Raw genomic sequence first — 59840 nt, 5'->3', positions numbered from 1 at the left:
GATTTTGTCTTTAATATTGGTGATGGTGGCGTCATATGGCACTTATTTTTGCAAATTAAAAAAAAAAATAGCAGTTTCATGTTTTGCAGTTTTATTATTTTTTTACTGTTTTTAAAAAATGTTTTTTTTTTGGGGGGGGGGGCCCTAAGTACCTGGTCTTGCCTAGGGCGCAAAATAGTCTAGCACTGGCCCTGCATACCTCTATAGTCCCAGTCTGTCCAAAATACCCTCCCAGCAACAATAGGTGCCCCAGCAGCCAGCATTAACAGACCTTCCAGTAGTTAGCAACAATAGATTCCTCCCTCAATAGTAAATCTCTCCCAGGAACAACTGACCCCAAACCAGAAACACTAGACCCACCTGCAACAATAGATTCCCCCAGCAGCCAGCATTAGTAGGCCTAACAAGCACACCCCAGTATCCCTAGGTATTATATACAGTACATTCAGTGCAGAAGATGCCAAAACTGCATTCCCCCTTGTACCCGATGGAAAAAGCCCTGCAAAGAGGTATATATTTCCTATGCTGCTCAGCTTCATCTAGCGGCCATATTGCTACATGTTACTACTGCCCATTTGCACAGAATGAATATACATGCATATTTGCTGGATGACTGGCTAGGCAAATGTGTTATACAAGACCCCTTTGTGCATGAAGATAAATGTACCATTTTAGGTTTTTCACTTTTCTGCAAAGTCTTTTCTTAAAGAAAAGTTTTCAGAAGCTCTGTTTACTACTTCAGAGTCTCAGATCCATCACTGTAGGTCACAGTGTGTTTATGGAATAGGGTTCCTGGAAATCAGAATATTTTTTCTCTGTAAAGATGCTTTCAGTTTCACTTTCCGATAATATAAAGGAAGGAAATGCTGCAGATTCACACATTCACAATTTTCTGCCTACAGGAACAGAAAGGATATCTGACAGTGGAACTCTGAAATGGTAAGACTGCTTTACCATGCCACAGAGCACAGAGGTGGATTACCTTCAGTCCATCATATGTCAATCTATACATGACATTCTAACTTCACCTTTCCTTTATTTATCTGATTAAACTTGAAAATCTTTTTTTTTCTTTGCTTTCTTAACAGGGAAGAAGAATATCAATGTGTCAGAAGAGCTTCTAAAAGGTAATGCCTCTTCATCCTGCTGCTATGTAGTTGTATGGATTACAAGAGGTTGTGGGTTTATTACAATATGAGACAATCTGCATGTTGTATATTACAGCAAATCATTCTATATCGAAGAATTCTTAATTTACTTATGAAAAGACATATAAATGCCTCTTTCCTTTCCTTTCCTCTCCTTTCCTTCTCTTTCCCCCTCTTTTCTTTCCCTCTCTCTCCCTCTTTTCTTTCCCTCTTTTCTTCCTCTCTTTCTTTCACTCTCTCTCCCTCCTTTCTTTCTCTCTTTTCTTTCCCTCTCTCTCCATCTTTTCTTTCTCTTTTTTCTTTCTCTCTCTCCATCTTTTCTTTCTCTTTTTTCTTTGCCTCTCTCCCTTATCTTTCTCACTTTTCTTTCTATCTCTTTCCTTTCTCTCTTTCTTTCCCTCTTTTCTTTCCTTCTCTTTCCCTCTCTCTCCCTCTTTTCTTTCTCTTTCTTTCCCTCTCTCTCCTTCTTTTCTTTCCCTCTCTCTCCCTCTTTTCTTTCCCTCCCTCTCCCTCTTTTCTTTCACTCTCCCTCCCTCTTTTCTTTCTCTCTTTCTTTGCCTCTTTCTCCCTCTTTTCTTTCTCTCTCTCTCTCTCTTTCCCTCTCCCTCTTTTCCTTCTCTCTTTTCTTTCCCTCTCCCTCTTTTCTTTCTCTCTTTTCCTCTCTCTTTTCTTTCCCTCTCACTCCCTCTTTTCTTTCTTTCTTTCTTTCTTTCTTTCTCCCTCTTTTCTTTCTCTCTTTCTTTCCCTCTCACTCCCTCTTTTCTTTCCCTCTCTCCCCCTCTTTTCTTTCTCTCTGTATTTCCCTCTCTCTTTCCCTCTCACTCACTCTTTTCTTTCTCTCTATTTTTTCCCCCTGTATTCCTCTTTTCATTCTCTCTTTTCTTTCCCTCTCTCCCCCTCTTTTCTTTCTCTCTGTTTTTCCCTCTCTCTCCCTCTTTTCTTTCTCTCTTTCTTCCCCTTTCTCTCCCTCTTTTCTTTCCCTCGTTCCCTCTCTCTCCCTCTATTCTTATTCTATTTCTTTCCCTCTCTCTCCCTCTTTTCTTTCTCTCTCTCTTTCCTTCTCACTCCCTCTTTTCTTTCTCTCTATTCTTTCCCTCTCTCTCCCTCTTTTCTTTCTCTCTTTATTTCCCTCTCTCTGTCCCTCTCACTCCCTCTTTTCTTTCTCTCTATACTTTCCCTCTCTATCCCTCTTTTCTTTCTCTCTTTTCTTTCCCTCTCTCTCCCTCTTTTCTTTCCCTCGTTCCCTCTCTCTCCCTCTATTCTTATTCTATTTCTTTCCCTCTCTCTCCCTCTTTTATTTCTCTCTTTCTTTCTCTGTTCCTCTTTCTTCTTCATGGTGTACAGTATTTGTCCATGAAGAATAATCAATCTTCAATGCAATGTATGGAAAAAACTGATTCAACACTGATCACCTCTACATCCGATACTCACCTCTTCCTCCTCTGCCTGAATGGAACTACATATTCCCTAGGTTCCCAGTAGTGATGCAGCTGTTTACAGGCAGAAAAATCATCCTCCATACATAAACAAGATCAAATTGGTTTCCAAGTCCACCCTGTGGAGTGATTTGTTCTTCTTCTAGTAACCTCATTGTTCTGTTCTTTTTCCAGCTGGATGTTGGGTGTATATTCAGGCAGCTCAGGCCACAAGCATTCCAAGCAAGCTTAATCACAGCAGAGCCGTTCCTTGCTACTACTGCACATGATCAGCGTTTTGTTGATTGCACTCATCCCCCATCAGAGGGCATGTGCAGTGGCAGCATAGACAGCGACAGACAGAATGATTGTCCTTTGAGCTGCAGAAGTAAATGACAGGCATGGCAAAAGAACAGGCAGGATGGTGTTATTGGATTGATGGAGCGTAAAAAGCAATGTGGGCTCCATCCCCCTCCCAGATTGCACACATGGAGGATACGTCACTGCCTATAAGAATCTGCCTGGATTCACAGTTAAAAAGTCAAGGCAGTAGAATAATGAGAGAACCAGGGCACCCTGGGATAGAATAGAGAAATAGGTTCCGAGGTGTGCATAGCATTCCACAGGGAATGTTGGGTATGTTATAATTGCATGTAGAAATTGGAGTGGCTTAAAAGAAGATGATGAAACAAAACCTGTGTCTATTTCCAGTATACACTGCACACATATGCCACAGTCCTGGTACCCACAAAATACTGCTAATAGTGGAGAAGAAATGCCCTGTCAACAGTGTGCAGGGTAAATGTCCCTGTGTCAGTGGGAGGTAAAAAGAGGTAGGGGAATGCTGATGGTGGAGAAAAACAGTACTGGGAAGGGGGGGTTTGGGTAGTTGATGGTGGGGATTGGCAATACAGAAAGGGCAGTTGATGGTTGGAGGAACCAGTATAGTTGGGAGAGCAGTTGATGGTGGGGAAAGGTAGCACAGAGGGGGGGAAGTTGATGGTGGGGACCAGACAACACAGAGGGGCAGTTGATGGTGGGGACAAAGGGGGCAGTTGATGGTGGGGACAGACAGTACAAAGGGGGGGGGGGCAGGTGATAGTAGGAACATTGAGTACAAGGGGAAGGGCAGTTCATGGTAGGGACAGAATGGATGCTTGATGGTAGGAACATGCAGCACAGAGGAGGGTATTTGATAGTGGGGACAGGCAGCACAGAGAGGGAAAGTTGATGGTGGGGACCAAACAGCAAAGAGCGGGCAGTTAATGATGGAGACAGGCAGTACAAATCAGGGGGCAGCTGATGATGGTGGGAACAGGCAGTAAAAACCACAGGGGGGGCAAGTGATGGTGGAAACAGGAGTAAAATTGAGAGGGGCAGTTGGGTAAGAAGAGAGGGGCTGCTTGATGATGAGTGTAGCTGGCCAGCTAAGACCGGTCCTAGGTTGCTAATATGGTTCACATATATGTGTATACGAAACCTGCCAATAACCTCAGTACAGTGTATATGTGCACATGTTAAGGCCAAAAGCAAAATCATTGCTGTAATTTATGTCTTTGAATGTTATATGACATTTATATATTCATTGTGTTAGCAGAAGCAGAAAAGGAAAATATGCCTTTAAGAGTTAGCATATAGGTGAGCCAATCATATCCAGCCTCACACTGTACAGATCCTTAACCAATCCCAGCCAGTTTCACATTTCTGCCTGTGTAAAACTCCCTGCTAGGATTTTCTAGGTTCACTTGCTCACCAGACAGAAGAGGAAACTGACAAGTTCCAGTCAGAGAAGCTCTATGGAGGCAGAGAAGGCCAAATAGTTCCACCGAAATAATCTAACGACATAAGCCAACGAAATAATCTATCGAGATAAGCTATCGAATCAACCCAGTGTAAAGTAAATACGAATCAAGTCACTGTAGAGTAATCAAAATATACAGAACAAAATAAGTTAATATAATCCACTGAATTAAACTACTGTAAGATAAATGAAACAAGCCATTGTAAGCAGTGTTATATGAAGAAGATTGAAGTTATTAAAGAAGTTAACTAAAGTATTTGGTGTGCTCTTTAAACCTACTGCATCCATAGAGCGGCATTGGAGGAATTACAGAGTAAAGTCAATCCAATCAAACAAAAGAAACAGCAATTGCATAATTTTTCTAATGCCACAGCGCACAAGGCACTACAAGTGCTGCGCCTGCCACAATGAGGACTTGCAGCACAGAAGGGGGACATTGATGATGAGGTCAGACATCACAGAGGGAGGCAGTTTATGGTGGGGACAGACAGTACAAAGGGGTGGGGGGGGTTCAACTGATGTTGTGGACTGGGAGTACAAGAGGGGCAGTTAATGGTGAGGACAGGCACTACAGAGATGGTTGTAGATGATGGAGAACAGGCAGCACAGAAGAGGAAGCAGTACACACAGGTTCTAGGCTCTATGATTATTTTGCCTACCCCTGCTGTGCCCCTGCACTGACTATGTGCTTGAGCTGTACTTTCAGGATTGGGATGCTGCTCTTTCTTCTGCCTTGGTTCAGGTGGGTCCAGGGTGACACTAGGGTCTCAACATCCACATTCAACATTTCAGCTTTTTCCCCTCTCTCCTCTCCCAGCTACTGTATGTTGTCCAATCAAGCATCAGTGAAGGACAAAGTGAGGGGAATATAGCATCTTAAATGCTTTGCTGAGACTGAGCAGATACTGAACCTTAATGGTGCCGCCATGCAGGGCTACATTTGGGGACATGGGCTACAACTGGGGACCCATCTAGGCACACTTTCTATCTGGATCTGAAAACTGAAGCACCAAACCAAGGTGCTAGAGCCCAAATTAGATTTTATTTCAAAAGTTTAGAAAGATGTTACAACCAACGCATCTTGTCTCTTTCCTTGACAATGTGTGGCACTTGAAAAACATTGACTGAAGCGTACATTTTAAAAAAAATATTTTTATACAGATTAGTTGCTTGTATAAATTAATGTAGGTTATATGTGGTTACTTGAATCTCTGACCCAATAATGTCTATTCACAGGGCTTCTTTTCCAGAATCGGTGCAGGAACTCCCCCTCTCCGAGTCACCGCTTGTCTCCATTCCCTACCTACCTTCGAGCATCATCCTTTGGTTCCACTGCCTACCCACCTACCAGTACCACCCCTTTTAGTGAATACAGAACCAAGTATCATTTTGTGGTGTTAAGCAATTTGTATGGAATTTACTAAAGAAAACGTAAAGCAGTAAGATACCCTGCTGCCAGCAACAAAAGAATCCCCAGCAACAATAGACCCACTCCAACAACAACAACATACCCCCATAAGCAACAACAGATCTCCCAGCAGCTAGCAAAAACAAACCCCTCCCAGCAACAATTCACCCTTCAGCAATAATAGACTCTTCCCTCATCAAGAGATCCAACCAGAAACAATAGATCCCCCAGCAGCCAGCATCAATAGACTTTCCAGCACTCCTTGCCATTACATACATTCAGTGCTGGAGGTGCCATAACTGCATTCCCCCACGTTCCCACTGAAAAAAAGCCCTAACTTGGTGAGTATGCTGTTCTCTTGTGACAGACCATAATACAAGACAATTTTCAAAAGATGCCTGATTGCAAACAAGATCTGCAAACTGTTAAACTAAATTTATAAAGCATGATAAGAATTGGCTTCAGCTCAGTTTTCCACCCGTAGAACTCCCAGTGCATTTCGCCCATGTGAGGGTCCCCCCTCTCAAAAATTAAAACTCAGCAGGTACAAATATTGTAGCTGCTGACTTTGAATATTAGAGCACTGTCCAGGGATCCAGCGGTGTCCTCACCCAAAGCCGATTCTTCAGGCGGCTGTCGGGTGCTAGTGTCTCCATCTTGACTAAGGGAAACCATCAGTGAAGCCTTGAGATTTCACAGCTGGTTTCCCACTGTGCATGCACCAATCTCGCTGCGCTTTGTAAATGAGCCGCAGTCTTATGAGAACTGTGAAATGTAAATCCAGAGGGCTGAGGGGGGAAGGAGGGGGGGGGGCAAAAACTAGGTACCTGCTCCCCCCCCAAAAGGTACCAAATGTGGTCCAATTTTGGGTGGGACTCCACTTAAATCATAGAGGCCTCTATAATTAATCCCTACATGGGCAAAATGCATTGGGTGGGGTTCCTCTATGGGTGGAGAACTGAGCTGAAGCCAATCCAGTGCACTATGTTCAGGTTATCATTCCATGTATATTCGGTCCTTGGAGATATATACAGATCTAGCAAGGTTGTACAGCACCTGCTTGGAACCATTGTATTTCAACACATTTGAAGATTTTAAAATGACAAATGAACCCACCCTAAACCAGGGAATACCCTGAATATTGTTGAATATTGTGCAAAGAGTAAAATGAGCAATTTTTGGGTATATGTCAGATCAGACCTACATTTACTAAATGATAAATAGTATATTAACACTGAGTAATACATAGAATAAAAAGTACAGTAAAACTCTTCTCCCAAGAAATGTTGTCGACAAACACAGGTAACGCAATTTTTTAAGCATCAAATGTTGGAAGAAAATAGTGTGAAATTCAATCTTGGCCCAAAACTGGGCAACTGTTTGTTGAATCATGTCATTGAATTGAATGATGTCAATAATGTCATCATGTCATTGATAAATAGTAGACATGTGCGTTTTGTTTTGTTTTCGAATGTATACAAATCTCTGAATGTGTATAGTAACGAATGTCAAGGAATCCAAAACAAAAATATAATGAAATTAATGAATGCATTCGTTCCATTAAAGTATTGTCACATGATGTAATAGTACTGTAGTTCAGGCCCATGGGGAAATTAATTCAATTTTTCGAACTTGTTGCATAATTTGGATTTGAATAATGAATGGATCTGAATTTCATTCCAATCATTAACTACTTGCCACCCTGCCACTGTATATATACGTGTGCAGGGCGGCACTGGGGCGCAAAAGCACGTTTTAAAACGTACTCCGCGCTCCCAACGTTTTCGCGGGCAGGGAGCGCGCGCACTCCCGCCAACCCGCGGGTGACACCATTCGATCCCGGAGGGATCAATCATTAGATTTCAGCCAGTAATGTCTGGCTGAAATCAGATGATCGGTCCCTGTCCTATCCTGTCCTGTGTTGACATTTACACAGGACAGGATATGATGTCATTCTTCTCTGCCTGGACACATTCCGTTCCAGACAGAGAAGAAGACACAGTAAACGTGAGTAAAACACTACACATTTACAGTTAGAACACACCTAGGTCACATTTAACCCCCTGATGCCCCCCCCCCAGTTAACCCCTTCACTGCCCTGTCACCAGTGTCACTGATCAGTGAAGCGATTTTTACTGATCACTGTATCAGTGTCGCTGGCGACTTCCGATAGTGTTAGTGCCCCTCCCAGATAGTGCCAGTTTGCTCGCCAGTACACCAATAATCCCGTTTAACCCCTTAATCTCTCCCCCCCCCCAGTTAACCCCTTCACTGCCCTGTCACCAGTGTCACATATCAGTGAAGCGATTTTTACTGATCACTGTATCAGTGTCGCTGGTGACTTCCGATAGTGTTTGCGCCCCTCCCAGATAGCGCCAGATTGCCCGATAATACACCAGTAATCCCGTCTAATCCCTTGATCCCCCCCCCCCGAGTTGACCCCATTACTGCCCTGTCACCAGTGTCATTGATCAGTGAACAGATTTTTACTGATCACTGTATCAGTGTTGCTGGTGACTTCCATTAGTGTTAGCGCACCTCTCAGATAGCGCCAGTTTGCCCGCCAGTACACCAGTAATCCCATTTAACCCCTTGATTGCCCCCCCCCAGTTAACCCCTTCACTGCCCTGTCACCAGTGTCATTGATTACAGTGAACAGATTTTTACTGATCACTGTATTAGTGTCACTGGTGACTTCCGATAGTGTTAGCGCCCCTCCCAGATAGCGCCAGTTTGCCGCTAGTACACAAGTAATCACATTTGACCCCTTGATTGCCAGGAACACGCTTACTTGCATGCTAAACCTCCATTGCTAGTATAGTGTCTGATTGGATCAATGTCTTTGATCAGATCAGCGCTATACCAGCGTTCATATTACTATAGTATCCCCAAAAACGCAGCGTTAGCGGGATCAGCCCAGACACCTGCCAGCACCTGCGTTTAGCCCCTATGCCCCCCCCCCCCTTCTCCCCCAGCAAGTGCAGTGTCAGTAGATAACTGTCACTTGATACATCTTACACACAAAACCGCAGTGTTCACAGAATCAGGCCTGATCTCTGTTAGCACTTGTCGGTAATTTTTTTGTAGCGGTTCAAGCAGTCCCTGACAGCCTAGCGCTCTTTTTCCCGTGAGTCGCACTAGGCACCTGTAAATTTAGTGGCCAAAATGTCCAAGCAAAGGTACTCTAGTGAAGAGGCCTATAGGATTCTGAGCATGTCAAGTGAGAGCGAAGGGGAAGACTCACTGGCAGAATCAGGCTCAGAATACGAACCTATAGACAGCAGCGGCACTCTGACAGATAGCTCAGATGACGAGGAAGAGGTCCCTGCTAAGATCAGGTGCACCCAATACCATTCCCAGGTTGAGGAGGTGGTACAAATGCATGATGACTCTCCTATGCAGCAGAGTGCCAGTACTAGTGCCGCACTACCTTTTGGTGAACTGGCGAGCACCAGCGGCCTAGTACATCCTGGTCGTATACATACCAGCACTGCAGTATCACTTGGTGACGTGGCGAGTCCCATAAGTGCAGTACAAGCTGGTGCGGTGGCGAGCAAGTAGTGTTCCGCGGCCACCAAGAATTCGCAGACAGGCCCGTAGAGCTCCTAGTATCCTTCCAGATGTGCTTGCAAATCCTGATTGGCAGCCCACAAATTCTGAAGCAGACTTACTCCCCCCATTCACTGCCCAACCCGGAATTCAGGTGGAAACAGCAAATTTAAATACTCCCCTTGATTTTTTTGAGCTGTTTTTCACAGATCTTTATGCATTGATTGTGGATCAAAGCAATTTATATGCACGACAATATATCGCCGCCAACCCAAATTCATACCTTGCCAGACCATTCGCATGGAAACCCATTACAGTTTCCGAATTTAAAGTTTTTTTGGGCCTAACCCTCAACATGGGCATTAATAATAAAAATCAGTTGCGGTTGTATTGGTCCACAGACCCGCTTGTTCACATGTTCGTGTTCTCTGCTGCCATGGCCAGGCATAGATATGAGACGATAATGCGTTTTATGCACTTCTATGACAACACACTCAGTCGTCCTCGGGGTGACCCTGAATTTGACCGGCTCCAAAAAATTCGGCTGCTCGTAAATCACAACCAAAAATTTGCAGATGTGTATACTCCCCATAAAAACATCTGCATCGATGTGTCCCTCATTCAATATTCTGGCCGCCTTCTAATCAAACAATATCTCCCCAGCAAGCGTGCCAGATATGGGATCAAGATGTATAAGACCTGTGAGAGGGCAACAGGCTATACATGTAAGTTTCGGATTTACGAGGGAAAAGATAGTCATTTGGAGCCCCCCGGATGCCCAGACTACATGGGGAGCAGTGGCAAGATAGTTTGGGACTTGGCGTCATCCTTTTTCCATATGGGGTACCACTTATACGTGGACAATTTTTATTCAAGCGTGCCACTATTTAGACATTTGTTCAATCTGGGAATTTGCGCATGTGGCACTGTGCGATCTAATCGCCGGGGCTTCCTCCAACGGCTTGTAAATACCCGTCTTAAAAAGGGGGAAAAAGCCTGCTTGAGAAATGAAGAATTGCTCGCAGTGAAGTGGAAGGACAAACGGGATGTTTACCTCCTGTCTTCCATTCACGCAGATACAACCGTCCAAATTACCACGGCAGGTGGTGTTGTTGAGAAGCCCCTCTGTGTCCACGATTATAACCTTAACATGGGAGGGGTGGACTTCAACGACCAGATGATGAAGCCGTACTTAGTTTCCCGAAAAGCCAGACGCTGGTACATAAAAGTGTCTGTTTATTTATTTCAATTGGCTGTATATAACGCTTTTGTTCTCTATAAAGCAACTGGACATAGTGGATCATACCTAAATTTCCAGTTAGAGATCAACAGGGCCCTTTTGTATCCAGAAGGTGCTGTGCCCCAAACCCCTATCCCAGATGCAGTTAGCCGTCTGCATGAGAGACATTTTCCCGATACCATTCCTGGTACCCCAACCCAAAGAAGACCCCAAAAAAGATGTTGTGTCTGCAGCAAACGTTGAATTAGGCGTGACAGCCGCTATTGTTGTCCCTCCTGTCCTGGCCAACCTGGCCTCTGCGTCAAGCCCTGCTTCCGCCTCTACCATACACTAGTTGACTATTAGTATAGGGTACAGCACGGCACAGATCAGGGCACATTTACACAGGGTCTCGAAAGATGTTAGGTAGTCAGGAAACTGGCTATCGCATTTGGAGAGACCCTACCAGCTGTTTTAAAAATGTTTAAAGTTTGAAAAAAAAAGTAAAAGAAAAAAAAAATTTAAAAATACAAATCCCCCCCAAAAAATAAAAAAATGTAAAAACCAAAAATAGCTATAGTTTTTTTTGTTGTTGTCATTTTTGTGATTTTTCTACTTTTATTGTTTTATTGTTACTGTTTTATTGTTAACCATTTCTGTTTGCAGGAATGCTTTCAGCTGCAGCACTGATCTGTTTATTCTGACAGCAACAGGAACTTGTTCTCAGAAAAGACATAAGTCAGCGTGGGCAGCACTGTTGGATGAGATTTTTCATCCGCAGTTAGAAAAAAGAGAATATATGGCAAAGCATGGGGGCCTGGGGTGGCCAGTGGGTGGATGGCCCCTATGCTTCAGCATATATATTTTATATTTGTTTTCACATTTCATGTGTGCCCACCATTAGAAGTGGGTTGATGCAGGGAGGTTTCTAATGGTGGGCATACCACCACACACTTTTCCTTGCAGAGATATTTCAATTATAAAGTTTTTCTATTGAGTTTATGTTTTATTGTTAACCATTGTTGATTTCTTTGCAGGAATGTCAAACTTCAGCACTGACCTGTCTATTCTGACAGCAACAGAGTCTTGCTTTCAGAATAGACATACGTAGGTGTGTGCAGTGCTGACGGATGAGAATTTTTCATCCGCAGTTAAAAAAAGAGAATATATGCCAAAGCATGGGGGCCTGAGGTGGCCAGTGGGTGGATAACCCATATGCTTCGGCATATATATTTTATATTTGTTGGCACATTTCATGTGTGCCCACCATTAGAAGTGGGTGGATGCAGGGAGGTTTCTAATGGTGGGCATACCACCACACACTTTTCCTTGCAGAGATATTTCAATTATAAAGTTGTTTTATTGAGTTTATGTTTTATTGTTAACCATTGTTGATTTCTTTGCAGGAATGTCAAACTGCAGCACTGACATGTTTATTCTGACAGCAACAGGGTCTTGCTTTCAGAATAGACATAAGTAGGTGTGTGCAGTGCTGACGGATGAGATTTTTCATCCGCAGTTAAAAAAAGAGAATATATGCCAAAGCATGGGGGCCTGAGGTGGCCAGTGGGTGGATAACCCCTATGCTTCGGCATATATATTTTATATTTGTTGGCACATTTCATGTGTGCCCACCATTAGAAGTGGGTGGATGCAGGGAGGTTTCTAATGGTGGGTATACCACCACACACTTTTCCTTGCAGAGATATTTCAGTTATAAAGTTGTTTTATTGAGTTTATGTTTTATTGTTAACCATTGTTGATTTCTTTGCAGGAATGTCAAACTGCAGCACTGACATGTTTATTCTGACAGCAACAGGGTCTTGCTTTCAGAATAGACATAAGTAGGTGTGTGCAGTGCTGACGGATGAGATTTTTCATCCGCAGTTAAAAAAAGAGAATATATGCCAAAGCATGGGGGCCTGAGGTGGCCAGTGGGTGGATAACCCCTATGCTTCGGCATGTATATTTTATATTTGTTGGCACATTTCATGTGTGCCCACCATTAGAAGTGGGTGGATGCAGGGAGGTTTCTAATGGTGGGCATACCACCACACACTTTTCCTTGCAGAGATATTTCAATTATAAAGTTTTTTTATTGAGTTTATGTTTTATTGTTAACCATTGTTGATTTCTTTGCAGGAATGTCAAACTGCAGCACTGACATGTTTATTCTGACAGCAACAGGGTCTTGTTTTCAAAATAGACATAAGGAGGTGTGTGCAGTGCTGACGGATGAAACTTTTCAGCCGCAGTTAAAAAAAAGAGAATATATGCCAAAGCATGGGGGCCTGGGGTGGCCAGTGGGTGGATGGCCCCTATGCTTTGGCATATATATTTTATATTTGTTGTCACATTTCATGTGTGCCCACCATTAAAAGTGGGTGGATGCAGGGAGGTTTCTAATGGTGGGCATACCACACACTTTTTCTGGCAGAGATTTCTTCTCTTTTTTTTTATTCAGCCCACAGGCTGCATAAAGAAAAAAAGAACATAGCATATACACCCAACAAGGACCAGCGACGTACTGGTACATCACTGGACTTTGAATGGTTATACCAGGGTGATGCCTGCAGCTGCAGGCATCATCCTGGTATCATTTTTTTTCAGCCGGCAATGGGCTTTCATGTAAAAGCATTCCTAGTGGTTAATTAGCTGCAGAATTGCCTTTACAAGCAGCTGGAGAAAATGCCCCCCCCCCCTCCCTGAGATAGCATTAAAAATGATTAAAAAAAAAAGGGACAGTGTAAAAATAATTAAATAAATCAGAAAAAAAAAAAAAGAAAAAAAAAAAAAAAAAAGGACCCTCGCCCATCTGCGCACACCTGCGGTCATGAGCGTTGACCCTGTGCCAGTATGGAAACAGCGATTGCACCATGCATGTGAGGTATCGCCATGAATGTCAGATCAAGGGCAGTAATTATAGCTCTAGACCTCCTCTGTAAATCTAAAATGGTAGCTTGTAAAGGCTTTTAAAGCATTGCCTATAGATAAAACTTATGCAGTTTGTCGCCATTGCACGGGGCATGCGTAATTTTAAAACATGTCATGTTTGGTATCTATTTACTCAGCATAGCGTCATCTTTTATATCATAATAAATAATTGGCCAATATATTGTGTTTTTGTGCATTAAAAAAAAAATTGCGTTTGAAAAATCGCTGTGTAAGTAATATGTGAGATAAAAAATTGCACCACCCACCATTTTATTTACTAGGGTGTCTGCTCTAAGAAAATATATAATTAGAGATGAGCGAATCGAACCAGGCGAAGTGGAATTCGTTTCGAATTTCAGGAAAAATTCGATTCGCGTCGAATCCGAATATTTGCATAATTCGGGTGCGCGAATCGGATTTTTCCCGATCAGCCGGCAAAAGTGTCCCTGCAGAGAGCTCCGCTATTTCTGACAGTTCTCTGACAATTCCTTCACATGTACAGCGGTTGAAACATTGTATCTATTTGTTTCCATTTACGATACAGATGTTTTTATTCAGAAATAAATAGATACAATGTTTCAACCGCTGTCAACCGCTGGAACTGTCAGAGAACTGTCAGAAATAGCGGAGCTCTCTGCAGATACTCTGCTGTACTGGAATACTTCTTCTTTTCATTCTTCTTTTCATTCTTCTCATTCTTCTTTTCATTCTTCTTTTCATTCTTCTTCTCATTCTTCTTTTCATTCTTCTTCTTCTTTTCATTCTTCTTTTCATTCTTCTCATTCTTCTTTTCTTCTTCATGAAAAGAAGAACGAGAAGAAGAATGAAAAGAAGAATGAGAAGAATGAAAAGAAGAATGAAAAGAAGAAGAAGAATGAAAAGAAGAATGAGAAGAAGAATGAAAAGAAGAATGAGAAGAAGAATGAGAAGAATGAAAAGAAGAAGAAGAATGAAAAGAAGAAGAAGAAGAATGAAAAGAAGAATGAGAAGAATGAAAAGATTCTTCTTCTTCTTCTTTTCATTCTTCTTTTCATTCTTCTTCTTCTTTTCATTCTTCTTTTCATTCTTCTCATTCTTCTTTTCATTCTTCTCATTCTTCTTCTCATTCTTCTTTTCATTCTTCTTCTCATTCTTCTTTTCATTCTTCTTCTTCTTTTCATTCTTCTTTTCATTCTTCTCATTCTTCTTTTCATTCTTCTTCTTCTTCTTTTCATTCTTCTTCTTCTTCTTTTCATTCTTCTCATTCTTCTTTTCATTCTTCTCATTCTTCTTTTCATTCTTCTTCTCATTCTTCTTTTCATTATTCTTCTTCTTCTTTTCATTCTTCTTTTCATTCTTCTCATTCTTCTTCATGAAAAGAAGAATGAGAAGAAGAATGAAAAGAAGAATGAAAAGAAGAAGAAGAATGAGAAGAAGAATGAAAAGAAGAATGAAAAGAAGAATGAGAAGAATGAAAAGAAGAAGAAGAATGAGAAGAATGAGAAGAAGAATGAGAAGAATGAAAAGAAGAATGAGAAGAATGAAAAGAAGAATGAAAAGAAGAAGAATGAATGAAAAGAAGAATGAGAAGAAGAATGAAAAGAAGAATGAAAAGAAGAATGAGAAGAATGAAAAGAAGAATGAAAAGAAGAAGAAGAATGAAAAGAAGAATGAGAAGAATGAAAAGAAGAATGAAAAGAAGAAGAAGAAGAATGAAAAGAAGAAGAAGAATGAAAAGAAGAATGAAAAGAAGAAGAAGAAGAATCTTTTCATTCTTCTCATTCTTCTTTTCATTCTTCTTCTTCTTCTTTTCATTCTTCTTTTCATCCTACTTCTTCTTCTTCTTCTTCATCCTCATCCTCATCCTCTTCTTCTTCTTCTGAGGATGAGGATGAAGAAAAAGAAGAAGAAGAAGTAGGATGAAAATAAGAAGAATTCCAAGCCGGCAAAAAGTGTATCTGCAGAGCTCCTCTATTCTGCAGATACACTTAGAGGAGCTCTGCAGATACACTTTTTGCCGGTTTGGAATTCTTCTTATTTTCATCCTACTTCTTCTTCTTCTTCATCCTCATCCTCGGAAGTAGAAGAAGAGGATGAGGATGAGGATGAAGAAGAAGAAGAAGTAGGATGAAAATAAGAAGAATTCCAAGCCGGCAAAAAGTGTATCTGCAGAGCTCCTCTATTTCTGACAGTTCTCTGAATGTCAGTGAATGTCAGAGAACTGTCAGAAATAGCAGAGCTCTGCAGATACACTTAGCGGAGCTCTGCAGATACACTTTTTGCCGGCTTGGAATTCTTCTTATTTTCATCCTACTTCTTCTTCTTCTTCTTCATCCTCATCCTCTTCTTCTTCTTCTGAGGATGAGGATGAAGAAGAAGAAGAAGAAGAAGTAGGATGAAAATAAGAAGAATTCCAAGCCGGCAAAAAGTGTATCTGCAGAGCTCCTCAAAGTGTATCTGCAGAATAGAGGAGCTCTGCAGATACACTTTTTGCCGGCTTGGAATTCTTCTTATTTTCATCCTACTTCTTCTTCTTCCTCTTCATCCTCATCCTCTTCTTCTTCTTCTGAGGATGAGGATGAAGAAGAAGAAGAAGAAGTAGGATGAAAATAAGAAGAATTCCAAGCCGGCAAAAAGTGTATCTGCAGAGCTCCGCTAAGTGTATCTGCAGAGCTCCGCTAAGTGTATCTGCAGAGCTCCGCTAAGAAATAGCGGAGCTCTGCAGATACACTTTTTGCCGGCTTGGAATTCTCCTTCTTCTCATCCTTCTTCTTCTTCTCATCCTTCTTCTTCTTCTCATCCTTCTCCTTCTCATCCTTCTTCTTCTTCTTCTCATCCTTCTTCTTCTTCTCATCCTTCTCCTTCTTCTCATCCTTCTCCTTCTTCTCATCCTTCTTCTTCTTCTCATCCTTCTCCTTCTTCTCATCCTTCTTCTTCTTCTCATCCTTCTTCTTCTTCTCATCCTTCTCCTTCTTCTCATCCTTCTTCTTCTTCTCATCCTTCTTCTTCTTCTCATCCTTCTTCTTCTTCTCATCCTTCTCCTTCTTCTCATCCTTCTTCTTCTTCTCATCCTTCTTCTTCTCATCCTTCTCCTTCTTCTCATCCTTCTTCTCATCCTTCTCCTTCTTCTCATCCTTCTTCTCATCCTTCTCCTTCTTCTCATCCTTCTCCTTCTTCTCATCCTTCTCCTTCTTCTCATCCTTCTCCTTCTCCTTCTTCTCATCCTTCTCCTTCTTCTCATCCTTCTCCTTCTTCTCATCCTTCTCCTTCTTCTCATCCTTCTCCTTCTCCTTCTTCTCATCCTTCTCCTTCTTCTCATCCTTCTCCTTCTCCTTCTTCTCATCCTTCTCCTTCTTCTCATCCTTCTCCTTCTCCTTCTTCTCATCCTTCTCCTTCTCCTTCCTCATCTCCAAGGGCATTTAAATTAAAGGTACAGTGTTCTGCACTAATTTAAAGGCTCTCTGAAGCCTAGAAAGCCTTTTTATAAGTTGAATTCGTAGCGAATAAATTCGCATCGAATCAAATTTCTTCCTCAAATTCGGCGAATCAGCCGAATCGAATTTTTGAATAATTCGCTCATCTCTATATATAATGTTTGGGGGCTCACTTTAATTTCCTAGCAAAAATACAGATTTTTTTAATGTGAACAAAAAGTGTCAGAAAAGGCTTGGTCTTCAGGTGGTTAGAAGAGTGAGTGATGTGTGGCATAAACTTCTAATGCTGGGCATAAAATGCCCCCACCCCTCAAAATGACCCCTTTTTGGAAAGTAGACACCCCAAACTATTTGCTGAGAGGCATGTTGAATCAATAGAAGAATTTATTTTTTTACCACAAGTTTTTGGAAAATGACAAAACAAAAACAACATTACACAAAATTGTCGTTGAAATAATTTATTGCTCACACAAACCATATGTATATGTGGAATTACTCCCGAAAATACATTCTGCTACTTCTCCCGAGTATGGGGGTACCACATATGAGACACTTTTTGGCAGTCTAGCTAAGTACAGGACCCCAAAATCCAATAAGCACCTTCAGGCTTTTAAAGGGCTTTATTTCCTCATTACACTTCCTGACTACCTATCACAGTTTCGGAGGCCCTGGAATGCCAGAATAGCACCTAACCCCCCAAATTATCCCTTTTTGGAAAGTAGACACCCAAAGGAATTTGATAAGAAGCATGGTAAGTATTTTGAAGATCTCATTTGTTGCCACAAGTTTATGGAAAATGAAAAAAGAAAATAAAAACATATTTTTTCTTTTCTTTTTCATATTTCAAAACCTTGTGAGAAAAAATGAGATCTGTAAAATACTTACCATGCTTCTTATCAAATTCCTTGGGCTGTCTACTTTCCAAAAAGGGGTCATTTGGGGGGGGTTTGGTGCTTTCCTGGCATTTCAGGGTCTCCAAAACTGTGTTAGGTAGTGGGGAAGTGAAATGAAGAAGTTACGCACCTTCAGGCTTTCAAAGTGGTCACTGGATTTCAGGCTCCTGTATGTGGCTAGGCTCCCAAAAAGTGTCACACATGTGGTATCCTCATACTCGGTAGAAGGAGCAGAATGTATTTTGGGGTGTAATTCCACATATACCCATGGCTTGTGCAAGAAATAAATCATTTAAATGACAATTTTGTGTAAAAAAAAACAAAAAAAAAAGTTTTTGTCATTTTCCCGAAAAAAAATAAATCTTCCATGGACACAATGGGGTTTATTTACTAAAGCTGGAGAGTCCAAAATCAGACTCCCTTCTGCATAGGAACCAATCAGCTTCTAACCTCAGCTTGTTCAATGAAGCTTTGGCAATGAAACCTGGAGGCTGATTGGTTTCTATGCAGAAGTGAGTCTGATTTTGCACTCTCCAGCTTTAGTAAATAAACCCCAATATGTCTCTCAGCAGATAGCTTAGGGTGTCTGCTTTTTCGAAAAGGGGTCATTTGGGGGTGTTTGTTCTATCCTGGTATTTTAGCACCTCAAGAGATGTGATGGGCGGTCAGAAAGTAAAAGCTGTGTAAATTTCAAATTATCTATACCATAGTTTGTAGACGCTATAACTTTCACACGAAGCAATCAATATACACTTATTGGGATTTTTTTACCAAAAACATGTAGCAGAATACATTTTGGCTTAAATTTATGACTAACTTTGAGTTTACGATATATTTTTTATAGCTGAAAGTAGAAAATATTGTTTTTTTTCAAAATTTTCATGTTTTTTTGCTTATAGCGCAAAAAATAAAAAGCGCACAGGTGATCAAATACTACCAAAAGAAAGCTCTATTTGTGTGAAAAAAAGACGTAAATTGTGTTTGGGTACAGCATTGCATGACTGCGCAATTATCATTTGAATTAGTGCAGCAACAAACAGCAAAAAAAGGCCTGGTCAGGAAGGGGGGTAAATTCTCAGGAGCTCAAGTGGTTAATTCAGATCCACATGTTGCCAGTTAATATTGTCCAAACAGCTCATGTCTGTTCTTGGTGGGATGGACTAGTGCCCAAAAATATTGAATCCGTCCAAATCAAATCCCTCTGATTCGATAATATAGTGAAAATATATCAATCTTCTGTAAAAACTGCTATTTTTTTTCAAATACACAAATATAAGAATCGAATGCTGAAGATACCAAAAGCATTCTGAAGCAACTTGGTTCAACAAAACGAATATGACAAAACTAAACTGTTCAATGAATGAATGTATCCAAAACAAAATGAAAAATGTACCTCTTTCCCTTTATTTTACTAGATTGTACAGACTAAATAAAAATATGGATTCTTCTGCCACTGAACAACTGAGAGAGGAGGTAATGGATGCTTTACGTAGAGGAAATCCAGCCGAAGCCTTTGATAAAGTCAAGAAATGTTTGGATGACTTGGATAACATCCCCCTAAACATAGCAATTACTGGAGAATCAGGGTCAGGAAAATCCACTTTCATCAATGCCATCCATGGTATAGGTGATGAAGAACTGGTATCTGCTAAAACTGGTGTGGTGGAGACTACTATGGTGGCAAATTCTTACTGCCATCCTAAGTATAAGAGTGTAACCTTTTGGGATCTTCCTGGAATTGGAAGCCCTAATTTTAAAGCCAGTGATTATTTAAATAAATTCAATTTCCAGCATTATGACTTTTTCGTTATAATGGCATCTGAAAGATTCAAAGAGAATCACATTATGCTGGCTGAGAGTATCCACAGCTTGAATAAAAAATTCTACTTTGTGAGATCAAAAGTTGACAGGGACGTACATGAGAGCCGAATTCGTAGACCTAAACATTTCAATGAAAAAAACATGTTGCTTTCCATCAGGGAGGATTGTGGTAATTCTCTCAAGAGAGCAGTAAGTCTAGACCCTTATGTCTTTCTTGTATCGTCTTTCAAACCACAAGACTTTGATTTCTCTCTTTTGCTGAAAACGTTTGAGGAGCAGCTTCCAAGTCACAAGCGTTACGTTTATCTACGTGCCTTGCCTAACATTTCCTCTGAGGCAATTTGCATGAAAGTGCAAGCTCTAACAACTGCAGTCCCTTTGATCGCATTGGGAGCCATTATAGGTTCCATTATCCCTGGGATTGGGCAATACTATGAGCGTTTAACCTTAAAGAGCCGTATTAGAGAATACGTAGAAAGTTTTGGTCTTGATGATAAATCTTTAGATGATTTGGCACAAAGGTCTGGTAAAACTGCTGATGATTTGAAAAGTTTAATGAAGTCCCCATTTGTCAAACATGAGATCACTGATGATCTTGTGTGGAATGAGGTGAGGAGAAGGAATAGCACTGCATTTATGACCAGTAAAGCTATTATCAGTTGGGTTCCAGTGCTAAGTCTTGTTGCTGGTAGCATGTCTGCTGCGACATGTTCTGAATTTCTGTATTCTGCAATGAGTGAGCTTGCAGAAGATGCTAAAACCATTCTTGAAGTGGCTTTTGGCTGTTCAGAAGATTGATATACATTGCTTAGTTAAGATGAACTCCAGGTATGGTTTGTATATTTAGCTTTGAACAATGTATATTATTATTATTCAGTATTTATAAAGCGCCAATAGTTTGCTCAGCGCTGTACATTACAATGGGAGACAATACATGACACAGTACAATAACAATACAGTGCGATACACAAGGGGTTCAAGGGCCCTGCTCCTTGGAGCTTACAATCTAGGAGGGAGGGGATAGTGGTACAAGAGGAAAAGCTGTGGGGGATGGAGTGGTAGGAAGAGTGGAGGAGATCGACAATTAGCAGGGGGCGGGGTAGGCTTCCCTGAAGAGGTGGGTTTTTAGTGTGCTCCTAAAGGAGAGGAGAGTAGGTGATAGTCTGATGGATGGGGTAGGGAGTTCCAGAGGATGGGCGATGCCCTGGAGAAGTCCTGGAGGCGAGCATGGGAGGAGGAGACCAGAGAACTGGAGAGTAGGAGGTCTTGTCCATACCTATGTGTGTTTAATTCCAATTAGTTTTCTGGAAGAAAATTTCCTTTTCAGACAATTGGATGTATACGAATCTCCGAATGAACACAGCAACGAATGTCAATGAATCAAAAAAAAAAAGTTATATCTAAATTGGCAAATGCATTTGTTTATTCAGATGACGTCGCATGATGCGACAGTAGTTGGCACCCATGGGGAAATAAATTAAATTTTCAAAATAGTTTGATAATTCAGATTCAGATAATGAATGGATCCGAATTTCGTTCCATTTGTTAATTCGGATGCACATTATGCTAGTTGATATTCTCCAATCAGTTCGTGCCATTCTCTTGGTGGGTTCGACTAGTGTCCGAAAAAATACATCTGATTTGATAATATATAGCAATCTTCCAGAAAAATGGCAATATTTTTCAAATCCACCCTGGCCAACAAATATATGAAATGAATGCTGAAGATAAAAAATAAATTCCGGAAAAAAAAATTGGGCCAACATAACAAATATGATGACAATAAATTTGAAATGAAATTAAAATGATCTGCATGCTCATGTTTAATATTTAGTCCTAATTTAGTCTCTATTTCTTCAGTTATGAAGAATTGTTTAAATTAATGAATTGTGAATATAACAAATTAAAATAATTGACCATTGCAGTGAAAGGGGTGGGCGGTGCCCTATGCAATGGTCATATATTTATTTGTTTGTTTGTTTATTTATTGTGCACAGAGTTGAGCTATGTAGACCCTATTCCTATAACTTGTTACTGGAATTTAAAACATTATTTTTTATATGTTTAAATCTGAAGCTTTCATTAATATAATATCTGGTGACCCTGCCATGAAGGTGCTTGTTCAGGAGCTTCCTGTTATAGGCCGAAACGCTGTCCTTGTCTCCCAATCATATTTTTGCATTGAATAAAAGCATCTGTACAGAGGCTGCAGGAGATTAATTAAAAATTATTACCAAAAAAAGGTGAAAATAACTTTGCTTAAAAAAACCCTAAAAAGATAACAATTGTTTATAATACACAAGGCGGTAGCAAACCAAATGTCATTAATTTTGAGTTTATCCGAACTTTAACTTTCTGTCTTCTGCCCAATCCCTGTGGATGGATATGTACCATGTTATCGGATATGTAGTATGTTATCATAGCTGGGGTGGACAGCGATATTACTCTGTGTGACATGTATTGTATATATTTGCTTGCTCATATTGGTGAAATACATTATACATTACACAAGTGCATGAAGAATGTTTATAAGCTTGAGAACTGAGCATATAACTAAAAATAAAATGGTGCTTTTGTGATGTGTTTATTTTATAAATATGCCCATGAATAAATAAAGATTAAACATTGATAAAGGATGGTTGTTTTATTTTTTTATAAACCCCCCTCCCCCCCCGTTTTACAAAGCGTAAAAAGTGATTGGACAATTGACTGACATTCTGTTCCATGATCAGGTGTGGGCAGTATTCCTCATTACTTCTATAGCAATTAAAAGCCAAGTCCATCTTTTGCACTGCAGCACATATCACTCACATATTCTCCAACCGCCACTGGATCAACCTGAGATGCAACTTTTTACCAACATCAGTGGTGAGACACTGGAACTCAGTGTCAGCCTATTTAATCTGCTTCTACTCCTTAATCATTTCTAATCTGCCATGCAAATGTGCCTCTAGCTACCTATAGGCCTTCAGATGCCTGGCATAGCTCTATACCATACTGTTTACTGAACTCTGAACTAAGCTCAGTGGGTTGCTTTAAAAAAGGCCTGGATTCTTTCTTAGATACACAGAATATAACTGGATACTAACATTTATAGGTAAAGTTGATCCAGGGAATATCTAATTGCCTCTCGGGGGATCAGGAAGGAATTTTTTTCCCTGCAGGAGAAAATTGGATCATGCTTTGCTGGGTTTTTTTTGCCTTCCTCTGGATCAACTGTGGGTATAGGATTATAACTTTTTTTTTTAATGGTTGGACTGGATTAACTTTTGTCTTTTTTCAACCAGACTAAATATGTAAAACTAGCTAGAAAATCCCAGACCAGAAGTTAAATAATGTAAAAGGAGCTGAATATACAGTAAACTCTATTTTAATAAAGGGTTTAACCTAATTATGTACTGCAAAGTTACCACTGCACACATACAGTTGCGCAGACCGAGTTATCTGGCACTGTGCATGTGAGATGAGGACAGAGATAATTCCATCACCAAAATTCAGATATATACACAAAAAGCTATCGACAGCTACAGTTAAATTACTAGAGCACAGGGACACTTACTCAATAGTCTCTGCTTCTGGTCTGGATGAAATACAGTAACAGCAGCTCTTGCATGGAAGGTCATGTGGTCCAATTCTTTCTTTACTTACTGGAAACACCTCTTTAAAGTATCACAGGTTTCCAATTGGGGTTTCTAACTGTGGCAGGCGCAGCACCCTTTGGTGCCTAGTGCGCTGTGGCATTAGAAAAATTATGCAATTGCTGTTTCTTTGTTTGATTAGACTGACTTTACTCTGTAATTCCTCCAATGCCGCTCTATGGATGCAGTAGGTTTAAAGAGCACACCGAATACTTTAGTTAACTTCTTTAAAACTTCAATCTTCTTCATATAACACTGCTTACAATGGCTTGTTTCATTTATCATACAGTAGCTTATTTCTTTCATATTACAATGGTTTAATTCGTATTACATTGGGTTGATTCGATAGATTGATAAATTCACTTGGATTTATAAATTCGATATATTCGATAAGTTCGTTCGGTGGAACTACAAGTAAAACAAACACAACAGTTTCAACACACAGATCCACCTGCACTGCCAAACAATAGAGGAACACACAAGTGCATTAAATACCTATTTGGCCTTCTCTGCCTCCATAAAGCTCTTCTGATTAAAACTGTCTGTTTCCTCTTCTGTCTGGTGAGCATGTGTCTCTAGAAAATCCTAGCAGGGAGTTTTACACAGGCATAAATGTGAAACTGGCTGGGTTTGGTTAAGGCTCTGTACAGTGTGAGGCTGTCTGTGATTGGCTCATCTTTAACTAACTCTTAAAGGCATATTTTCCTTTTCTGCTTCTGCTAACACAATGAATATACAAATGTCATATAACAATCAAAGACATAAATTACAGCAATGATTTTGCTTTTGGCTTTAACATATGCACATATACACTGTACTGAGGTTATTGGCAGGTTTGGTATACAGATATATGTGAACCATATTAACAACCTAGGACTGGTCTTTGCTGGCCAGCTACACTCCCACCAAAATTACCTATAATTCTGTGTTCTCAGTAATAGAAATCGAACATGAATTTGAGGAATTTTCCATCAGTTTCTCAACTCTCAAGCAAGTGTCTTTGTTACTCTCAAGCAGAACAACTAACTTTTGTATTGGACATTCCAACTTGAGTGGAGTTGTAAGACGTTTTCCCTTTTTGTCCAGTTTTGAGTCTCCCATTTGTAACAAAACTCTTCTTACTAGTCCTTCTTCGTCCTTTCGAGCTTCTAGGACTTTGGCCAATTTCCATTGACTTCTAGGTAAATCGTCTTCCTTTACTAACACTATGTCATCAACATGAACATTTCTTCTAGGCGTTTGCCATTTACTTCTTAGTATGAGATGAGTTAAGTACTCCTTGCTCCATCTATTCCAAAACTGCTCTGATAGATATTGAACTCTTCGCCATCTTTTCCTTGCGTATAAATCCTCTTTTGTGAAGTTGCCAGGTGGTGGCTGTATGTAATCAGACTTAAGGTGAAGTAGATGGTTGGGAGTTAGAGGTTCCAAACTTGTTGGGTCGTTGATGTTGTTGGCTGTAAGTGGACGACTGTTAACAATAGACATTACTTCATAGAATAGTGTCCTAAGTGAAGCATCATCTAATCTTCCGGCGTTCTTTTTCAAAACAGAACTTAGTACGTTTCTTACAGTTCTGATTTGCCTCTCCCAGACTCCGCCTGTATGGCTTGCATGTGGAGCATTCATGTGAAAATCACACTGTTTCTCTAACAAGTACTCAGTTACTTTTTCTTTATCAATCTCTTTTACATCCTTGTTCAATTCGTTCTTTTCTCCAACAAAATTAGATCCTTGGTCAGATCTAAGTTCTCTGACAGTACCTCTAATGGCTATGAAACATCTTAAGGCGTTGATAAAGGCGCCGGTTGACATATCTTCCAACATTTCCAGGTGAATTGCTCTGGAGCTTAGACACGTAAATATCAGTCCGTATCTCTTGTACTCCTTGCGGTTTTGTTTGGTGATAAATGGGCCGAAGCAATCCATTCCGCTATAAAGAAATGGTGGTGATGGGTTTACACGATCAGCTGGTAGATCAGCCATTCTTTGTTCTTCTGTAGGTCTATGTGTCTTTCTAAAGATTACACATTTGCTTATGTACTTTGCTATAACTTTGCTTCCTTTCACTATCCAGTAACCACCTTCTCTCAAACAGCTTTGAGTAAAGCTTCTTCCTTGATGCAAGGATTTGTTGTGGTAGTGATTGATAATCAATCTTGTGAAGGTAGAATTTTTGGGTAGAATTGCTGGATGCTTAACTCTGTTAGGTAGCGACGCATTTTCCAGCCTCCCTCCCACCTTCAGTATACCATCCTGCAGAATAAGATTAAGCTTGTACAATGGGTGGTTGTTTGGAAGTCTCTTAGGTTCTTGACTAAGTCTCTTCAATTCTTCACTGTAGAATCTTTGATGAATGAGTCTTATAACCGTTTCTTCAGCTTTCACTCTTTCCTCTACATTCAACGATTCTTTCTTTCTGATTCCTTTTGCTAAGCGTTGAATTCGAGTTACTATGTTTATGACTGTATTCCACTTTGAACATCTGGCTAGTCGTTCAAGTATGTCATCTTGACACTTGGCCGCAATGCTCAATGTTTGAACTACCTTTACTTCTGGATCACCCATAGACAGTTCTGTATAACCTTCACTGGGTATGATTTCCCTTTCCCAAAGGAACTCTGGACCGGTGAACCAGTTTGAATTCTTCAATTCTGTTACATTTAGGCCTCTTGAAGCATGATCTGCCGGGTTTTGCTTTGTGTCAACATAGTGCCAATGTTCTGGATTCGTTGCTTTTCGAATTTTTTGAACTCTGTTAGCGACAAAGGTGTGGAATCTTCGAGCTTCATTGTTTATGTAACCTAGGACAACTTGTGAGTCTGTCCAAAAATGCTCTTCATCTATTTTCAATTCCAATTCTTCTCTCAGAAACTGACTTACTGAGGCTGAAACGATGGCTGCCGTTAGTTCGAGTCTTGGTATTGTCTGAATATTGTTGGGTGCTACTCTGGCCTTTCCCATAACTAGGGCACAGTGTATCTTTTCTTCTCCTATTACTCTGATGTAGGAGCACTGACCATAACCATGACTACTGGCATCTGAAAAGTGATGAAGTTCTATTTTCTTGTACTTTCCGAAATCATGAGGTACAAAACATCTGGGTATCCAAATTTCTTTAAAATTTTGCAAGTCTCTTATCCAACTCTCCCACCTTGGCCTCAAGCCTGCAGGTATGGGTTCGTCCTCTCTCTCACCAACTGAATTGCCGATTTTGAGGATTCTAGGCTTATAAGACCATCATCTACATAAAAGTTTTTCTTCAAAAAATTTGCTGCTGATGGACAATCCTTTTCATTCTGATTGGCCAGATACTTCATACCATAATTAGCACAACCTGGGGATGATGCTGCTCCAAACAAGTTTACTTTCATTCTGTATTCTGCTGGCTCTGTATCTGTATCTCCGTCTTCCCACCATAGGAACCTCAGGAAGTCTCTATCTTCTTCCTTCACATGAAATTGGTGGAACATCTTTTCAATGTTGCACATGACTGCTATGGGATACTTTCTGAATCTACAGAGTACTCCAGGTACAGTGTTTGTAAGATCTGGTCCCTTTAGTAGATGATCGTTCAATGCAACATCATTGTACCTTGCTGAGCAGTCAAAAACTACTCTGATCTTATCTGGTTTCTTTGGGTGATAGACACCTTGATGTGGGATGTACCACACTTCTCCATTTTTAGGCTGACCATCAACTTTCTCTGCGTGCCCTTCTTTGAGGATTTCTTTCATGAATTTCAAATAATCGTCTTTGAGTTTGGGATCTCTTCCCATCCTTTTCTTTAAGCTTTTCAATCTTGCCAGGTCAAGATCTCTGTTATTTGGCAGATGAGGTCGTTCTCTAAAAGGTTGGGGCATTTCAAGATAACCGTGTTGATTTTGCTGAATATTATCTTCTAGAACTTGTACAAACTTTATGTCCTCTTGGGATACGCTCTTTTCATTAGAACTTACGTCTGCAAAGTCGGATTCTAGGATTTTGAGTACTTTCGCTGGACTTACAGTTGGTAACTCTTGGAAAGATATTCTATGACACAATCCTGTCACCTGTCCTGAATCTACAATCTGTCGTTTTCCTCCAACAACACCCCTGCCTAGATCAGTCTGGACTGCGTAGGGTTCACCCTTTCCTCCTGCGATTATCTTTCGTGGCACCAACGCCTCGGGACAGTCGTAGCCTATCAACAGTCCAACACCAAAATCCTTCAGCGGGGACATTTCATGAGATATGACAGATAGGTGTTCCCATTTGTTGGCTGTTTCACAGGTAGGTATGCGATCTCAATCCAGAGGTATGTCGTCTTTTGTATAAGCTGGAGGTAGATCTAATATGCAGTTTGAGTGGAGTCCTCTAACTCTCAGTCCTTTGACTCTTTGACTGTTCACCAATGTGTCTCTTCCTGTCATTGTGGTGAGTTTGAGTTTCACTGGTTCTGTGGACACTTGTAATTTCTTGCAGATTTCTTGATCAATGAAGGTGACGTCACTCTGGGCATCCAGTAGCGCATAGGCGTATACCTTCTTGTTCTTCCTTTTAGGATTTGAAATACACACTGGTACAACCATTGATTTCTCTTTCTCTCACTCTGCAAGAGAATACTGTTGCTTTATTTTCTTCCTCAGTGTCCTTAGGCATTAAGGATTTCTCTTTCTTTGGACGTTCTTCATGTAGTGGTGTAGGATGACGTCCTTTACAAATGCTGCAAGTGGCCTTTTTCTTGCATTCTTTAGTAATATGGCCTTTTCTTAAACATCCAAAACACAGCTGATTATCAAACACAAACTTCTTTTCGTCTGGAGACCTTTCCTTCAATCGTTGGCACTTATGTATGGAGTGATTCTCTTCACAGAACATACACTAGAAGGTAGTCTGAAGACTTGTCGGTACAAACTCTTTACTGATCCCAGTAATGATGTTGAACTTGCTCTCATGGGCATCTGGACCTTTATTAGCTGTGTTGGTTGCAAAGCTAGTTGCTCTTGCGCGTCTTGTCTCTCTTATAGGCCTTTCTTCTAAGGGTTTTAAGACGTAAGATGCTGTTATTGGATTACACGCTATTCGTGCTTCCTCATTGACAAATTCAGAGAACTCTTTGAAACTTGGGAAGTTTTTGCCTTGATCTAACTGTTTAGTCACATAGCGATTCCATCCAGAAGCCACTTGTTCTGGTAGCTTGGCTAGCATCCTGTGGTTTTCTAGATAGTCGTTCAATACTTCTAGTCCTTGAACATGTGGGATAGCATTGCTGCATGCTTGCAGGAAGTCGCCATACTCTTGGAGCTTGAAGTGTTCTTTAGGACCTATTTTAGGCCAGTTTATCAACTTCTCTCTGAAAGCTCTTTGTACTAAGAAGGGATGACCATATCTTGCATTTAATTTTTCCCAAGCTTGCTTGTAGGCTTCTTCATCTTTTCTATAGAAGTTACCTTCAAGAACCTTTTTTGCTTCTCCGCCAGTATACCGCTGGAGGTAGAATAACTTGTCCACTGGATGGGAGCAATTATGTTCAATGATCATTTCAAAACTTGCCTTCCATTCTATAAACTTCAGTACGTCTCCGGAGAATATAGTAGGTTCCGGAACAGGAAGTCTAGTGAGAAATATTCTCTGAGGTTTCGCCGGGTCAACAGTTGTAACATCCTCGTGACCACTGCCATGACATAAGGGAGTTGAATTATCTGGTTCTCTTTTTCCACTTTGTTCTGAATCAGGTGAGTCTCTCTTCATTTCTCTCTGAGCAGGGATGGAAGGACTATGACTTATTTCTTTACTACATGCTGGAGATTTCCTTCCATTTTCCTGGGCGTAAGGAAGAACGTAGGAGTCAGCTTCTCCACTTAGTACTGATTTGGATCTATGACTACCCTGATTCGTATCCTCTTCGTGCACTCTGAGTCTGGCTTCTATAATCTTAATTTCCTTCTGCCATTCCAGACTTTTCATTTCAGCTTCCATTTTATGGCGCTGAGCCTCCATTTCGGCTTCCATTTTATAGCACTGAGCATCCATTTTATGGTGCTGAGCTTCCATTCCCTGGCGTTGAGCCTCCATTTCGGCTTCCATTTTATGCTGCTGAGCTTCCATTTCCTGGCGCTGAGCCTTAATGGCAGATTCCATCTCTACTTCTGCTCTTTTGGCAGCGAGTTGTTCAGCTAATTCCTTTCTTTTGGCTGACGTACTTGAGAACTCTGTTATGTGGCTGGCGCTTCTGCTAGTGATGGAAGTCACACTTGAGATTGTGGTTCCTCCTAAGGACCTAGCATAGTCTTTCATGAAGAGCTCATTCATTCCCTTTTGTGCCTTGACTTCATCATAATTTTCTGCAGATGATAGTTCTCTCATAAGCTTCACTAAATCCCTAGTGACTGCGGTACATGTATCCATGTTTCTTACAATATCCTGGGAGGGTGTCAAGAACAACCGCAAGTTGACATATGCTGTCATAAGCTCTGACTCAGAATCTTCTACTGTCTCTATTATTTCACTCAAATTCTCCTTTCTGGTGTCTTGTTTTAGCTTTCTGCGAATGTCTTTGATGTATGCTTTCCACCTCTCATATATTCAGGCAAACTTTTTTCCTTTCAGTGCTGCCTCTTGCTCCAAATTTTCTAGCACCTTTTGGGTCGGTTTTCTGTCCCGTGATGAACGTCTTAGTTCACCTGTTTCAGCTATATTTGTTTGGGGCGAGACTACCGTTACATTGCACCTTTCAGATTCAGACAGGTTCTCTTGCTCTTCACCTTCTACCATATCTGTCATTGCATCCGCTAACAGTGGGGTGGCAATGCTAGGCTCAGCCATTTCTGAATGCTATAACAATTAATATGAATAATAAGGACCTGTCACTTTAAATGCAATACTAACAAATGCTAGAATAAATGACTTTCACTTTACATGTAATAGCACCAAAACACAGGAAATAAAATTACTTTCACTTTAAATACTTCAGAGTCATATATTTTAACTGTCTCTCTTTTATGAAAAGTCTGTATTCTCTTGAGCACAAAAATGTCTCTTGCAGAAACCTATGTGCGTACGTGAGTAATAAAGGAAAGCTCTGACCTTAATTGAAGAACAGGATACCGTGATCTGAAGGTTGCAGAAACAAATGTCAGTCTTAAAGGAGACTTTTCTTGATGCGGTGACTTTGCGATGCTCTGCAGTGACTTTGCGATGTTCTGTGATGACTTGCGATGCTTTGCGGTGACTTTGCAATGCTCTGTGGTGACTTGCAATGCTCTGTGGTGATTTGCGATGCTCTGCGGTGACTTGCGACTAGTATCGTGAACTCTCTGGATGCAACACGTGGTCTCTTGATGGATAGCGGTGCGGGCACTCTAGCTCTGGACTGTGGCCCTCCCCTCATGCATCTCTTTCTCTCTCTAGGGGTGCAGGAGGTTTGGCGCTCTTTCTCTGACTGTCTTGCCTTTGCCGTTATGCCACTTTAAGAGTCGGTTGCAGTCTTACTAATGCGCACGTGCTATGGCCTGTACTGTTCCGCTGAGGTGTCTCCGCGTGGTGGTATATGATGGCGCTCTGTTTCTCTAGTGTACTCTTTACTGTGCAAGTTGAGGAGCGCTGTTGCTTGACCTCTGAGGGTAATAGTTCCACTGTGGCAGGCGCAGCACCCTTTGGTGCCTAGTGCGCTGTGGCATTAGAAAAATTATGCAATTGCTGTTTCTTTGTTTGATTAGACTGACTTTACTCTGTAATTCCTCCAATGCCGCTCTATGGATGCAGTAGGTTTAAAGAGCACACCGAATACTTTAGTTAACTTCTTTAAAACTTCAATCTTCTTCATATAACACTGCTTACAATGGCTTGTTTCATTTATCATACAGTAGCTTATTTCTTTCATATTACAATGGTTTAATTCGTATTACATTGGGTTGATTCGATAGATTGATAAATTCACTTGGATTTATAAATTCGATATATTCGATAAGTTCGTTCGGTGGAACTACAAGTAAAACAAACACAACAGTTTCAACACACAGATCCACCTGCACTGCCAAACAATAGAGGAACACACAAGTGCATTAAATACCTATTTGGCCTTCTCTGCCTCCATAAAGCTCTTCTGATTGGAACTGTCTGTTTCCTCTTCTGTCTGGTGAGCATGTGTCTCTAGGAAATCCTAGCAGGGAGTTTTACACAGGCATAAATGTGAAACTGGCTGGGATTGGTTAAGGCTCTGTACAGTATGAGGCTGTCTGTGATTGGCTCATCTTTAACTAACTCTTAAAGGCATATTTTCCTTTTCTGCTTCTGCTAACACAATGAATATACAAATGTCATATAACAATCAAAGACATAAATTACAGCAATGATTTTGCTTTTGGCTTTAACATATGCACATATTGTTTTGGCGGTTTTTCTCTCCCACACTTATTTACTTGGTTCTATTGATTACAAATACAATAAGTGATTACAACCTTTTGCCACAACAGAATCAGGCCTTGTTGCCTCTCTCTCAGTTGTAGATTATTTCTAACCAATAACCACTGTGCCAAATAAAAAAGAAAAATTAAATCTAATTTATTTATACAGAAGAAAAATAATTACTAATATAGCCAATCAATTGATGTTACATGAAATAAAATATTAGATGTTACAGTACAGAGAGATGACTATAAGAAAGGAAGTTATAGAAAATAAAAATAGAGCATGGCTTATACATTACAGACACCCTGATGTTGTGCGGTCTAGCTCCTGGAAGGCACACACGATAAAGAGAGGGCTTATCCTTTGTCCAAGGTGTTTTATGCACTTTACAAAAGACCATCCCAAGAACCACCCACCCAAGTTATCTTCCAATGGGTGGGCTTCAGAGCAAGGTACACAAAGAAGCAGTTGCCTTTCCCCTCACCTCCATTGAGTTTTTTGTGTAATCCCCCTCCCCCCCACAGTCACAGTAACATACATGGAGGTGTGTTGAGGTGATACAACAGATGGTAAATATGTTGAAAATTATTATAGGCCCAAAATAGCCACCACTTCTCCCCCTCAAGTTCATTCGAGAACTTATGCCCTCCCTCAATGATTTTGTACCCACCCATGACCACCCAGAAGGCCCAACCCCCCCACCACCACTGCGGCCTCCTCTTCTTTCTTGATCACGAAGGAACTCCTAGTAAACAAAGAAGTCCTGGTGCCTCCGAGACCTCACATTCGCACCATGAATGCCTGTGCTGCGATGTTTCCTCACCCCTCTGCCTTGGAAGGATGGAACTCCAACATCGATGGCGGGATCCTGGTATGTTTAGTCCCGTATCTTGGGAACACTGTGCAATGTTTGCAGAGATTGGATCAGACTGCGAGATGGCACTATTCAGCATGGCGAAAGATAGTTGAGGAAGGTCAAGCTTTTGCACCCTTGTCTCTAGAGATGATGTGGTGGTTGTTGTTTCTTCAGGTGGTGGTAGGGCAGGCCTCCAGACGATCATACATGGATACGAAAAAAGAGAAGGAGAATGTTATTGGGGGGAAATGAAGCGTGAAGCAACTGTTTTGCCTTTTTAAGGTTGTTAACCATAGGGGGTCTTAATGTGGGCAAGTGAAGTGGGATCCCCACAGGATGCAGAGTCTGAGCAACAGCCGGTATTTACCAGAGCCCCTGAAGGTGAGGATGGCCGATGTTGCATGCTATTGTCAGGTCTCAGTTCCTGGGTTCTCCCCACCCACTCACAGGGCTCGGGGTTAAACTATAAACAGATTGAGGGATGTCTGCAGGAAGCAATTATAAGCCTGTGGATCCCCATCGGACTCTTGAAGCTGAGTCGGGCACGAATGCCACAGCCTTATAATTCACAGCTCATTTATCTAAAAAATTACATGAAACAAGGAAAAAGAAAGAAAGAGGAAAGTGTAATAAAAGTAAAAACATAATGATATAAAATAAAAAAGGTACAGATTTAATGCCCCTCCAACTACGACACTTTAGGTTGGTAAAGAGCAATGAATCTGTATTCATTCAAAAAAAAAATAAAAAAAAATAAATAAATAAATAAAAAAATGAGAAAAAGTGGAAAGAAAAAAAAATAAAAATAATAATAATAATATATACTGTAGATATATATATATAGTTGCCTTGGAAAACTGTTGGTAACTGCATTAAAAACACAAAAACATTGAAAAAAAAAATAAAAAATAAAAATTGCAGCAGTTACTTGAAGATAGACAACTCTCCCTCCATACTAGTAATCAACAGTATATTTGCAGGTCAGGTACACAAAAATGGAGAGAGTATAAAAGAAAAATCGACTGAAAAAAAAACTTTTAGAATTTAGATAAACCTGACTGCACTTTATTACTCCAATTTAGAGGCTTCTCCCTAAAACAATACAACAACAAAAATACAAAAAAAACTAAGAAAAACAAAAACAGCTAAAGAAGAGAAAAAAAAAAAATAATAAACACAGGAGTTTAATTTTCCTGTAACTTTATGTTGTTTTAGGGTCCTCTTTTAAATGTGTAAAATTATTTTGTGTTAGTCTGGTTTGGATTAGACTCTTCAGAGAGCAGTTTTTGAGTTGATGGCCTCTCGATTTCTCAAGAGGAGATACCTCGTTGAGGTACACATTCTTACTGCTTTGGCGTTCATTCTCCTGATGGTGATGCACATTATTAGTTGTATCAGGAAGAGTAACAGGGTTACACAAATCAAGACAACAACAGGGTGGAGTAAGATGTTTAGGAATGCTGTGGCTAGGACTGTACCCAAATAAACCTTCCCACCAGGATACTTTAGCATCTCCTTCTAATGCGTGTGTTACCTGGACTAATCTATTTTGATCATGAATGAGTCTAACGGTGGCTTGTTTCTCAGCATCTTTTAACACATTTAAAATCTCATCCTGTTGCCCAAAGTCCAATAACCAAGCTTTTAACTCCGACCCAAATCCCAAAGGAAGTTTCTGTAGGTGGATGGGGGTGTCAGGTTTAATATCAAGCCTTTTCTCAGCGGTAATAGGAGTACGTCCCTGTGTCCCTGCTATATCTATGCCAAGCACAGGAGAAGATGTACAGTAGACTCCCCGAGGTAATGTGCCCCGCTGAGTACAATTTAACCCGTATGTCGAATATAGGGCATCACTAGACATTTGATACCAGCACCAATACCCTTGCCCCAAGCATTTTAAATAAGGTTGGGACAATTCTTCAGCATCCATTAGATATGACCCTTCTTTGTGCCAGCATTGCTGTCTCATGATCCTGTCCTGTTTCCCTTGACATAACACAACCCCTTCCTTTCTCCAGCACCCATCAGTATCAATCATCTGAGGATGTCCGGACTCATAAACCATCAGATCATGATGTATTCATGGATGTAAAATGGTAGAGTCTGATAGGATAGTACCCAGATTGACTGTGGTATATGCACGATGTTCAATCCCTGCAACTAGAATCAGGGATGAGACAGTGCAAGATAGGTTTTTACAGCCATGGAACTGAGTCATCCACCAATCCATATGTCTCATAGCAAACTTGGATACTACCCTACCTGCTTGTTTTCTTAAATTGAGTGGAAACTGTCCTGCTGAAAAAGAGGCAATCATTACTCGGAGTTCCTGGGACATCTCTGATAGTACCTGGGTGCAAGACAAAGCAAGCTGGATTTCTTCCTGTACCTTGGACAATCCTGCTATCAATCCTGTAAATTTTTTCTTCATTATCTCAGACAGTGAGGCAGTTGCATCGATGTGAGCATGTTGTAGGTTTTCGAGGATATGATCCACATCTAACTGCACCTGAACCCCTTCCCCAACATGTTGTGCTAGACCTCCTAATTTGTTTCTGAGTACCTCCAGATCCATTGTGTTTAGGGTACCAATTGCCACACCCCCTGCTCCTAAGGCAGTCTCCATTAAGCCTCTCTTGGCCCTGGAATGGGAGTACTCTGAATATCCTGATTGCAGCCAACCTTTCAACATGTACACCTGATTCTTTATGAAGGCAGCACACCTTTTATCCCATTTATCAACCCGAAAATCAGATAAAGTTATCCTCCATGTATACAACATAAATTGGGTTTCTGTTAGCACTGTCCAATGAGAAGAGAGCAAAGGGACTACTAGATCTGCTTCTTTCACTATAGGGGCCTTACAGGAGTCTGAACTAATTTTTGCCGGGACAAGTACATCCATCTCATTCGGTATTCATACAACTGTCACACAGATCCTTCCTCTCCCTTTCCAGGTATACCAGTGTTTGGGGTCAATAACTGGGGTATTTATTCCTGGGAACATGTCATTACTTTTGACTTTTGTCCTTTGCATAAATGTCCAACAGCCTTCATCGATTGCATTGCAGAATGGCCACACAAATGGGCCATCTAAATTTAAATCCAAATCATATCCCTGTGGGTCCTGCCAGTCTACAGTCATATGCACACCTCTCATTTCTTCACTCATTGGCCTTCCATTCATCCACTCATTCACTCTAGGCAGATCCACACCATTGCATAAGACATCCCACTTCCATGGGTTTGGACTGTTGAAAGCCAAGGACTGATTTGGGGGCCAATAAGCTGTGTCAATAAAATAATGACCCTCTATTTCTGGGACACAAGTCTCCCTCATTACTTGCAACACAAAGGCATGTATGGACAGTCTTGATTGTAAATCCATGGCTTCGTACTGTTTGTTTTTAGCATCAGTCCTAATTTTTAAGATTACAGTGTTTGTATATTTAGCAGAGAGAGTCATATTTGCCTTTTCATACCACACAGCTTGATGGGTGTTACTACAATTTAATTGCAATACCACCTTCTTCTTTGACAGGTAGTTAAGTGGATGTGTCTCCCTATTATAGGTGGGATGTTTAGTGATCAGTATCTCAAGTTTTCCATCAGCAGGATGAAAACACCGGTCTGCTAGTGACCCTTGTACAAGCTCAGGGAAATCATAATAGTACCTCTTATGTTCTCTCCTTTCTCCCAAATTGAAGGTGATGTAAACAATATACCACCCCTCATAGTTCTCTCCCTTGGGATCTACTGGATATAATTTGCTATTTTTGCATTCTACCTTCCAGGGGTCTGACACCTTCATTGAGTTTGTTAAGGACACCACATGGGTCTCAGTATCAAGATCTACAAACATTTTCTTTGTAGGTTGACTGTCATTTGATCTTTCAGGAAAAATTCCTGCGATTAGGCAATCTACATCCTTGGGGTCCCAATTCCCTTCACACAAGGCCATGTCTTCATCTAGGTGATATGTTACATACATTATGGTATCAGGGCTATCTTTCACCACTCCCTGTATTCGTACCCGCTCACCAGGACTAGTCTTAAAGAATGCAAGTTTGCAAAGCCTTTCGAGTATATGCCCCTCTGTAAAGTCCCCAGTGGATGTATGAAAGCTGTAAGGGTGAGGATCAAGGCCAGTGGTATGTTCTAGGAAGGACCCCTCAAAATCCATTCCTGCTATAGCATGTATATACCCGTGAAAGTACATTGGGTATCTAGGGAGTAATTGTCCTTGTTTGCACTCTACCTTATGGATCTGAGTGTGACTCCACCCCTCAGGTTTTATTACCCATTTACCATACTCCTCAGGTGGAATCCAGGGTGCAATTTCTGCTCCACGGTAGAATGGGGATGGCTTCCCTGGGGCTGGGGTTTTTTGAAAAGTAGCAGGATACCCCAGATGATTAAGCTTACAACCAGGGTAGACAGGCTCATTCCACTCGACTTTTTAAACATTCTTTTGGACTTGTTTACAATGAGAAGCATACACCCAAGAGAGTTTTCCCTCTAATTTCACTGAGGTGGGGGTGGACAGCAACACCTGGTAGGGACCCTCAAACCTGGGTTCTAGTCCTTTTCGTTGAAACTTCTTGATCACCACCCAATCTCCAGGCTGTAAGGAGTGAGATTCACCATCAGAATTTGGATCTGGAATAGAAGAGAAAACTTGGGCATGCAACTTAGCGAGCTGTTTGTGTAATTCCTGCACATACATCTTCAATGAACAATGCATTAATGTCATCTCTGGTGGAAAAAACAAACCTGTCATTGGGGCTCTCCCAAACAATATCTCAAATGGAGATAGTTTTTCCGGACCTCTGGGTGTATGTCTAATGGATTTCAATACCAGGGGGAGAGCTTGCACCCAAGTGAGGCGTGTCTTTTCACAAATTTTGGCTAGTCTATTTTTAATCATTCCATTATACCTTTAGACTTTCCCTGATGCCTGCGGGTGATAGGGAGTATGGAACTTCTGTTCAATTTGGAGTCCTTCCATAACCTCAGCCATCACTTGGCCTGTAAAATGGCACCCTTGATCAGACTCTACTGTCTCCATCAGGCCATACCTGCACACAATTTCCTGCAACAGCTTCTTTGCAGTGACTGAAGCAGTAGCATTGGCTACAGGCCAGGCCTCTACCCATCCTGAAAACATGTCTACACATACTAGGACATATTGGAATTGCTGACATTTTGGCAATTGAATGTAGTCAAGCTGCAGTCTCTGGAAGGGATACTGTGTCTTGGGCAAATGCTTAGTTGGGGTTTTTACCAGCCTCCCAGGATTATGTATTTGACATGTTTCGCATCCTTGACAGAATCTCTCAGCAACAGTGGTGAATCCTGGGGCTACCCAGTGAGATGTGATTGTAGAGACCATTACGCCTTTGGACAGATGAGAGGGGCCATGAGACGCCTCAGCCAAATATGGATACAATGCTGGAGGGGCACAGAATCTTCCATCTCCATGGGCCCAAAGTCCATCTGTTTCTTTACATCCCTGATCTCTCCACTTCTGCTTAGTACTTTCATTGGATTGCACTTGCAATTTCTTCAAAACAGTCAAATCTACCAAACCAGGGCTGTCAGAGGAAGGTGTGGCTGTGAAGATTTCTACAGACTCGGTACCAGTTAAAGCAGCTGCCTTAGCAGCGGAATCTGCTCGAGCATTCCCAAGTGAAATATCATCTGTGCCTCTGGTGTGTGCTGCACATTTTAGGACTGCTATTTCATCTGGGAACCAAAGAGCCTCAAGGACTTTCTTAATGAGCTCACCATGTTTGATGGGCTTTCTACAGGTAGTCAAGAAACCTCTCAGTTTCCATAGTTGGCCAAAATCGTGACATATGCCAAATGCATATCTTGAGTCGGTGTACACATTGAGCTTTTTCCCTTTGCCTATTATGTAAGCTTGCATCAGAGCCATAAGCTCTGCCACCTGGGCAGACTGATGCCCAGCTAGTTTGCCTTGGAATAGGATTTCATCCTTGGTGACTACTGCATACCCAGTAATAGGGTGCCCTTCCTCAGTATAGAAGCGGGACCCATCTACGAAAACAGTGAGGTCAGCATTTTGGATGGGGGTATCCCTTACTCTTTGTGATTCCATGTAGTGATCTTCCATTTCTGCATTGCAGTCATGGCTTTCTATCTCATCTTGCAATGTCTCTGGTAGCAATGTAGCAGGATTTAAATTTGCGCAGCTTTTGAGTGTAATATTTGTGGGAGTTAAACGTGCCAGTTCGTATTTGGTCAGTCTTGCTGATGAAATGTGCTTTGTGGTCAGGTTCTGCATGACCACGTGTACTTCATGGGGTACATAAACTTCCAATGGGTTCCCTAGCACAATGTCCGCAGTCTTGCTCAGCATTTCAGCAGCTGCTGCTACTGCCCTCAGGCAGGGCGCCATTGCATTGACAACTGTGTCCAGCTGACAACTGTAATAACCAATGGGCTTGTCACGACCTCCATGGTCCTGTGTCAGGACTCCAGCAGCATGGCCTCTGGACTCATAACAGTAAAGTCTGAACCCCTTAGTATAGTCCGGCAGACCCAAAACAGGGGCTTCGCTGATTGCAGCCTTCAAGGTCTGAATAGCATGCATTTGCTCTTCACTGAGCTCCAGTTTCCCCTGTATGTTTACAGAGTCATAGAGTGGCTTACAAACTTTGGACATTTCTGGTATCCATTGCCGGCAATATCCAACCAACCCTAGGAAACCCCTTAATTGTTTAGAATTTTGTGGCATTTTGCTATTCAGTATAGCTTTCTTCCGATCTTGTGTCAAGTGATTTTTTCCTTGGGAGATGCAATGACCCAAAAACACAACTCTGTCCATGTTGTATTGTAATTTGGAGGGGGAAACTCTGCATCCCTCCTCTCCAAGATGATTCAACAGGGAGATAGAGGCATCTCTACATGCCTGTCTTGTGTCTGCTCCAATCATCAAGTCATCCACATACTGAAGAAGAGTGATACCCTCCGGGCAGTGCCACCTGTCAAGGCATTCTTTCATTGCTTTACTATACTCATTTGGGCTGGATACCATGCCCTGGGGCAACCTAGTCCAGGCATACTGCTGCCCTTCAAAGCTGAAGGCAAACAAATATTGACTGTCCGGGTGGAGCGGTACAGTAAAAAAAGCATCCTTCAAATCAATAACAGTGAAGCATCGATTTGATGGTATAATGTTACTCAGAATAGTGTGGGGGTTTGGTACCACTGGTGCATCCTCTTGGATGATTTTGTTAACTGCCCTAAGGTCTTGCACCATCCGGTAAACATTTCTGCCTGGTTTTTTCACAGGGTACAATGGGGTATTGGCTGGTGAACTCACTTTCACCAATATACCCTCTTTCAGGAGGTGTTTAATTTGGTCTCTAATTCCCTCCACTTGAGCCAGTTTCAACGGATACTGTGGTAACATGGGAATATGGCTTCAGCTTGATCTTCACAGGAGGGCAGTGGATCATATGTCCCGTGTTACCCTCTTTAGCCCAAACATTTGGATTTGTGCTTTTGGATAAATCACTGGGCAAGCTCTCTGTACTGTTGGTATTTAGTTCCAACTTACACAAAGCAATAAGGCTGTCCCAGGTTTCTACCATTTGATGTTGGTCAGGATCAGAAGGTATGTTCACCTCCACTCCATCCTCAGAAAATTGTATTTGTGCTCTCATTTGGGAGAGCAAATCTTTTCCTAGCAAATTGCAAGGAACTGAATCGCTCAAGAGCAGGGAGGCTTCAGTTTGAAAGGGTCCAATTCGAACTTTAGTGGGAGTTGTTTCCAATAGGGGGTATGATATACCCCCTAGACCAACTCCCCTAATTGTATTTTGAACGGGGAGATTAACTTCACTGGATTTAAGAACAGAACGAGCTGCCCCGGTGTCTACTAAACAATTTAGGGTCTGATTATTCAGTTGCATTTGTACATAAGCACTTCCTTGCTCATTTTTTGAGATTACAGGTAACACTGGGAGCTCTCCCCATCACTTGGGGTCTCTTTCAAATTCCTTCCCAGGCCGCAATGGCCTACTTTGTCTTGGAGCTCTACACTCCCTCTTGAAGTGTCCTGGTCTGTTGCAGTTGAAGCAGACAGGTTTCCTTTTCTGTTTTAGGCCAAGATCTGCACCGTTCGACTTATCAGTGACAATGCAAATCTCCTGAGGTTTCTGTGACTCCCAATCAGCTATATTCCTATCAATAGCAGTTGCAAGTGACAACAAAGAGGAGAGGGGCTTACCTCTCCAGTCTGGATTTGCAGTCATTAATTTTTCCCTGATCTTTCCTCTCAACCCAGTAATGAAGCTATGTACCAACACAGGTGATAGGGCACTGTTAGTAATGTCCCCACCAACTGATTCCACAGCTTGTTTAACCTCTTGCCGACCGCGCATAGCCGAATGACGGCTGATGATCAGTGCCCTGATGATCGGTGCCCAGCAGTGACACCCGCAAGTTCCGCCCAGCAGTGCGCCCACTAGCTCCGCCCACCCGTGCCCAGCAGTGCCCCCACCTGTGCCCAGCAGTGCACCCACCTGTGCCACTCTGCAGTGCCACCTACCTGTGCCCAGAAGTGCCACCTACATGTGCCCAGCAGTGCCACCCACCTGTGCCCACCCACCTGTGCCCACCAGTGCCACCCACCTGTGCCCACCAGTGCCACCCACCTGTGCCCACCCACCAGTGCTGCCCACCAGTGCCACCCACCAGTGCAGCCCAGCAGTGCTGCCAGTCAGTGCCACCAGTCAGTGCCCAGGGGTTGTGCCAGTCAGTGCCGCCAGTCAGTGCCCAGCAGTGATGCCAGTCAGTGCCGTCTATCAGTACCCATAATCAGTGTCACCTATCAGTGCCGCCTATCAGTGCTGCATATCAGTGCCGCCTATCTGTGACCCCTAATTAGTGCTGTCTATCAGTGCCGCCTATCCGTGCCACCTCATTAGTACTGCCTATCAGTGCCCTTTAGTGCTGACTATCAGTGCTCATCAGTGCCGCCTATCAGTGCCCATCAGTGCTGCCTCATCAACGCACATCAGTGAAGGAGAAAAAATACCTGTTTGAAAAATTTTATAAAAGAAACAAATAAACTTTTTTTTTTTTTCAAATTTTTTGCACTTTTTTTATTTATAGCGCAAAAAGTAAAGCGCCCAGTGGCGATTAAATACCACCAAAAGAAAGCTCTATTGGTGAGAAAAAAATGATCAAAATTTCATATGGATACAATGTTCCAAAGTGCGGCAGCGCTGAAAGCTGAAAATTGGCCTGGTAAGGAAGGGGGTATAAGTGCCTGGTAGGCAAGTGGTTAAAGTGATTGTAGTAAGTCATACAATCTTCCTTTGACCCTTGGGTCACTCCAGACACCTTGGTCCAAGACTGGGCAGGATAGACTGTTTTAATCAATTGTGCCAATTGTTTGGTGAATATACATCCTTGATGGCTGGAGTCAAGGGTCTGAGGAATATTAGTTTTACTGAGGATTTCATCAAAGTCCCCATCTCCACAAACCCTTTTCATTATTTGAAGCATATCACCCCAATTTGCATTGTAGCTTGCCTGGATGTCCAGAAGCTCTTTGGCAAATTTAATGAGATCAGTCCTTGGATGGGGGATAACGCTCAGAAATCCCTTCATCTCAGAAGGAGTCCATGGTACATGATGCGTCATCTTTCCAGTGGAACTCCCACTGTTATCATAAAATTACCTGCTCTCTTACGGGATATACAGATAGGTCATCTGAAAAAGATATCAACTGTTGATTGGTCTTTTGGGGTTCTGTCACAGAATCCCAGTAAGACTGGTGGTGATTGTTGCTTCCAGGTTGGGGCACTTTATCCAACTGCAAAATGCCCTGAAGGGTGGCATTAACAGTCCCATGGTACACAGGTGTGCCCACGTTGGGTGTCATTTCCCTGTTAGAATGACACCACACAGGTCTTTGCTGTGGGGTACTAGTCACATGGGGGCGTAAGGGTACGTACGCAGTGTACCCAGTAGCAGAGCTGCCAGTATTGCACTCAGCAGCAGAATTGCTCTTTAACTCCTCTCTAGGAGAGAATGCTGGTTCGCAGCCAGTAAATGGGGGATAACTGTATTTCGGAGGATCTTCTGTCAGAGGGGCAGAAAGTATCCCTTCTGACTGTATATGGTCTTTGCTACCAGGGAGTCTTTTCTCCCTTAATGCCTGCATTCCCTTCTCCTGCCTTGCTGCACTGTCTCTCCCTTCTTGTTCCAGTGCCCAACAGAAAGAGTCTTTCTGTGCTTCATTCAGGGTTTTAACTGGGGTGTCAAACTTGGCTTCAAGATGTAGCTTTCCCTTTTTGTTATCTGCTGATAGGTGACAATTCATATCAGCTTTTGAGTAATTTGTTAAGAAGGACCTGGCAACTGCATAAGGCCCCAATCCTGATAATTCCTCATCATCCCCCTGATCATCACTGTCACTGTTCTGGGGTTTTGGCTCTAGTGGCTGTTCCTGCTTGTCTCTATTTCTAAGGGTCATTTGGTGTGTCTTTTCCTTAAATCTCACAGGAAGAACGTTCACATCATCAGCCCTATGTGTGGATTCTATCATCCATGCACTCCAAGCATCTCTTTCTAATGGTCGTGTCATCTTTTTATGATGATCATAGCAGAGGTCTTCCCAAGTCTTAGGTTTAAAAATACCTGTTTTAGAAAACTTAATTCCAGTCCAGCGCTCCCAATCATGTATATATTTAACTACCCAGGGTCCATATTTACTGATCATCTCTTCCCTTGGGGTCAATTGAATGGGCTTACCATACTTAGACACCCTTTTTGAGTTGATACAGTTTCCCATCCTTACGGATACCGGACCCTGAAATAGTTTCTCAACCTTAAGCGGTTGCCCCAACCTTAAGCGGTTGCCCCCAGAGGTAGCTAATCTCTGGCCAATGATTGGGTTGACAGGTACCGCCCCTGTCACCGTTGCTGCTTTTCACTACTTCTCAGAACAAACTTTTAATTTTTCCCTGTTCTGAAGTCCTTCAAACAGCCTGGGGATCACCCGAACTTGATAGTTCAATCCCCCCCGTGGACTTTTCTGAAGTATTCTAAAAGATTGCTCGGAGTAGAGCTATTACTTGTATAATTTAAAAAAAAAATTAAAGCAAACTTGGAAAATCAAAACATTTATGAGTGCTTGGAGTTCATTAGACAGTTGATTGAGGGACAACTACTTGCAGTATAGTTTGTGTAGTTACAATATAGCTGTTCACAGGTCTAAATATTCACTTACAATCCCCAGTTAGTAAATTACAGAGGATAGATTCATACACAAAATCATTCCATGTGATTTAGGCCAACAGGTGCGTTTCAATCGCAAAGATTGGGAAGCGTCTTGACCAAAAATCTAATGCGAGAGTCAACTGAAAACCTTTAGGCAGAATGGCACAGATCCTACGGTTTATTTCACTGCCTCTTAAGTTCAGTCAGATCTCTTTCATTCATACTCACACACCGCTGCAATAGGTGCAACCCAGCAGTTATGATGTTTCCTCATACACTCTCAGTACAATTTTATTTCAATTATACTGTTCATAATCAGTCTCATCAAAATATTAGTAAAGACAAAAGGTAAAAATGACATTCGACAAAGCTTACTAGTCTAGGTATTTTAGACAGAAATGGAAGATAGACATGAAAACAAAGAAAGATGTAAATAATTATCTATTCCACACAAGAAGTAACATTTACCTAAACATTCAGACTTCCTCACACGGGGCACCAAATGTTTTGGCGGTTTTTCTCTCCTACACTTATTTACTTGGTTCTATCGATTATAAATACAATAAGTGATTACAACCTTTTGCCACAACAGAATCAGGCCTTGTTGCCTCTCTCTTAGTTGTAGATTATTTCTAACCAATAACCACTGTGCCAAATAAAAAAGAAAAAGTAAATCTAATTTATTTATACAGAAGAAAAATAGTTACTAATATAGTCAATCAATTGATGTTACATGAAATAAAATATTAGATGTTACAGTACAGAGAGATGACTATAAGAAAGGAAGTTATAGAAAATAAAAATAGAGCATGGCTTATACATTACAGACACCCTGATGTTGTGCGGTCTAGCTCCTGGAAGGCACACACGATAAAGAGAGGGCTTATCCTTTGTCCAAGGTGTTTTATGCACTTTACAAAAGACCATCCCAAGAACCACCCACCCAAGTTATCTTCCAATGGGTGGGCTTCAGAGCAAGATACACAAAGAAGCAGTTGCCTTCCCCCTCACCTCCATTGAGTCTTTTGTGTAATCTCCCTCCCCCCACAGTCACAGTAACATACATGGAGGTGTGTTGAGGTGATACAACAGATGGTAAATATGTTGAAAATTATTATAGGCCCAAAATAGCCACCACAATATATACTATACTGAGGTTATTGGCAGGTTTGGTATACACATATATGTGAACCATATTAACAACCTAGGACTGGTCTTTGCTGGCCAGCTACACTAACCCAGGAAGCAGGGACATGAAGTACCTGTTTATAACAAACTAACTCTGTGGTAGGTAATAAGCAACAGGCATTTATAAATACTGACACGAGGCGGAAGCAGCTTCCTACAGTTACTTTGTAGATAAGGTGGCCAGAATACTGTATAGATAAAATGTTGGAATATTTTTAATGACGTATGGACTTTACCAATGAGATTTTAAAATGTGAAATATAATTTTGGTTTCAATAAAACATATATTTTTTGTAATATATATCTTTTGATGTTTCTTTTTTTTTTTTTTGCAAGAGTTGGCAACTAAACCTCTTCTTGATTTGATACATTGCAGGAGCATTTCGGAGAGGTCAACACTGTAAAAATACTTAGTACCTAGCACTTATCCTTTTCTTTCTTTTTGTTTATCATAATTTATTTCCAGCCAGGTCAGTTAAATTTTTAACAACTTGCCCTCTGGTGTACCCAGATGTACCCCCCCTTCATGACCAGGCCATCTTTTGCTATTCGTCGTGACACTATTTCAACTGTTAATTTCTGCTGTACCCAAACAAAATGTATGTCCTTTTTTTCACACAAATAGGGCTTTTTTTTGGTGGTATTTTATCAACACTGGGTTTTTCATTTTTTGTATAAAAAAAATTTGAAAAAAAAAAAGATATTTTCTACTTTCAGTTATAAAAAATATTGCAAAAACTCAGTTAGTCATAAATTTAGTAAAAAATGGCAAAAATCGCGCAAAAGTAAACTAAAAAATGAAGCTGCTAGCAAAACAATCAGATACATTGTATACAAATATACATAAATAAACTGCTGTGCTAAAACATCATTAAATACAAATGTGTACATGTAAACAAGAGTGAATAGATAAATGTGTAGAAAACACCATCAAAGTAGAATCCCAAATCAACTCCAAATCAGAAAGAACATATAAAGCCAGTCCCAAAGGGCTGGTGTGTGTTAAATTAGACATCGTATATCTCCAATAAAGCAAGTGTGCCACTGCCATATATAAGTAGAACTCTTACCCCATGGAGTCCATGCCCCAGATGACGTAATTTATGACAAAACGCCTCGGGAAGAGCCTGCATTCCTGACGTCATCACGCTGTTTCTGTATACCATGAAGTTTGATCGGTTCCTGGGACCAGGATCCTTTGATGAAGTCGGAAGTGGTGAAACACGTCAGGATGTGACAACGGACATAGACTGGAAGTTGCGGAGCAGCCATCTTAGATGAGGTTTTTGAATGTTTAAACGCTGATGCTGAGGAGATGTGCTATATGCTGTTATATTGCTTTTGCTTCCGGGGATATTGCTGATTGAGAAGAGCCCATTATAGTCTATGCTGGCTATGGCCCATGATCCCATTAAAAGCCGGGGATATTGCTGATTGAGAAGAGTCATTTATAGTCTATGCTGGTTGATTACTGCAGTCCGGTAAGGTGCATGGTCTGTGAGGTGGTGGAGAGTGTATTCACGCAGCACTGGTGGTTTTAATTGAGAAGTGAAGGGAGCATGAGAGTGCATCATTTTGATAAGGATATTACACTATAATTCACTTTTTTCGGAGGGAAGGACGGGATAAGAGGCTGAATTTTGGAGAAATTTGTTGGTGGAATGTGTCAAAAGGCTATTTTTAAGTAAACAGAAGGGTAAGAGTAATTTTGTGAGTGTATTTCTTATGATTGGTGTGAGTGTATCGAGGATAATACACTATGTGCAGTTATATTTCTTTTTCTTGAGGGTGACACTTGCAGAATGAAGGATTAATCATATATGGAGGAAGAATATTAAATAAGAAGATGCTGAGAAAGACATCTGATTTTGATTTTGGACTTTCGGGAGCGAAAGTACTATTTTGGCATCTAGGGTGTGAATTTACATTTGTGTATGCACTATTAAGGGACACCGGTTTTAGTTATTAATTTAAAATGTGAGTGAAATGAATTGATTTTAATAAAATTGCCCATATGTTGTTAGAGTCAGTTGCATTAATGTTTTGTACCTTATGTGCCATTGATAGCCCCTGCATGGGCGTACCTTTTGCCCTGCTGGCGTTAGAGCACTGTTTTTCTTTTTATTTTGCACATTTTTTTTTCTTTTCTCTCTGTGCAATTGATGGCCCCTGTGTGGGCAGGTTTTATTGCCTCTGTTTTATAAAATGTTTAAAAATTAATAAAAACCATTGGAATAAAAAAAATTGCCCATATGGTTTTATACGATGTCTGCTTTCCTATCTCTTCTTTTACGGACTGATTATATACACCGGAGAGACATATAGCAAGTGAAAGTTTGAAGCGATCTTCCTTGGTTCTCCAGCATCTTTCCCTGCTTAAGAGCAATGGTGGAAGCATATCTTTAAAGCCATATTACCCATGTGCTCATGACTCTTATTGGGTTAAGAGTCCATTTGTTCTGATAAGAGTCCTACTAATATATGGTGGTGGCGCACCTGCTTTATCGGAGATACACGGTGTCTAATTTCACACACACCAGGACTTTGGGACTGGATTTATATGTTGTTTCTGATTTGGACTGGATTTGGGATTCTACACATTTATCTATTCACTCTTGTTTACATGTACACATTTGAATTTAGTGATGTTTTAGCGTGGTGATTTATTTATGTATAGTCATAAATGTAGACCAAAATGTATTCCAATATGTATCTTTTGTAGAAAAAAATCCCACTAGGTGTATATTAATTGGTTTGTATGAAAGTTATAGCATCTACAAACTATGGTATATACTGTATATTGGAATTTACACAGCTTTTACTTTCTGATTGCATTTCTAAAATGTCAGGGCAGTACAAAACCCTCCACATGACCCCTATTTTGGAAAGTAGACACCCCAAGGAATTTGCCGAAAGGAATGTTGAGATTTTATTTTTGCCACAAATTTTTGGAAAATTACAAAAAAAAATTTTTTTACACAAAGTTGTCTTTTAAATTATATACGGCTCATGCATGCCATGGCTATTTGTGGAATAACAACCCAAAACACATTCTGCTACTTCTCCTGAGTATGAGGATACCACATGTGAGAGACTTTTTGGCAGCCTAGCCACATACAGGCCCCCAAAATCCAATCACTACCTTCCAGCTTTCAAAGGGCATATTTCCTCATATCACTTCCTCACTACCTACCACAATTTTTGGATCCCCTAAAAAGTAGACAATTCAAGGAATTTGATAAGAGGCATGGTGAGTATTTTGCAGACATTTTTGTCACAGGGTTTTGAAAAAGAAAAGAAAAAAACATTTTTGTTCTCTTTCCTAATTTTCAGAAATTTGTGGGATTTTGCTGGAGAGGGGATGGGGGTGGTTCTACTATCCTGACATTTTAGGGCCAACATTTGAAGCTTCTGACACATCCACTCTTCTAACCACTTGAAGGCCAAGCCTTTTCTAACACTCTTTGTTTACCTGAAAAACCAGTGTTTTTGCTAGAAAAGTACTTTGAATCCCCAAACATTCTATATTTTTTTAAAGCAGAGGCCCTAGAGAATAAAACGGTGGGTGTTGACATTTTTTAACTCCCACAGTATTTTTGCGGCGATTTTTCAAACACTATTTGTTTTTTAAAATACAATTGTCAAATTGTTTGCTAAAATATAAAAGACGATGTTATGTCGAGTAAATAGATACCAAACATGACATACTTTAAAATTGCGCACGCCTGTGTAACGGCATCAAACTACTTACAGTCATGGCCGAAATTGTTGGCACCCTTGATATTTTTCCTGAAAATCAAGTATTTCACACAAAAAAGGTATTGCATTAACACATGTTTTGCTATACACATGTTTATTCCCTTTGTATGTATTGGAACAAATATAAAACAGAGGCAGAAAAGCAAATATGACATAATGTCACACAAAACCCCAAAAATGGGCTGGACAAAAGTATTGGCACCCTTAACTTAATATTTGGTTGCACACCCTTTGGAAAACATAACTGAAATCAGTCGCTTCCTATAACCATCAATAAGCTTCTGACACCTCTCACCCGGAATTTTGGACCACTCTTCCTTTGCAAACAGCTCCAGGTCTCTCTTATTGGAAGGACACCTTTTCCCAACAGCAATTTTAAGATCTCTCCACAGGTGTTCAATGGGATTTAGATCTGGGCTCATTGCTGGCCACTTCAGAACTCTCCAGCGCTTCTTTGCCATCCATTTCTGAGTGCTTTTTGACGTATGTTTGGGGTCATTGTCCTGCTGGAAGACCCAGGATCTTGGACGCAAACCCAGCTTTCTGACACTGGGCCCTACAGTGCGACCCAAAATCCTTTGGTAATCCTCAGATTTCATGATGCCTTGCACACAGTCAAGGCACCCAGTGCCAGAGGCAGCAAAACAACCCCAAAACATCATTGAACCTCCACCATATTTTACCGTAGGTACTGTGTTTTGTTCTTTGTAGGCCTCATTCCGTTTTCGGTAAACAGTAGAATGATGTGCTTTACCGAAAAGCTCTATCTTGGTCTCATCTGTCCACAAGACGTTTTCCCAGAAGGCTTTTGGCTTACTCAAGTACATTTTGGCAAACTGTAGTCTTGCTTTTTTATGTCTCTGTGTCAGCAGTGGGGTCCTCCTGGGTCTCCTGCCATAGCGTTTCATTTCATTTAAATGTCGACGGATAGTTCGCGCTGACACTGATGCTCCCTGAGCCTGCAGGACAGCTTGAATGTCTTTGGAACATGTTTGGGGCTGCTTATCCACCATCCGGACTATTCTGCGTTGCAATCTTTCATCAATTTTCCTCATCCGTCCACGACCAGGGAGATTAGCTACAGTGCCATGGGTTGCAAACTTCTTGATAATGTTGCGCACTGTGGACAAAGGCAAATCTAGTTCTCTGGAGATGGACTTGTAACCTTGAGATTGTTGATATTTTGCCACAATTTTGGTTCTCAGGTCCTCAGACAGTTCTCGTCTCCTCTTTCTGTTGTCCATGCTTAGTGTGGCACAGACAGACACACAATGCAAAGGTTAAGTGAACGTCTCTCCTTTTTATCTGCTTTCAGGTGTGATTTCTATATTGCCCACACCTGTTACTTGCCCCAGGTGAGTTTACAGGAGCATCACATGCTTGTAACATTCTTATTTATCCGCAGTTGTGAAAGGGTGCCAATACTTTTGTCCAGCCCATTTTTGGAGGTTTGTGTGACATTATGTCGAATTTGCTTTCTTTCCTCCCTTTTTTTGTTTTGTCCCAATACACACAAAGGGAATAAACATGTGTATAGCAAAACATGTGTTAATGCAATACGTTTCGTGAGAAATACATGATTTCCTGGAGAAATATCAAGGGTGCCAACAATTTCGGCCATGACTGTACATTTTTAAAATCGATAGGTGAGGCTTTAAAAACCTTTACACGTCACCACTTTACATTTACACAGGAGATCTAGTGCTAGAATGACTGCCTTTGATCTGATTTTTGCGGTGATACCTCACATGGATGATGCAATCTTTGTTTACATACTGACACAAGACTGATGATTGCGTTCACCTTTTTCACACAAGCACGGGAAGAAGGATTTTTTTTTACACTGTCAATTTTATTTTGGATCACTTGTATTGTTATCACAAGGAATGTAAATATCCCCTGTGATAGCAATAGGCAGTGACAGGTACTCTGAGAAATCTAGGGTCTGTTGGACTTTAGATCTCTCCTCTGCCCTTAAAGCATCTGATCACAACAAGATTGGTGTGATCAGATGCTTTCCCAATTTTGAAATGGCTCTGTTTATATCTGGCGAAACAGAAATGATGCAGTGCTTGTAGCTTCTGGTTTCTTAGACCATAGAGATGCTTGGAGCCATTGTGGTCTCCAATCAGCTCTATGGTCAGCCGGTGGAACTGCCAGCTGCATTCTCAGATTCTCCTGTGAGATAGGAGAGCCAGAGAAAGTCGTGGAAGGCAGCAAGGGGGTCTCTTCTTGCTGCTTGTAAAATGATCCAGCAGCTAATTAGTCTCTAGGATTGCTTTTACATGAAAGCCGACCGCCAGTTGTAGTCCAGTGATGTACCAGTATATTGCTGATTCTTGTTGGGCATATATGTAACAGCAGAGAACACGGGCATATGATGAATTGGGTCTGTGGACCAATATGACCGCAATTCATTCTTTTTTGTAATGCCCACGTTGAGGGTCAGGTTTAAAGAAATGTTTTAAATTCAGAAACCGTGATAGGTTTCCATGATAGGTTTTCCATCCAAATTGCCTGGCAAGAGCTGAATTTGGGTGGGCGGCCATATGTTGTTGTGTGTATAACTTGCTTTGGTCCACAATCAATTGATATAAATCTTTGGTGAAACACAGTGGAGGGGCTAAATGCTAGTACTGGCAGAGAATAGGACTGATCCTGCTAACAATGTGTTTTTGGGGACACTATACAAAGGAGGCACTAGTATAGTTCAGTTCGTGATCAATATATTTATCCGTACAAACACAATACTAGTAATGGCGGTGATCAGCGACCTATAGCGTGAGTGCGATAGTGTGTGAGCAATCTAACGCTAGCTGATCCTGGCTGGGAGGGGCACTAACTGACCCTGATGCTATCTGATGTCACTAGTGACAGTAATACAGTGATCAATGAAAAATTCTACATACTGATATTGTACTAATGGCACTGGCTGGGTGACGAGGTGATCAAAGAGTTAAATGTGCTAATCTAACGCGTGTGTGTAAAATGTAGTGTTTTTACTTAGTGTAAAAAAAAAAGTTATAATCCTATACCCACAGTTGATCCAGAGGAAGGCAAAAAAACCAGCAAAGCACGATCCAGTTTGCTCCTGCAGGGGAAAAAATTCCTTCCTGATCCCCAAAGATGCAATCGGTTATCCCCTGGATCGACTTTACCTATAAATGTTAGTATCCAAATATATTTTGTGTATCTAGGAAAGAATCCAGCCCTTTTTTTAAAGCAATCTACTGAGCTGGCCAGAACCAACTCTTGAGGGAGTCTATTCCACATTTTCACAGATCTTACTGTGAAGAAACCTTTCCATATTTGGAGATTAAATCTCTTTTCTTCCAGAGGTAAAGAATGCCCCTTTGTCCTCTGTGATGACCTCAAGGTGAATAACTCTACACCGAGTTCACTATATGAACCACTGATGTATTTATACATGGAGATCATATCCCCCTTAATCTTTACTTCTCAAGAGAGAATAAATTCAGCTACTCTAATCTTTCCTCATAGCTGAGATCCTCCATGCCTTTTATTAGTTTGGTTGCCCTTCTCTGAACTTTCTCTAGTTCCCCAATATTCTTCTTGTGAATTGGTGCCCAAAACTGAACTGCATATTCCAGATGAGGTATTACTAGTGATTTGTACCGGGGGAAATGATATCTCTCCCTCTGGAATCTATACCTCGTCTAGGATTTTGCTAGCTTTAGAAACTGCAGCTTGGCATTGCATGCCATTATTAAGCTTGTGATCTACCAGAACTCCCAGAACCTTCTCCACCATTGATTCCCCCAGTTGTACCCCCCAGGGGCAGACTGACCATTCGGGCACTCGGGCACTGCCCGAGGGCCCGGGGTCACTAGAGGGCCCCATGAGAGGCTCAGTCCGTCCTCTGGATATGCCGATGCTGAAAGGAGGAAGAAAGGAAGTGTTGCAATGGGGCAGCACCACGGCAGGCACTTTGGACACCTCTCCTCGGAGTTTCCTCAGAGGGTCGGGTCCTACATCCCTGCCACATGACGGGCGGCCAGAGAAGAGAGCGGAGTCATCCTTGTGCTAACCTGCCCTGTATCCTGCAGCAGGTCAGTGTGTAATCCCCCGACCCCGGTGACACTAACAGCACTGCAGCTTAACCACCTCCCGCCAGCCATATAAGGAAATGACAGGTGGGCGGCGGTTCTCTTGTTCTGGGAGGACATCATATGACAGCCTCCCACTCCAACGATCGGTGGTGCACTGTGTCCCTGGGACACAGCGGATCACTGATCAGCGGAAAGAGCCGAAGACGGCGGCTCGGTCATGTGATCAGCTGTGTCCAATCACAGCTGATCACAAGTAAATAAGGAAATGCCAGTTATCGGCATTCCTCTCCTCACCAGCTGTCACGCTGACAGCTGGTGAGGAGAGGAGAGCCGGTAATCGGCATTACTCAGAAGGGACATCTACACTGATCATCAGGGCACTAATCAGTGCCCTAATGATCAATGTAGCCCCATCAGTGCCACTTGTAAGTGTCCATTAATGTCACCTGTCAGTGTCCATCAATGCCACCTGTCAGTGCCAATCAGTGCTAATCAATGCCACATATCAGTGCCAATCAATGCCACATATCAGTGCCTACCAGTGCACATAAATGCCACATATCAGTGCCCATCTGAGCTGCCTATCAGTGCTAGTCAGTGCTGCCAATCAGTGGCTTGAAAAAGTCTTCCTCACGAATGAAATGCCCCCCATGTTGTCATGTTACAATGTATTCCCCCCCTGAAATGTCCCCCATGTTGTCATGTTACAATGTATTCCCCCCCTGAAATGTCCCCCATGTTGTCATGTTACAATGTATTTATTGGGATTGGATGTGATAGACCAACACAAAGTGGCACATAATTGTGAAGTGAAAGGAAAAATGAGAAATGGTTCCAACATTTGTGACCAATAAATCTGTGAAAAGTATGGCGTGCATTTGTATTCGGCCCCCTGGAGTCAGTACTTTGTAGGACCCCCTTTGGCTGCAATTCCATCTGCAAGTCTTTTTGGGGACATGTCTCCCAGCTTTGCACATCTAGAGAGGGACATTTCTGCCCATTCTTCTTTGCAGAATCGCTCAAGCTCTGTTATTGGATGGAAAGCGTCTGGGAACAGCAATTTTCAGGTCTGGCCACAGATTCTCCATTGGATTTCGGTCTGGACTGTGACTGGGCCATTCTAACACATGAATATGCTTTGTTTAAAAAGTTTGGAGACCCCAAATTTAGATCAAAGGGCCAGTTTACTGTCCTTCAGGTTTTTGGGGGCCGGACTGTGGTCTCTGGGATCAGAAATTGTCCTGGCATCAGTGGGAGTAAACCATGCATCTTTAGTATTAGTGGGAGGAATAGCGCCCCATCGTTGGTATCAGTGGGAGGAATAGTGCCTTATCATTCATGTCATGAAAGGAATAATGTCCTATCATTGGTGCCAGTGGGAAGAATAGTGCCACATCATTGGTGTCAGTGGGAGGAATAGTGCCCTATCATTGGTGTCAGTGGGAGAAATAGTGCCTCATCATTGGTGTCAGTGGGAGGAATAGTGCCCTATCATTGGTGTCAGTGGGAGGAATAGTGCCTCATCATTGGTGTCAGTGGGAGGAATAGTGCCCCATCATTGGTATCAGTGGGAGGAATAGTGCCCCATCATTGGTGTCAGTGGGAGGAATAGTGCCCTATCATTGGTGTCAGTGGGAGGACTAATGCCGTATCATTGGTGGCAGTAGAAGAAATAGGAAAAATTCATTAAAACCTTCATTTTGAAATGTACCATTGTTGCGCTCTCTTTAATGTAAGTTTTTTTTTCTTTATTTTGTGTAATAACCATTTATTTTGAACATACTGTAGAGAAATTCTGTGACAAACGCATGTATTGCGGGCAGTGTAATATGTAGGTGGGGCTTGAGTGGGCAGGGACACAGGGGGCCCCATGATCTCCTATTGCGTGTTGTCAGTTTGCCCCTGGTACCCCCTAGTATGTATGATGCATGCATATTCTTAGCCCCAAGTGCATAACCTTACATTTATCAACGTTAAACCTCATTTGCCACATAGTTGCCCAATTAAACAGTGCATTGAGGTCGGCTTGTAAGTTGGAGACATCCTGTAAGGACATTATTCCACTGCACAGCTTGGTGTCATTTGCAAAGACTGAAATTATATTTTTAATCCCAGACCCTATATTGTTTATAAATATATTAAAAAGTAAGGGTCCCAACACTGAACCTTGGGGTACACCACTGACAACCCTAGACCATTCAGAGTATGAATCATTAACCACTACTCTCTGAATACGATCTTTTAGCCATTTTTCTATCCATTTACATACAGATTTTTCCAAGCCTGTAGACTTTACCTTACACATTAGCAGTGTGTGGGGAACTGTGTCAAACGCTTTTGCAAAATCCAAGTATACCACGTCCACCGCCCCCCCTCTGTCCAAGTATACCACGTCCACCGCCACCCCTCTGTCCAAGTATACCACGTCCACCGCCACCCCTCTGTCCAAGTATACCACGTCCACCGCCACCCCTCTGTCCAAGTATACCACGTCCACCGCCACCCCTCTGTCCAAGTATACCACGTCCACCGCCACCCCTCTGTCCAAGTATACCACATCCACCGCCACCCCTCTGTCCAAGGTTTTCCTAACCTTATCATAAAAAGAAATTTGTTTGACATCTTCTGTATTTCATGAATCCATGCTGTCTGTTGCTTAAAATATTTTTTTGCAGCAAGAACTCATCTATATGGTCTTTTATTAAACTCTCCAGTATCTTCCCAACTATAGAAGTTAAACTAACAGGTCTATAATTACTTGGTAAAGATTTGTATTCCTTTTTAAATATTGGCACCACATTGGCTTTACACTTGCCGACAGCCTTCCCGCAACGTACTGTTTCCACAGTACGTTGCGGGAAGGCTGTCGGCAAGTGTAAAGCCAATGTGGTGCCAATATTTAAATAGATTTTAATAGATTTTGCAAAAGCGTTTGACACAGTTCCCCACACACTGCTAATGTGTAAGGTAAAGTCTACAGGCTTGGAAAAATCTGTATGTAAATGGATAGAAAAATGGCTAAAAGATCGTATTCAGAGAGTAGTGGTTAATGATTCATACTCTGCAGCAGTTACAGGCAATGTGACATACGTTGCTCTGGCTGTACTAACACAGAGAGGCTCTGCACGCCTGAGCAGCGCTCCCCACCCACAACCATTGTGTTCAAGGGACACAGCAGAATGAAGATCACGGTGAACAGGACGTGGTGATCATGTGATCGCTATATCACAATTTAAGCAAAGCTGCTATGAATCAATCTGATTCATAACAGCTCTGCGTCTCTTCCTGGTGAGCTGTGATTGGCTCACAGCTGTCACATGATACAAAGGGCCAATCACAGCACCCTGTACCATGTGACTAGCTCTAGCCAATCACAGATCACTATTATATTGAACTGTCATGAATCTAACTCATTCATGACAGTTCAAAACAAGCTTTGCAATGATGTTCATTGCTCATGCAATGCAAAGTGTAAAAAAACCCAAACAATCCCTGATCACCCCCCCCCCCCCAAGTAGTACAATGTTACTAAGTATTACTGTATTGAGAATTTAAAAAACATTTTTTAGGGGTTTTTTTTTTAAAAATGTTTATCCACTTGCCGGCCGCCTGCCCTCATTGTGCAGGTGAGCAGCGGCTCTGGGCTAAGCAATCTAACGTTACACCGGAATGTGAACGTGCCTGCTCCCCCCCACTGCCCCTCCCACTGTCGGTCAGGGAAGAGAGAACACAGCACTGTGAGTAAAAGTACTACATTTTACATGCACACATTAGATTAGCACATTTAACTCTTTGATTACTCCTATTAATCCTTTGATCACCTCTTCACCCCGCCAGTGCCATTAGTACAGTGTCAGTATATAGAATTTTTTACTGATCACTGTATTACTGCCACTAGCGACATCAGATGGTGTCAGGGTCTGTAAGCGCCCCTCCCAGCCAGGGTCAGCTAGTTACACTAGCACACTCTATCACTATCACACTCATGCTATAGGTCGCTGATCACCGCCATTACTAGTATAGTATTTGTTCGGATCAATATGTTGATCACGAACAGAACTATACTAGGGCCTCCTTTATATAGTTTCCCCAAGAACGCAGTGTTAGCAGGATCTGCCAGTTCACTGCCAGCACTAGTGTGTACCAATTGATTGTGGGCGAAGGCAATTTAGATGCACAAAAATACATGGCCACCCACCCAAGTTCAGCTCTTGCCAGACAATTCACATGGAAACCTGTCGCGGTTTCTGAATGTAAACGTTAACCCTCAACATGGGCATTACAAAAAAGAATGAATGGCAGCCATATTGGTCCACAGACCCGTTTAACCAATGCCCCTGTTCTCTGCTGTTACATATATGCCCAACAAGGACCAGCAACGTACTAGTACATTGCTGGACTTTGAGTGGTTATTCTGGGATGATGCATGCAGTTACAGGCATCATCCTGGTACAGTTTGTTTTTCAGCTGGTGGTCGGCTTTCATGTAAAAGCAATCCTTGTGGCTAATTAGCTGCTGGAACATTTTTTACCAGCAGCGGAAAGGGGAATGGTTTTTCATGGAAACAAAAAGTGTTAGAAAAGGCTTGTTCTTCAAGTAGTTAGAAAAGTGGGTGATGTGGGCAGAAGCTTCTAATGTTTGCCCTGAAATGCCAGGAGTAGAAGTACCTCCCCCACAAATGATCTTTTTTGAAAAGTAGACACTCAAAAATATTTGCTAAGGGGTATGGTAAGTATTTTTCAGATATAATTTGTTGCAACAAGTTTCTGGAAAATGAAAGAAAACAAAAATTTTTTTTTTCTTTTTCAAAACCCTGTGGCAAAAATGACATCCTGGCATTGTAGGGCCTCCGAAACTGTGATAGGTAGTGGGGAAGTGATATGAGGAAATATGCCCTTTGAAAGCCTGAAAGTGATCATTGGATTTTGGGGGCATGTATGTGGATAGGCTGCCAAAAAGTCTCTCACATGTGGTATCTCCATTTCTGGGAGAAGTAGCAGAATGTGTTTTGGGGTGTAATTCCACATATACCCATGGCATACGTGAGCAATATATCATTTGAGCCACAACTTTGTGGGGAAAAAAAAATATTTGTCATTTTTGAATAATTTGTGGTAAAAAAAAATGTTCCATGGACTCAATATGCCTCTCAGCAAATTCCTTGAAGTATCTACTTTTCAAAAAAGGGTCATTTGGGGGTGTTTGTACTGCCCTGGCTTTTTTAGCACCTCAAGAAATGTGGAGGCAGTCAAAAAGGAAAAGCTGTGTAAATTCTATTATATGTACCATAGTTTGTAGACATTATAACTTTCACACAAACCAAAATAATATACATGTATTGGGATTTTTTTTTACCAAAGACATGTAGCAGAATCCATGTTGGCCTAACTGTATGACTAACTTTGAGTTTGTCGGATATTTTTTGTAACCGAAAGTAGAAAATATCTTTTTTTTTTCGTTCATATCACAAAAAAAAACCAAAAATGATCAAAAACTTCAAATAGAAAGCTCTATTTGTGTGGAAAAAAAGGACATAAATTCTGTTTGGCTACAGCATTGCATGACTGTGCGATTACCAGTTAAAATAGTGCAGCCCCGAATAGCAAAAAATGGCTTGATCAGGAAGGGAAGGGGGGGGGGGGTAAATCTTCTGGAGGGCAAGTGGTTAAACAGCCCCTAAAAATGAGAAACAATTGCTTTGAAATGACAGAGCTCAATTCTTTAAGGACCCGTGGGTGTATTATTTATTTATTACAGGTATTTATATGCCATCCGGTCCAGGTGCTTTATTCACCTTTATTGTGTCTAAATATTTCTGAATCATATCAATTGTGAGCCAATGTGGATCATCCATGTGAGAGCTGTGGGCCAATCACAGCTCACCAGGGAGGGAAGCAGAACTGTTATGAAACAGACTGATTCATAACAGCTTTGCTAGCATTGTGATCATGTGATCACATGACCACCTGGTCTCGTTCACTGGGATCTGCATTCCACTGTGTCTAGTGGACATAGCTGATGTGGGGGAAGGGGGGGGTGAACGGCACCCCCCTGTGTTGATACAGCCAGAGTGACGTACGGGTACATTGCTTTGCCTCTAGCTGCTGCCTGTCCGCAGTACATTGCGGGAGGTTGGGCAGGAAGCGGTTCAAAATAATCTGGATGTGTTCCTAAAGGCATAGTGTATGGTATTACCAGTAAAAACACCAGGGGTTGTTGATCCAGGAAATATCCGGTTTTCTAAAAGTATGAAGAAGGATTTTTTTGCCTCCTGAAACAAATTGAACCACTCTATATAAGTTTCTTTTGCCTTCCTCTGGATCAACTGTGGGTTCTGCATATGGATTTTTTCTTTTTTCTATTGGTTGAACTCAATGAAGTTGTGTCTATTTTCAGTAAATAGCTATGTCTCCATACAATAGATTTACAAAAGTGGTGCACTCAGAATCTGGTGCAGCTGTGTATGGTAACCAATCAGCTTCCATCTTCAGATTGTTCAAGTAAGGTTTGGGAATAAAACCTGGAAGCTGATTGGTTTATATGCAGAGTTGCACCAAATTTTGCACACTCCAGTTTTAATAAATAACCCCCCCCACATGTGACAAGTTCATAAACAGCTTTTGTATTAGTTTACATCAAATCTTTATTTCAAATTGTATTTATTTTGGTTTCTGAAGAAGAACACAGGAATAATAAAAAAAAAGAAAAAACACAAAACCAAACATCAAAAGCTAAAATTAAAAAAAACAAAATCTCTGCCTCACCACCTCTTGTGTTAGAAAAATAGGTTTAAAGCTCGACTCAATCTCTCCATGCTCCAGACCTGCCCTCTATGTTATCTTCTGCCATTACCAGCTGGTCCTCTTCCAAGTTGAAAAATGCTCTGTGGCATTCAACCCATCCCTTCAAGGCCAGGGCATCACATTGGGTGTGTCATAATATTGACCTGGTAAAAAGTTGTGAAGATGGAACTGAGATTATCATGTGACTGCAGTCAGTGGTGTATTTAGGTTTAGTGCTGCCCTAGGCAGCACAAAAATTGGGAGCCCACCCTCCCCGCAGAGAGAGCCAGACACCA

General features: G+C 41.4%; 1 protein-coding gene across 1 annotated transcript; it reads left to right on the top strand.

Moving 5' to 3' along the window:
- Positions 1-824: 824 nt before the first annotated feature.
- Positions 825-22234, top strand: LOC149462992 (interferon-inducible GTPase 5-like). Its single transcript, XM_089676056.1, has 4 exons — positions 825-939; positions 1089-1127; positions 5601-6113; positions 19196-22234. The coding sequence occupies exon 4, from the start codon at positions 19218-19220 to the stop codon at positions 20397-20399; it is 1182 nt and encodes a 393-aa protein (XP_089532182.1). The 5' UTR covers positions 825-939; positions 1089-1127; positions 5601-6113; positions 19196-19217; the 3' UTR covers positions 20400-22234.
- The last annotated feature ends 37606 nt before the right edge of the window (positions 22235-59840 follow it).

The sequence above is a fragment of the Staurois parvus genome, unplaced genomic scaffold, assembly GCF_062004578.1.
Source record: "Staurois parvus isolate SC_StPar_1 unplaced genomic scaffold, SC_StPar_1.0 ptg000163l, whole genome shotgun sequence".
In the NCBI taxonomy this organism is placed as follows: Eukaryota; Metazoa; Chordata; class Amphibia; order Anura; family Ranidae; genus Staurois; species Staurois parvus.
Note: the sequence above shows the minus strand (reverse complement) of the source record. Positions and strands in the feature narration are given on the sequence as shown.

Coding starts and splice junctions, on each gene's coding strand:
- LOC149462992 (XM_089676056.1), top strand. CDS start 19,218: ATGGATTCTTCTGCCACTGAACAACTGAGAGAGGAGGTAATGGATGCT.